Source organism: Hyalella azteca, unplaced genomic scaffold (genome assembly GCF_000764305.2).
Source record: "Hyalella azteca isolate HAZT.00-mixed unplaced genomic scaffold, Hazt_2.0.2 contig8830, whole genome shotgun sequence".
Classification (NCBI taxonomy): Eukaryota; Metazoa; Arthropoda; class Malacostraca; order Amphipoda; family Hyalellidae; genus Hyalella; species Hyalella azteca.
Window position 1 is genome coordinate 19,379 of NW_025938914.1, and position 72,089 is coordinate 91,467.

The following is a 72,089-nucleotide window of genomic DNA, read 5'->3' on the forward strand; positions in this document are numbered from 1 at the left end:
ATTTGCTGAAAGGCACACTTCCCAACAGTGTTTCTCACCAGTGACAAACCACTCATTGATCAATACCACTTCAAGATTACTTGAGATTCTGATTCCAGGTATTCATATATTAATTATATTAATTGGAAATTATTGGGCAAATGACAATAAATGTAGATAATTTCTTAACTTCAATCTGAACATTCAAAATACAGTGAAATATGAACAGAAATTGCAAAACATGGTCTAACGCAAAGCTTTTTATTTGGCTGTGCTATGCTCAGTTGAAGACAACACCCTCTTTTCTTTATGTCCCATCCATTCAATTTGAATTATTTGTTAGCATATAAAGTTTTAAACAGCTATAAAGGTGATGAAAGTGAACGTTCATTAAGACCCAACGACCAAATCAAAATGATTATTTGACAAGTTCGTGATGTAAAGTAAGTTTTTTTTCCGAATTTTGTTTAATTTAAGAACTTTTCATAGTCATAAAATTTTTGATCGTGCATTTTTGTCCAAAACGATAATCCTAAGGTAATTTATTATCTTACATATGAAATTTGTTTGCGAAAAAGGCACAATCCAGACAAAAGACAAATAATCAAGTTCTCTGTTTGCATAATTCTTTAATTGCCGAGGCCTTTGCAATCAGAGCTTCTGCTTCTGATTTTGAATCTTATTAATAAATTATACCCTAGCAAGCATGGCTTATATTATTAACAAATTCTGCAAAGCTTCAAGATAAACTCTAAAGATAACAGCGTCGCTTAATTGTATAAAAATCGTTGATAAACACCATTGAATTGTATCCATAATAGTGTTAGCTTAGGTCTTCACAATGCCTCTCTTTGTAACTCACTAGAGATGGTTTGACTCGGGTTAAGTCTGCCTCCCTTTTTAGCGCATTTTCTCACCGTGACTTCACGGACGAACGGACGAGAAAATGCTCTCTGTAATTCACCGCAGTGAGTACTGATCTAATTTTTTCACTCAAATTCAAATTAATGCTTGAGGAATCATTGTTCGACTGTGGAAAAAACTAGACTGCTTCTTAGTTAGTTTGATACTGATTCTAATGTTGGGTACATCTAGCATTGTTCACATTTCGAAATTTGCATTCATTCTTCAACTTGAATTCGTTATTGATGGATACTCTCGAAAGGCTTTCTGCACGCTATTGTTACTCGAATATGTTTGACGTCTTATCAGGTAACTAAGAGTTTTTTAAATGAAAAATGTGCACTGTTCGCAAAAATATGATTGTAGTAAGCATACAATTAGCATCTAGGATAGGGGATCATATGTATATACTTCGTTTACATAGGCCTCATTTCTCACCGTTGCTTCTAGAATAAAAGAGCATTATCATATAGCTTTCAGTGACGCAGAATTTTGTAGCCTGTATTAAGGTTGTAAGTTTTCTGCCGAATTTACTTAATTTTGGAGGCAAATTTCTTCAAATAAAATACTCGTTTGATATTTATTCCAAAATCTATTACCAGTAGAATCTTGCTTGGTGGGTTTTTCCCCGTGAAAAATACTCAACTTGTATGATTTCATTTTTAAGTACACGAGAACAATAATGTATAGCAAAATAACAATAAAACGATGTTCGCAATAAATGAAGTGTGTGTAATGAAGCCTCTATACTTCATTGGGGTTCGTTACGCGGATACTTTCAAACATCTGCTAACAAAGCTAATTTTTATTGAACTAGAACAGAACAAACGATAAATTACACAGTGATATAAATGACGATACTGGACACTCTAGATGCCATGCCCAATAAAACAAGTCACAATGGGTGTAACGAGGTTGTGGCACTTCCCAGCTCATAAGAGCCCACTGGGAACTATCCAGAGAAGATCTTGGATCGTTCGGTCCCGATGACGGCCCGCTCCAGACCCGCAACCCTACATTGAAGATAAATACCTACATTCAAACAGACTACTTACTTTGGCACATACATAACTGAATAAACAAAGTGTTATCATTTTATATCCAAATAGTATGACACAAGAATAGCAAATTTATTGTAACAATTAACTGAATATAGTAAAGCAGCTCACCAATAGAGGCCGATTAAGTTCACTGGGAACACAGCAGAAAAGTGGCGCATTCAGTCAACTAGGCCTAGAAATGGGTTGTACACGGGAGGACTGCTTCGCAACGACTGACCTAAGGCACGGTCTTGTATCTCGTAAGAATGATTACGAGTTGTTGCCATATAAGATAAAACTTACAACCTAGCTTACATATCTTCCCCCCCAAGAAAAATATACTATCATTTTTCATAGTAACACGGTTGAAAGTTAAATATGCAACACGCAAGACCTAGGCATGTACAGGATTTCTGGAAAACATATCTGCCAAGAAGTTATCACATCCACTGATATATTGAATTGAGAAATCGTAAGCTTGAAGAGCTAGCGCCCACCGCATAAGTCTAGAATTTTTATCTTTATTTTGTCTCAGCCAAGTAAGTGGAGCATGATCGGTTTGAATTACAAACTTACTACCGTACAGATAGTCATGAAAATATCCTATAGCCCACTTAATGGATAAACATTCTAATTCGATTACAGAGTAATTACGTTCAGCTTTAGACAAATTCCTACTAATGAAGCAAACGGGTTCAAAGTTATCTTCTTCAATTTGTCCTAAAACGGCAAAAAACCATGCATACAAGCATCAAAAAACCATGCATACAAGCATCAGTTTTCACAACAAAAGGTACATCCGGTTTCGGTATTTTGAGGATCACGTCGAGCGACACCAAGCTCAGTGACTCCTTGAAACAATTATTACTCTCATTAGTCCACGCTAACTTATCAGGACAAGTTTTCTTCAACATTTCTGTCAACAGTGCCGTCTGTTGCGCTAGGTTTGGTACAAATCTTCGATAAAAATTCAGAAAACCAAGATAAGGTCTAAACTGCTTCTTAATATACGCTCTGGCCTCGCAAAATTCTTAAGCGCATCCAAATTCGCAGGATCTGGTCTGATTTCTCCTTGACCGACAATGAATCCTAAAAATTTTACAGTTGTTTGAGCAAACGAACATTTTCGCACATTTAACGTTCATACAATTCATACAATTTGACTAGCAGTTCATTGAATAAGTCAATAAAAATCAACTTTAAAGTCTTATAATGAAACATTTTTGACAATTTGAATTTGGCACCCATTCATTTATTTGTACCCAAATGCATAAAATTTCTATTCTACAACTATAAGCACTGAATATTCAAGGCCTAGGAGGTGAATTTTCTCACCACTTTTTGAGCAGCACAATTCTTGATATACCTAACTTATTTCAAAACTATTTCTTCACAAAAGTGCATGATGAAGCTGCTAACATGCAAGATTCAGGTTAGCTATTTCTGAAATTTTTGAAAATATATCACTTTAGAGCTGCAAGTATAATTTCAGTAATAAGTAGATACTTGCCAATCTTGTATGAATTATTCAGATTTCAGATAAACAATGAATACGTTCTGAACTCTCTAAACTACTCTGAACTCTGAAGTAACTAGTCCTAGTATTACACTATTACCATCAATATCAATCAATGACACGTGGCCGCTACTCATCTGCTACTGCACTTGACTCGCCGCTCGTCCATATAAAACTCTGTAGTAATGGTCAGAATTATCATCTATTTACATGGTTGAATTACGACATAAATCACCTAGTTCTTTCTTTTCGAACTTTTCTTTCAAACTTTGTTTACTATTGCATAATAGATCTTTTCTACTCAACGCCGAAGACTTGAGTGTTATGGCGTCGTTAGGCGTTACGTTGCGCCACGTTGCGGTATAGGCTAGTCGATTAGTGGCAGTGACAGTCGATTAGCTAGTAGCTCATTGGCCCTTATATATAGATTATCATTTAATTTGTGTCAGTATACCACGAATTTAATAGTTTTTCACTTCATTTTTAACACAAGTCACTTTTGTCTGAAGATTATAAAGGGGCGACAGGCCATGACAATTCGACTAAGCCGCACGGCGACAATGGTCGACACTCGACAGCGATGTCATTGGACACTGGACAGTGATGTCATAAGTAGGCTTAATTATGTGCACGAAACAATACAGGCTTCTACTCAAGATGGCGCCAAGATGTGATCTCAACTGTCGACTGTGGCGCCACCTCGCGCTTAAATTTAACAAAGAAGTTATTGTCACGTTATGCCAAATAACGTGAAATGGACTGCAAGAAACCACAGTTATCTGACTGTTTTTCACCGTTTTTTCTAACAGTGTAGGAGTCGGCGACACACGTAAGCCGAAATAGCGAGTCGCTTATGACTGCTGTACTCTGTACAGTCGTGTTCCGCAGTTGCATTGCTGTGTTGAAAGAAATTATAAATCTTCGTGTGTAAATTATAATCTTCAGTAGTGCAGGCAGCTCGAAGGGTTAGCCATTGACCTCTCGAAAACGTCTATACTGCAGAAGTATGAATGTACTCGGCTGCTGCACTAGACAATCGTAAACAGCATCCTTGTTGTCATTCCTACTTAATTCAACAATATTCCATACATTTTTTTTTGCACATGCAGTCCCGCACTGTGAAGGACTGTGTTTTACGTAGGCCGCTCGTTTCTATTGGTTAATACAATCGTGCACGATATTATTCCCAAGTTATACCCTTAATTTATGGGTATAACTTGGGAACAATATCGTGCACGATTGTGTTACCCGTCTATTTGTAATAAATATATCTTAATCAGTTGATGTAAGTCTGTATACCTGACAATACTTCTACGCTATAGGCACTAAGCTGCAATATTCTCTTCGTTGGAAACTTGCTCTTTATTTTTAGCCGGGCTTGTTTGTGCTTCCATGACGTCAAGGACAAAAGCCTGACGGTAAGTGCCATCCTCATGAGGTTACTGGATTAGACCTGCCCAATAACTGGATTACTGCAAGCTTCGCTGTTTTTTCCCTCCTGCCTGCTGAACTAACTTTGCAATAACTGCAAGATATTTTCCAGCTGAACTTCGTGCATGGCTTCTGGAGCCATCTTAGGCGCAAGGTTATGATGCATGTTTTTTTCCTTTAACTGTAGATGATTTCCAAACAAGTTTAGTGTTTTCGTATGTAATATCGTACGTTGCTTTATGATATGTTACAAATAATTCACCCTATATAAATGGATGAAACCTTCATAATTTGAAGCCAGCCACTTGACTCCAATGTGGCCCAACGACGCCCATGATGAGAGGTTGTGCGAGTGTTCAGTTCAAGAATTTCTGATGCTGCATGTGTGCATGGAATTTTGTATCAAATTCATCTTAGATTGATGCTAAGGAGTTGGAAAGGAGGAGAAACTTTTTGTTGATAATGTAATGAATTGATATGATTGTGATATGCGTACATAAGCTTGAAGTATTTCATTAGCGTGATGTGCGTGCATTAGTTTGAAGTATTTCATAAGCGTGATGTGCATATATAAGCTTGAAGTATTTCATTAGCGTGATGTGCGTGCATTAGTTTGAAGTATTTCATAAGCTAATTTATCACTTTCCTTCTGCTCAATATTAAGGCGTTGGCCAATCATATATTTTAACTGGCAAGATGGATGAGAGGAAGTAAAATAAAGTCCTATACAAAGACAAACTGTAAACGATAAATAAATAGGTGCGTGACTTTCTTCAGCAAACATAAACATTCTGCAACTTCATTGATAGTTCACATCAACAAGCTTAGCAATTTCCTCTTTTCATATTTCAAGTTTGTTCATGTTCAAATGCCGTTGCCTTTTGTAACGCTGCTTAGATTAGAAAACTTGTCATGCGTCATTCACTTGTTAAGGCGTAAAGATGACAAATTTTGTGTCCAACTCGACGATTTGAGGCACCTTGACGTGAAGCTTTTGAAGTTCAATGAAATTTATGCAGTCGATATTTTGATTTAGTTATGTAGGTGAATTAAAGTGTCTGTTGATATGCTAGCTGACTTCGTCAAGTATTGAGCTGTTGTCTTCACTTGTTTAAATGATAAGTTGGTCGTCTTCGTATAGCACCGCGTTCTCTAAACTCGCGCTCTCCTCGATGTAAGCGCTTCATCGTTTGCTTGCAAGACAGTCTTTGACTAGTGCTATTCATGTTCATTTAATGCTTACTTGCCTCTAACTTCTGCAACCTGAGATTTACTTTTCATATCCGTTTGAAGCGAATATTTTTTTTAGTAAAATGTTAATTTTGATTTCGGTTGTGTAAGAATTAGTGGATTTGTGTTGGTAAATATGAACACTCGACGTGCGTAATAACCATTCATAAAAGCCAACGTCAATGTATGCATTAAACCGTATGCTCTTGATCGACTGCTAACTCTAGCATTAAAAGGCTACTATATTCAGTAGCATTGTTAGCCGTTAATTTGAAGTATCGCTTCATTAGGGAAGGAGTTCTTTTTTATGCAATTGTCCAGCACTCTTAAAGAAAAAATGCTGGAGAATTTAAAATACACTAAAATCGGGACATGTTTCGCAATCCTTTTTTTAAGTGCATGGAAGTTGGTAACTGTGCCTTGGCAAGCGCGATCACAGACTCATACGCAACAATGTCGATTGAGCAATGGCACATGTGCTCTGATTACTCCATCGGAAAAAAAGTTGTTATGGAGTATGTATAGTGGCCTCCTCTTCCTGTATGACGTCAACCGTCATGAATAGTGCCAACAATCTGCTTGATATTCACTGCAGAAGTGGGGGGACTTGGGCCAGCTGTTCCCATGCTCAGATCGACCCGTTAAAGGGGCGGTGGCATATGGATGGGCTCCCCAAATGCAAAGGATTCTCTGCTCTGTAAACGTTTTTGACACGCAACGTTTGTTGGCGTGAACGTTCCTGGCTGTCGTTGCGTATATAATGTTTGGTATAGTAATTAACGGCTGAGGCCCTGCACTCAATATTTACTGACATTCTACTGTATGTGTTCTGTAATACTTTCTGCAGCTAGCATATGTTGAAGAAATTTAACTCTCAACAAAATGTTACTTCTCAGATTTCAACAAGAGTAGGATTAAGTCAAATTCCTCAGTGAGCTGTTTAAGCAGAAAATCGTTGTTTATCTATAGCCCCCAAGTTCGTCGCTTGCACACCTGCCATCAAAGAGTTCATCTGAAAACACTGCTTAGCGTGCTCTTGATGCACAGTCGAGTCTTGAAGTGATCGTTACCTTATCGCTTATAATGTTAGAAGTTCGATACAGCACGTATAAATTCTGTTCGAGGTGTAGGATATTCATGTTGATGCAGATCACGCCGATTGTATGGCAACACATGTACAGTGTTTGCCTCTTTTCATTCGCGAGGTTGAAGATATATGCATTACTTTGACGCCCCGCATCTTTGGAGCGTTTTGGCTTGTGTTTCTCTGTACAAAGCTCCACTGGTTTATTGTAAGTGAGGATTGGGGTTGACGTTCAAGTGCCTGTATTGTTTGAAATGTTTGCTCTTCGCTACAGATGCCGATGCTCACTTCCAACAGGATCCGAATTGGCTTTTGACAAAAAGATCTCATTCGCAGGGTTTTTGTTCACGCCCACGAGTTGTCTTCAGATAAAAAATTCGACTGGTCTCGTTGTTCGAGTTTCATTGGACCGCCTTTGTTTCAAGTCCATCTTGGACTGTCGGTCCGCCCGAAACGACTGTGCTCGACCTGTGTGTAAAAACTGGCGCCAAACTTGTCGCGCTAACCGCACTTCTATGCGAATTAATATCTGCTGCCTGCGCGACTGGTTTTACAAGTGTTTACGGTAGCAATCTCACTCTCTTCATTAATTAAAATGCGTCTTCTCACTAAATTGCGTCACTTTGTGTTCCCAACAAATTATTATTTGTAAAGGACTGTCGCGGAACTTAGTAGCATTTTGTTCTCGTGGTTTTTGTAATATCAGAAACTAGTGTAATAAATTATAAATTTTATGCTAGACATAACCTGGTAAACTTTTCTTCGTCTAATAGTGAAGCCAGGATGAAATTACGGGTCTTCCACGCATCATTGCGAAATTGCGTATTATTCTCGCCGGCAATTTTAGCAAAAACTTTCGTTCGACGATGAATGTTATTGCAGAAATGCGCTAAGTTTACTAGGGCAATCGAAAAGTTTTACTGCTTTATACGAAGGCCATCCGAACGTCGCGGTATCGCTGACGCTGATCGAATCGAGGGGATACGCGTCTCGACAGGTGCAGACTAAATTTACAGAGCAAACGTCTCTGTTTGTGTGTGCAAGCTAAATATACAGAGCAATGGTCTCGACAGGTGCAGGCCAAATATACAGAGCAAAGTTTTTTTGTCTGTAGACTAAGTATACAGAATAAAAGCTAAATATACAGAGCAAAGGTCTCGGTATGTGTAAACTAAATTTTCAGAGACAGAGAGAAGGTATCGGTATGTGTAGACTAAATATATAGGCCGAAGGTCTCGGTATGAGTAGACTAACTGTGGACATTAAAGGCTAAATATACAGAGCAAAGGCGTTAGTGTATGTAGACTAACTATACACACCAAAGGCTAAATATGCAGAGCAAAGGTTTTAGTGTATGTAGACTAACTATACACACCAAAGGCTAATTATACAGAGGGGAGGTTTCGGTGTGTGAAGGCTAATTATTTAAATCGAAGGTCTTGGTGTGTGTGTAGACTAAATATACAGAGCAAAGATCTCGATTAATGATGATTAGATATACAAATCGAGGGTCTCGGTGTGTGTGTAGACTAAATATACTACAGAGCAAAGATCTCTATCAATGATGACCAGATATAGAAATCGAGGGTCTCGGTGTGTGCAGGTTAAGTATACTGTTATACAGAGCGAATTTTGATGTGTGCAGACTGAGCAACAGCGTTGTTATAGATGCTCTTAAATGAGGAATTTGAACCGACTTGTCCCGAATATCAATGCTCGCAGACCTCATTGAAATTCTGGTGCCGACGTAAACTAGATCAACACTGCGAGCGAGGTGGCTGCTACGAGTGAGAGCTTGCATGAAGGCTCCGCTAAGAGCCTGTCTTGTGTAGGTTCTTGAACTCGGCGACAGTTCAGTTTTTACTTTTGACGGCCATTACAATTTTTAAGTACTATAACTGCCACTTTTGATGGTGCTATTGACTTCGTGTATAGCAGGAACTGGTTACGAAAAGACACAGAAAATGACATTACCGTACTTTTTGGGCAATGTATGAAGTGCTTTGTTGCAATGAAAGATGATTTAAATTGTCTCCTCGTCGGATTCGGCTGCATCTCAGCCCTCAGGGCCAATATCAAAAAGCATTTGCATGGAAGGCTGGCGGTCGACATGAACGTTTGAAACACTTCGGAGACTTTCATGCGCGAAAATCCTGCCGATTTTTTTTCTGTTCCATTTTATGTATCCGCATTTTGATGGTCATAATTTTGTGTTTGTATTTCAGTCCCTGCATATTAAGGTTTTTTATGATAGCATTGTTGAATTTCCACTTCAGTGTTGGCAGTTGTGCACTCAGCGCTTCACGTGTGTGCATTTGACGCTTTTATCATTTTATTAATACCTCCTTATTTTTCACTTTTTTGAGTTGTCATTTTGTGCTCTATACTTTATTGTCCGCTGTTTTAAGTATTTCATCCGTGTTGTAGACAGAGTTTTTCATTTTCTGCTGTTACTCTAATCTGTTAATTTTAATTTTTTAATTTTTTGACCGTTTTTACTGTTACATTTCATTTCATGGGAACGAAACTTTAGACATATCGAGGATGAAAAAATAAAACTGGAACACAATAGTCAAGTTAAATATTAAAGAACAAGAGAAGAAGCAGTAAAGTAGAGCCTGGAAGATGTCAAAAACAAATTTTCCACTTTTTATGGCAAAGGCTAATGTTCTAAGCAGTGCAGACATTTTTATATGAAAAAGTAAAATCGTCAGAGTCAGCGAGCAAAGATGCATGCACCTATACTGTTATGTAAGCACCGAGAAGCACGTATGAAAATACCAAATCGCAAACATGAAAATTCAGGCGTGAAAACGCATAGACCGAAATGAAGATTAAATGACGTTGATATTAAAATTAAAACTATTCAAGACCCCTGGAAATCAAACTCAGGAATTCTAACACCTATACTAAATTATTCATTAAACGCATGTTGTATGTAATTTCGGCTTCACACTCACAATCTGGTTGGCCGATCGGAAAATTAACATCACTGCCGCTGTCGCTGGACTACGACCATTATCCTTGCTCCATCGCCTGTGAAGCCGATAAATGGACTTCGAGTCCCAGTGCGGAAAACTCCTGTCTAGTTTTCCTTTTGGCTGAGTCTGATATTTTGTGGATAGATTCCAGAGAACTTTGCCCGTAGAAATAGCATGGCGTGCTGAAGGAGCATTTCTGGCTCAGTTGGCCCCACGCAGTGCAGTAAGTTGGGGTCAGTTGTCGCTCCTACTCCGGGACTTATTGATTCCCCTTATCTTGCGACGAGCTCAGCTGCCCCGGGCAGATGGCAGCGCATAAACTTGCCCACTTGCCATTGTCGGTGGCACCCACAACAGCTCCGCAACTTTACGCTCGCCCACAAACTTGCTGACAGACTACCCGCGGCTACAGCTTCTTAACTTTATACACTCGCTCACTAACTGGCTGCCTCATCGCCTAACTGGCTCGCGCACTAACTGGTCGCACCTGCACATAGTGCACAGCTCTGCACACTCGCTGTTCAGATCTCACTAGAAAATTATAGTTTATATCTAGCAGTAAAAAAGATCGTTTTGTTGTATGCTAGCGACTTTTGAACATATATATCAATAGAATCTATTTTAAAATACTCTTGAGAGAATATACGTTTTTTTTTGCAGTCGGAAGACTCCAGTAAAGTTACGACTTGAGTGGATTGACATTACAAGACACAAGTCTTGCGTCATCAACAGCTTGAGACACATTTCATAATTATACACACTTGGTTGTACAGGCACTGCGTGTAGTGTCAATACAAGGCGCGTGTTTCATGAAGCCGCGCACTTTGAATACCTATAATAGGTACGTCCCGAAAAACGGCGTTTCTAAAGTGGAAAATATACGTTTGCGTGTGTAAAAGAAACGCACGGAGAACGCTTGTTTAGGCAGGATGGTGAGTGTGAAGCACTCGCGAGTTTTACAGCTGCTGGCTGAGTTTTGCGTGCTAAATTCAAGCGTTTTGTGTGCTGCATCTCCCTCCACATGGTGGCAGGGGCGCTGCATGACTCATCTTGTTTGTCCAACGTTATTATATGATTGCAGGCGAAGTAATTTGATGCTATTTGGGAGGGCAAGGTGGCTGCTTCGAGTGAGAGCTTGCATGAAGGCTCCGCTAAGAGACTGTCTTGTGTAGGTGTGCTGCATCTCCCTCCGCGCGAGAAAACGCAAGCGATTAAATAAACAAATAGCTGAATCCACTAGTGATACGAGAAGACAGAGGCTAGTAAATTTGCACAAGAATATTGAACTCAGGCTGCAGGTCTCGCACAGGATGGAAGAACAAGCCGCGGAAGAGCGAGTGGTTGAGGTCATCAAAGAGAACCCCAAGTATTTTTTTAAATATGCTCAGTCAAAAAAGCCTCGTTTAATGCACATGAAAAATATAACTTATTTTGTAATACTTTGATCTTTATATATCAAACGCACACATACTATCAGCTGCTACTTCGCTGGCCGTATAATGTGGGGAGGGCCGAGCCCATTACACGGCTGCTCTGCATCGCCCTACACCTGTATGCCAAAATCGACGTCTTGTTGACATAATTTTTCTATTATACGTTACATTGACGTTTAAGGTATCGTGAGATATACGTGTTATGACGTCGTCGTGTAATGTGTGGTTATTTATAACGTCATCGTGTAATGTGCGGTACGGTATACGTTGAGTATTTTGCGCCAAGCAGCCAGATGTAGGAAAAGGGCGGGGGGCATTTCATATGAAAGGCAGGACCTTGTGATGAATTTAGGACTTCGGAGTCCACGGTCAAGCTGATGCTCTAGCTTCCTTATTTTATAATATGGGTCATGACAGGGTCATGAAGTTTTGTGTCCCGCCTAGTCAGTTGCCACTATGCATTGGACAAGTAAGCAGCGTGCGTTTGCTGTCGAGGCGTACTTTTCTAATGGGCGTTCCATTATCGCGAACGAGCATTCCGCATTCGTCCTTCAGGTCAAGTTTCTGATCGGAAATCGAATGTTACGTGGGTGAACACATTTAGTGCAAGTGGATGTGTGAATGCAAGAGGGTCAGGAAGTCAACGGACTGCCACAACACCCGAGAACGTAGAGAGTTAGAGAGGCGTTTCTGCGTTCTCCACACCGGTCAGCACGGAAACCTCATCGGCATGTATCATCTCTTTGAGAGGTGACCTTTGGCCGGCCCGATGCCTTGATTAGGCTCCGCGTGATTTTTACATGGGTTATCTTAAATCAATTGTTCATAATGACTATCCTAGGACCCTACCGTACCTCATTTGAAGTGCAACATACGCCAAGTCATCGCCAACATAGCCGTCGATATGCTTCAGCCAGCTGAACGAACTTCAAAAATCGACTTACTGAATGCATTGAGAATGAGGGCTATCATTTGTCCGATGGCATCTTTAAAACTAATTGATACAAAAATTCAGGTGATGTCTTTTTCAATAAAATTTGTATTGTAATGATATCTTTACTAACTTTTTTTTATTGAGCTTTCAAATCGGGAAGTTTCCGTGAATCACCCTGGCATAACGTCGTCTGTAAAGTGCGGTTACACATAAATTCGTCGTATAATGTACGCCCTGTATGTTATGACATAGTCGTATAGTATGCAGGTCATAACATTATGATGTCGTGTGTACTGTAGAGTTTAAACGTTATTGTTCTGTGTGCAGGTTGAACGTTATTATTATGTGTATGACATAGTCGTATGCAGGTCAAAACATTATGATGTCGTGTGTACTGTAGAGTTTAAACGTTATTGTTCTGTGTGCAGGTTATGACGCTGACATGCAGTTGTCCAACCGAGCGTCGGACTCCTCCCAGCCCGCCGTGAGTAACTCGTCCTTCTTGCCAGCTGTGCGATGAGCTGGCGCACATTTGCATGTATTGTCTTGTAATACTTTCGTGGTACATCCTGCGGGATTGTCTGAGGATTGTTGCGTGTGCAACAATCCTCAGTCGCCTGTGCAACAATCTTCTCAAATGTGTTGTTGCGTGTGCAACAATCTTCTCAAATGTGTTGTTGCGTGTGCAACAATCTTCTCAAATGTGTTGTTGCGTGTGCAACAATCCTCAGTCGTGTTGTTGCCTGTGCAACAATCTTCTCAAATGTGTTGTGGCGTGTGCAACAATCCTCAATCGTGTTGTTGCGTGTGCAACAATCCTCAATCGTGTTGTTGCGTGCCAACAATCCTCAGTCGTGTTGTTGCGTGCCAACAATGTGTGCAACAATCCTCAATCGTGTTGTTGCGTGCCAACAATCCTCAGTCGTGTTGTTGCGTGCCAACAATCCTCAGTCGTGTTGTTGCGTGCCAACAATCTTCTCAAATGTGTTGTTGCGTGTGCAACAATCCTCAATCGTGTTGTTGCGTGGCAACAATCCTCAGTCGTGTTGTTGCGTGGCAACAATCCTCAGTCGTGTTGTTGCGTGGCAGCAATCCTCAGTCGTGTTGTTACGTGCCAACAATCCTCAGTAGTGTTGTTGCAACACGCGTGTGTGATGATTTGCCGTTAATTTTGTGAATCGCGTAATTAATATCGTTGCTCACTGTACCCTTAACCATCTGTGCACTCACAAAAATGAGGGGGCCCCATTGCCCAAATATTGACACACTTTCTGCTCTTAGAACTGATACGCCCTCTACTTGGTCTGTATGCCACACACAAGTGCTGAAAGTGCGTCGATATTAGAACATGAACCCTAAAAAAAATTAGAGTCGATCCAGCTTCTGGTAATCGAAATCAGAAACTGCAGCGTCTGTAAATTTTAACAGGGAAGTCGCTCATTTCCATGGTTGAATTCGTATAAGGTTGACCCATCAGAAGCCCATTTTTGCGGATGTAGTTTGTTGTTCGCCTGTGACGTCACTGATCTCAGTGACGTCACGGGCATTAACCAATCACCAAAGTGCGATCAAACCAGTCAACCAATCCGTCATGGGAATGACGGTTTGTTTACGTTTCTCGATCTACTTGACGTAACAAGAAAGCTGAACTGAAAGACGGAACTTCTCGTGGGTCAACCTTATATAGTTCAACCATGGCTCATTTTCCCCCTCCTCACCGCGCAGATGTCGCTGGGGTCGACCGCCGACAACTCGACGTTGTCACGCGCTGAGTCCTACAAGGACCAGCGTCGTAAGTACCGACATGAGAAGAAGCGTGTCGCGCAGGAACTGCTCAGTACCCTGAAGGATCCTTCTGTGGTGGTGCTGGCCGAGTGGCTCAAGGTGCGCGGCACTCTTAAGGGCTGGACCAAACTCTGGTGCGTGCTCAAGCCGGGCATGCTGCTCCTCTACAAGAGCTCCAAGGCTAAGGTGTGTTCTTCATTCCCTTACGATGAATTCAAGCCATGTTATTAGCAGGTTATATACTGGAATATTTTGATTGTTATGTTGACATACTTTCCATACGGAACAGGTTGTTCCTATGAATGCAATTAAAATAAATGGGAATTATTATCGTACTCTAGTTTGCCTACACTACTTCGGTGATGGGCATGATACAGGTCGTGTAGTACTAAGTTGCTCCCTCCAAGGAAGGAGCTGAAATTGAAGTATTAATTAATCAGCTATGCTCAATATGAAGGTAATGTGTATATATTTTCCGGTAGATTTAGATCTTTCCTTGAAAGTCGCCTGTGACCATGCAAGCTATTTTGATCAGAAGCAGTTTCCTGAAGACCAGAACATCACTCATATTGACCATTTTATTATTGATTACCTTTGTTACTTAGGATTATACATTGAACAATATATAGAACTTCGACCTGCATCGAAGAGCAACACCTGCTATATATATTTATATAAAGCAGGAGTTGCTCTTCGATATATATTATAGATATGTGTGGGTATTAAGATCTTATAGACCCTGGCATACGTTGTGTCCTTGTAACGCTGCTAACTGGTGCACAGAGCGGGCACTGGTGTGGCACGGTGCTGCTCAATACGTGCGAGATCATCGAGCGACCCTCCAAGAAGGACGGCTTCTGCTTCAAGCTCTTCCACCCTCTGGAGCAGAGCATCTGGGCCACCCGTGGTCCACAGGGAGAGTCTATAGGTCAGCTCCTGCACTGCAGTCTACACGCTTCTAACTCGTCTGTTCGAGTCTTTGGCATACTTGTTAACACGCTCTTACCTTTAATGTACAACAGTCTACACGCTTCTAACTCGACAATACAACTCTTTGACATACTTGTTAACACGATCATACCTTTAATGTACAACGCTTTGACTCAACAGTTGACACGCTTGTATCTCGACAGTACAACGCTTTGACTCAACAGTTGACACGCTTGTATCTCGACAGTACAACGCTTGGTTACGCTGGTGATTCGTCTCTTTCCCGCCATTCAAACGCTGTATTCCGACGACGCTATGCGCATTCTATGAGAAAATATTACTGATACTTAATGTTTTAATGGATAAAATAATGTTGGTGCGGATAAAATAAATTTGTGTCTACAGGCGCTGTAGTGCAGCCGCTGCCTTCCTCGCACCTGATCTTCAGAGCCCCGTCTCAGGTGACAGCTTCACAATTACATTGAAGTTAGTTAGGTGTTTAGTTAAATAACTAACGTTGGTGATATTAGCGTAATCCCAGTGGCTAGTGTTGTCTAATGAATATCACAAGGTTATGATCGCGGTTGATTGCAGACATGATGATTATCGGGCATACTACCCAGAAGTAATGGTTAACTCCATTAGAGGTCGTACTAGCAAAAATACTCACTAGTTCGTAACTCCATCAGCCAATAAATGACAGATTTTCAAGCTACGAGTACCAAGGCGAGTTTCGGTAGCACGACTCTGGGCCTATACTTTCAAAAAAAGTTAAGAGATCGTAAGTTCATCAGCCAATCATTGACGGCCTTTCAAGCAAAATCCACCAATCATAGACATGAAAATAGATCTTAAGTACTTACGTTCACTTAGCGAATTTTGAAAGTATGGCCCCTGGTGTTTAGGTTTGTGGGAAACTCGCATAATACAGCCTTCCCCGCTGTGCTGCGACGTGTGTTACTTGAAGATTAATTGTTTATTCGTCTAATATTTTGGGGCTCTTTATTTCCAATAAAGAAATAAAAATAAAAAGACCGAACGAACTAACTACCCTTTTGTTGATCGGGTTCAGAAAAAGAGGGAACGGGTACATCGGGTGCAGAAAACGATGTGGAAATTTTGTTGCATCGAGTGTCTGCTTATTACTTTCTTTTGAACCTGATTCAACTTAGAAGAATAAAAGTTGTCACAATAAAATACCTGATTCGTTTGCATATTCCATTCATTCATAAACATTACATTCAATTCATAAGATTTTAATGGACCTTTTTGTTTTTTGAACGCATTCTTAACATGCTCGAATTTAATCCTTTGCCGCAGAGAAGGCTCATAGATTGGGAGTGAAGACTGAAGCCAGATATCCTACACGATGTATGACCATAGAGTGTGATACTGGGCTGTACTTGAATGTAACAGCCATCTGGAAGTGTAAACCATATCCCGGCTTAGAGCTGCGGACGGTTGTTCCTGACGTTTCTGTCGAGGTTAATTAATTACAGTTGTGAACAAAATTTATGCTACAGGTTTGCAGCAGCCCACGGACCCGCTATCAAAACTTAAATACAGGTAGCTTCTGATTTCTCCTCTGTGATTGGTTGTTTTAGCTTAACGAAAAGTCAGTTATTTGCTGACGGAGTTACAAACTTCGAACAATTTTCACGAGCACGGCCGCAAGTCCGGCGCCACGTTCATCTATCCATTTGTGCTGCAGGCGGCGGGCAAGTGCTGGATGGACGCCATGGAGCTGGCGGTGCGCTGCTCCAGCATCCTGCTGCGCTCCATGGCGACCACTCCGGGCCGTGACGCTCCTGACGCCCTCACCACCGCCCACTGGAATGAGGCTGACTTCGAGAAGCATTTCATGGACCAGGGTGGGTGGTACATCTGCTCTGTTCCTGCCCTGTGCCTGCTCTGTAACTGCTCTGTCCCTGCCCTGCATTGTCCTTGCTCTACCCCGCTCTGTGCCTGCAATGTCTTTGCACTGTCCTGTCCCTGTCCTGTCCTTGCCCTCTGCCTGCCGTGTTCTTGCCCTGTCTCTGATCCGCACTTGCCCTGTTCATTCTCAGTCCCTGCCCTGTTCCTGCCCTGTCCCTTCCCTGTCCCTGCCCTGTTTCTGTTGTCTCGGCGCTGTGCCTGCTCTGTCACTGTCCTGCCTTGTGCAAGTTTTGCCCTGCAAAGCCCCTACCCTAGCCCTATCCCTCATCTGCCTCGACCCTAACCTTTTCCTAATATGTATCTGCCTTAACCCTACCCCGTCTATGTTCTATCTTTGCTTTATCCCAACCATATCTTCGTTCTATCCCTGCTCGGTCTGATTGTTATCTGTTATCCCAAATTGTCTTTGTCCTCCTAAATTAGGCTCCCTTTACGCGGTTCTATTCGTTTTCCCTCACTCGTCTCTCCTCGTCTCTCCCACTCAACAACTCCACCTCTTCAGGTATTTCTTTCTTTTCATCAATCGCTGTCGGCTTGTCATCGTGTTATTTTCTAAGCAATTCCCTGTTTATGTTTCCTGCATCCTCTATTCGAATAGTTACTCGTGTATAGTTTTCTAATTACTCCCAATATTCGTGTAAACTTTGGGCCATTCTCCCCCCGATCCGTTCAGAGCGCGTCACACTAATTGTAGGTATTTTTAGCGCATTTTCTCATATATGGAAAAAATACACTAATGTACTCGCCATGCCCGTCTGTCTGTCTGTCCGTCCGTCCGTGACTTCAAGTTTTCGTCGACGAGAAAATGTGCTCTCTGTCACTCACTGCAGTGAGTACTGAGTTATATTTTTGGCTACTCGGACTCGGAAGAATGCGTGGCTCCTCAGCCAGTGCCATTGACCTGCACTCGCTGGCACCTGTTGAGATCAGGATTTCTAGCACATGGTTGAACTAGTATAAGGTTGACCGCGAGAAGCTAATTTTTGCGGATGTAATTCGGTGTTCGCCTGTGACGTCACAGTGACGTCACGGGAATTAACCAATCACCGAAATGCAATCAAACCAGTCAACCAATCCATCATGAGAATGACGGGTTTGTTTGCGTTTCTCGATCGCAGTGACGTAACAAGATAGCTGAGACGAAAATCCTCGTGGGTCAACCTTATATATTTTAACCTTGATCTCTGAAACGCAACGCGCTTTGCTATCAATCGTTGTTGACATGCAAAAAAGGGAGATTGACAGCAATCTCCCTAGGCGGGGTGTGCCGAGTATTGTACTCTCAACCTGGTCTTCACTTATTCACTTCCTTGATATCCTCCTTGGTCCAGGCGCGGTCGCATCCACTGTCACTGTACTTATAGTCAATCATTATGACTAGCGTGCTTTTGCTCTCTTCATGCTCGTTCATTTCTTGCGCGTCGGTTTAAGAGAGCATACAGTCTCTGGTTAGCACGGCTGTGCTGCAGTGTACAGTGCAGTTACTGAGTGTACAGTGCAGTTACTGATCAACAGTTCGTGTGCGCAGCAGTTCCAGTGATGCCGGTGCCGGTGGCCTTTCTCAGGCGTGTCGTTGCCGCTGGTAAGTGCCGTGCCCTGTGCAGGTACAACAGCCGCCTGCGTGATGAACCCTTAACCCCTGCTGCGTGCAGTGCTTCTAACCCCTTCTGTGTGCAGTGCTTCTAACCCCTGCTGCGTGCAGTCCCTCTAGCTCCACCCGCGTGCAGTGATCCTAACCAATGCAATGTGTACATAGCCCCTAACCCTCACCGCGTGCAAGAGACACGCCCCAAAATTACAGGCTGACGACATTAACATAACATGTAATCAAGGAGTTTTAGAAGGTCGTTGCCAGGTTCAGTACTAGAAGAGGCTGACATTTTTAACATATGCCCACACGGTTTCTGTTGAAATCGCCTTAGCTTGTCCTAGTTACTAGAGCATCACTCTCAAATTTTGGCCAGACTGGAGGAGGAGGCCGGCATGGACGTGGCATATCTGGACTTTGCGAAAGCCTTTGACAAAGTAGACAATTGAGTGCTTTTTAAAAACTAAAACCACGTGGGGTAAATTTAGAGTTTTAGACGTGGGTGCGCAACTTCCTAACTGATGAACTACAAGCCGTGTGTGTGTGTGTGTGTGTGTGTAATTGCCCATCCTGGTAGTGGCAACTAGTTAAGGGAGGAGGTGATCCTAGGTCAGTTTTTCTAGGCACTCACTGACCCGCCATCACTGGCACGCTGACCCGCCAGAACCATTTGATTGCATTACACAACACCCCGGACAAGCCAGGTACTCATTTTTCAACCAGAGTTGGATGAATGGCTGAGTTGCCCATGAGCTGAGCATCCCGGTAGAACTTGTCCTCAGTGGGACTCGAACCCGGGAGCTGGGTGCGAGAGACAGAGAACCCGGGAGCTGGGTGCGAACGTGCAACAAACGGCGTGTGCAACAAACGACTCGTGCAACAAACGGCGTGTGCAACAAACGGCGCGTGCAGCAAGAGTGTGTCACTAATTATATAGACATGCTTGTAAGGACGAGCATCATCACCGCGTGGTCAACGCTAACTCGAGGGGAGGCCGGCGAGAGAAGCCGTATGCGCCACCATGCTCCCCTCTCCCTCATTGACCCCCTTCCTACCTCATTGTACCCTCTTGTACCCTCCCCCTATGCTCACAGTCACCCTCTCCCTCATTGTCAGTCACCCTCATTGTTCCCATCTCTCTCCCTCACTCGCCACACAGCCGCTCTCTCCAGTCGCGGCCGTGCGCCGGTGGTGTGTGGGGCGCTCATATCTCGGCGGGGTGTGCACTGCAGTGCTGTGGGAGGTGTACGTTAGTGCCCTGTTTGTGTGGGGGACAAGAGTGCCCTTTCTCGTGTTCATGTCAGGGAGGGAATTTTTTTCACTTTTCCGTCTCCTACTACCCCTTCTATTTCTTTCCTTCTTCCACTGGCCCTGTTTTCGTTTGCTTTATATCCGCTCTTCTGCCTGGTTGTTCAGACAAAACTCGTGCAGTCTCGTGACTTTATTCCCCATGCAATTATTTGCTGTGGTTGAAAGCTGCGCGCGTCCTCGTGACTTCCTTAGTTGTTGTATGCCCGTAGTTCCTCGCTACTGCCACGATGTCCACTGCAGCTGTGCCAACCTCTGTGATGTTGCTGTTATTCTTCTTCTCTAGCAGCACTGCTGCTGCTGATGTTGCTGCTGCTGCTGTTGTTGCTGCTGCTGCTGCTGCTGCTGATGTTGCTGCTGCTGCTGCTGCTGATGTTGCTGCTGCTGCTGCTGTTGCTGCTGCTGCTGCTGTTTCTGCTGCTGCTGGTGCTGCTGCTGATGTTGTTGCTGCTGCTGATGTTGCTGCTCCTGAGGTTGCTGCTGCTGGTGTTGCTGCTGCTGCTGCTAATGTTGCTGCTGCTGATATTGTTTCTTGCGCCGGCGTTATGTTCGCGCAGATGGCGGCTCAGGATGTAGACGAGAGTCACCAACATGAGGGAATGGGAGGGGCAGATGAGCTGTTGTCAGCGACGAGGTGCTCAGGGTTGAGGGCAAATAGGGACATGTGGGTAAATGCTGAGTGCGCTACTCTGCACTGCTCATCCCAGTTGGCAGTTTCTCTTCTCAGCCAAGATGGTAGTGCATTATTCATCCAAGTTGACAGTGAAACTTGGGGCAGTATTTAGTAGCATCCAGGTTGGCAACCATCCTAATTTCTTAAATTATTCCACTAAAGAAATAGCTCATGTTCTGTGTCAACCTTGTCAGAGAAATTTGCTCCAATGGCAGTTCATCATCAGCTCTTTATTCGAAAAGAATAAACTTGATTCACCCTCGTATTCTGATCCAGCCTCTTGCTAACTTCTGCGTACCTTTACATCCTATAATTCAGCATCAGCTACCGATCATTACATTTCGTCTACCTTGGCTGCAACTGTGCTATGGTTCATATTGAGATTGTTGCGTTTTACCGTCCGCGTCTATGCTAAATAGTGTGAGCGTCAGCATATACTATTGTGAGGCATAAGATATGAAATGTAACATATTTCACTGTCTGAAATATCGCTCTGTTGTTGAGCTATCACACAGGTATCTCTTACTATCTATTTACCTATTTATAACTTTACCCATACAGCGCCAAGGGATTGCTTTTACTTAACAACTACTAGCATGGACTTACTTTCTCGGTTTGCTTCATTACGAGATTGAGTAACGGTTGAACATTTCTTGCTCTTGAAGAAACCTTCAATTTTCCTGCGTTGTAGTGTCCAGCCGTTAGTTGGATTTAGATAGAATTGATATTACAAAGCATTAATGTGTTAATATTATAGAATAGTGTGTTTCCCGCGGCGGTAGACGACTTCCAAGGTCAGCGTGGTTCCCGTCTAGCGGCCGGGGTGGCAGGTCAGGAACCTTGTGCGGTGGTCCAATGTGTGTCATCAAACACTGCTTCCTGCACCACTGCCTCCATCACAACTACCTCCATCACCACCACCTGCTTCACCACCACCTCCATCACAACTGCCTCCATCACAACAGCCTCCCCAGTCTCTACCTCCCTCACCTCTATCACCTTCACCTCATCGCCAGTGAGCATTACTGTGCCTAAGGGCTGCTTCACTCCCGTCGCTACTCTTCATTCCAACTCCGTAACATTAGAGGAGAACGTCCGTCCCTGCTGCCGTGATCAGCCTGCACCTCCTGCCATTGCCCAGCCACGTCTACCAGATCACAACTCGAGCTGTGCCAGCGACCACGTCTTCGCCATTTCTAGTCATAACTCGAAGCCAAATAATTCACCTCTGCGCACTGCGACAGCTGTGCTGAGGCGACCAACTATTGCCAGCATCGGCCGCAGACAATCCCTTGACTTTGCTGGAAGCACGATCCTGAATCCATCGTCTCTTGTTCTTTATAACGAAGAAAATACCAGAAGCACTTATAAAGATCGATATAGTTTGTCTTCTATCACAACCTCACCAAAGTTTTCTAAAAGTATTAGAGAATCTGATGCGAAATGTAATATTGATAGGGTTCCCAAATTGTTATCGTTGAAAGCGAAGGCTGTTGCCACTACACCTCTTGCGCATGTGAATGCGGTCGCTGCTTCTCGTGAACTCGAGGCCGACGTTCCTTTGAACCATTCTTGCCGTCCGCTGATCTTACGAAGACCGCCGCCATATTCCAGCCACACTCCGCAGCCTGTCAAGAAGTTGATGCACGAGCCCAAGCCTTTCTTCACCCCTGAGCTGCAGTCTAAATGTCCACGCAAGAAACTTAGCGAGCCTATCGGTAGCCGGACTCTCACAGTGCTTAGAGCGTTAACTCCTAAACTAAACGAGAAGAAAGAATTGCCCCAAACCGATGTCATGGATACACAAGCAACGCGTATTAAATCAAGCCCTCGCACAGCACTTGGACCAGTTAGTAAGCTCATCCCCAGGCCTTTCTTCACGCCAAACCTGAAGAGAAAATGTCTCTTGGATGACGCGGGTAGAGCTCTTGTAGCTCCTAAACGTTTCTTGACTCCCGAACCTAAGGGTCGGTACAAATGTAGTGATTTCAGCTCGTTGATAGCCAATAGCAATGAATGCGCCATGTCCGATGGCATCATTCAAAAACTCACGAACCCTGCCAATTCGGTTGACAAGCTGAGCGCAACCAATGAAGTAATAGACAACCGTTCATCTCCAAACCATTACCTCAAACCTTCATCGTCATTAGTCGCGTCAGCTGATGAAGATTTCCTAAGGAGGTATAAATTCATGATTACTTCACTGAAGAATCGCCAACAAGACATCATTAGCGCCGAGAAGATAGCCGATCAGTTATGCGATTCCTGTTATCGTGTTGGTTGTTTTCCCAAGATTCTACAACGCGCGGAGTCCACCCTGAAATCCTGTAAATGTGACCGTGCAGTTCCTTCCATAAAATCGGAGTGTAATCTGGAGAAGTTTTCTTCTACTGCTGTTCATAGCAGCAGTGTAGTGCCATTACTGCCGTCACACCGCTCACCAACCGACAAGAGAAAAGGGGTTACTGCCGTTCTTAGTCGCTCGTCTTCAAATCCCTATGCTAGGATTTCGTCGCCCAGAGTTCGTGCTTCAGAATCCAGAGACTTGATCAAAGCTAACAAAGCTCGCTTTAGTTCTGTTAATCAGCCTCCTGTCTCTTCCTTCCTTCTTTGCTCCCCTGTTCGAGGTCAATCTTCCCTCGGACTGACCCAACGTCCAGGTAACTCTTAAGTAATGCCTGATAACTCTTTTTCTTCTTCTTTAAATTACCTCTTTTCTTGAGCTCTTTAATTTGATTAGGAAAACTTTATGCTTCCTGTTGAATTTTCAAACTCGAGACTAAGAAAAATCTACCCATGCTTCCTCTACCTTCTTTCCTCTTGATTTTTGCATGTACCTTCCCTGTGACGGATCGCTGCTGTATTTCTGATGCTAATGCTGCTTTCAAGTGAGAACTTATGAATGAACTTATCAAAACCCCATCTGAACATGCATATCGTCAGCTATTATATTTGGCCAGACATTCATACAATCAAACAAAGTATTTTCTAATAAACCATTTCATAATTTGGCTTCATGATGACATAACTTGGTTTCATAACTTCGACAATAAACGATCTCCACCTCGCTTATCTTGCTTCTATCTCGCTTTCTTCTTCTTACCTCTCCTCTTGTCTCTTCTTCTTCTCAATTCGATACCAATAATTCCGTGTGGCCTCATTTAAAAATGTACGAATGGTTGAAAGACCTGCAGTTCGAAACTCGTGTACTCCATGTTTCAGGAAACGACTATACATAACATAATTATATGTATATTCAAATCCAATTGTGACTGTGTTCACTGTATAATATATTTAATGTCTGCGAATTATCATGACTCAACTGGTGGCTTATCTTAACTCAGCTGGTGGCTTATCCTAACTCAGCTGGTGGCTTATCCTAACTCAGCTGGTGGCTTATCCTAACTCAGCTGGTGGCTTATCTTAACTCAGCTGGTAGCTGATACTGACTCAGCCTCTTCAGTCTGGACTTTTCATCGCTTTTTGCTTTATTTAGTGCCCTGGGCCTATACTTTCAAAGAAAGTTAAGAGATCGTAAGTTCATCAGCCAATCATTGACGGCCTTTCAAGCAAAATCCACCAACCGTAGACAAGAAAATAGAGCTTAAGTACTTACGTTCGCGTAGCAAATTTTGAAGGTATAGTCCCAGTTTGGCTGAGGTTTACGACGCGTCATATAGAGTGACGTGGCTGGAGGGTTTGCGCTTCGTCTCGTGGCGTGGCCGAGAATGGCTTCCTTAGTACAGTTCTGTCCAGTTTGATATTCTTGAATAAGTATTTTGTGTGCGCTTAACTCGGTTAGCGTTGAGGATTTTTGCATCTTGGCGGCACTCCAGCTCTGTGTTGACATATATTTTTACAAATATTCAAAGTTACTCATGATATTTTCACATCATTTACACTTACTGCGTCGGTAAATCTAAATGCGTGATGTATTGATCTAAATGCGTGATATGTTGATCTAAATGCGTGATGTGTTGATCTAAATGCGTGATGTGTTGATCTAAATGCGTGATGTGTTGACCTATATATGCTTAATGTATTGATCTAAATGCGTAATGCACTAAAAAATGTGTACTTTTTATCTATACAAGTCTACAAGCAGTCACCCGAGCTATACTTGTGTCAAATGCTAAGGAACTTCAAAGGCAATCACTGTCGACGAATTTCTACGCAATGCCTCGCAACGAATTGGACGTACATTCACGGTCTTGTGCTGTGCAATTTTCATATACAGTTGTGCCGAAATTACAATCGTAGACGGACCAACTTTTCTTTTTTGATTGTGCCAATATAACATTTAAATTTGTGACCGAATCACATGTTCAGTGTGATCAAATAACATTCATTTTTTGCGCTCATGTGTCATTGTGTTCAAACAACGTACGAGTGTTTATGAACAATTTTAAATAGTTGATGTTAGCGCATTTACTAAAAACTTCAATATTCTTCAAATCTCAGTACTCTCATCCATCTAGAATTGTAACATAAATTAAATACATTGCTCTATTTGAGACTCGCACGCTGTAGGAATCTGGGGCTGTGCTATAAAATCTCTATAAAGTACAAGGAGCGGTCTAAGTACATGAAACGACCGATTTCCCGTCTGTGATTGATGGGTGCAGTTTGAGTAGCGGTCACTGATTGGCTAACAGAGTTACTAACTTTTAACTATTTCTTATGTGTTGGTCACATCAGAATTTAGAATTTCTACGCATTTAGATTAATAGCCACTGTTTGATGAGCAAAACTGGCACAACTACTGACGATATCGTGTCTACAGATCTGGACGACGCTTCACACACTGACGAGAAAGAGCGGTCGTCATGTGGCCACGGCACGGACACGGACAGTGACGACAACACGACCGTGGCGGCAACCACCACCACCACCACAAACGACAACAATAGCAGCAGCGGCGTGCCCAAACCCCAGCAGCAGCAACAGCGGCCGCCTCACAGACCGCGTCGTCGGCTGCAACGGCCCAGCGACGCTTCAGGCCAGGCTGTCGAAGACCCAGCAAGGTGAACTGCATGCTATATTGCTTTCTTGTACCGGTGTACATTTTTTCTAGTGAATTGCTATATACATAAATGATGCATTTATCATGCAGCATAAGAATGCATTTACCATTACCCATAAGAAGATCAGGTACGCATGAATGCCTTGAAACTTCAAAGGCTATGTATACTAGGTATTGTATTAGGCTCGATGTTGTTTCCCGCCCGAACCAAACCGGTAACGACAACCGCTCCCGAGTGTCAGCAAATGTGGATGATCAATCAACCTCGCCGTAAGAAACACAACTTATTACTAATTTGCTAGCGACCAACCTGACAGGGGGCCATACTTTCAAAACTCGCTAAGTGAGCGTAAGTACTTACGCTCTATTTTCTTGTCTATGATTGGTGGATTTTGCTTGAAAGGCCGTCAATGATTGGCTGATGAACTTTCGATCTCTTAACTTTTTTTGAAAGTATAGGTGAGGATCTTTTGTCTGCTGGTTATAAAATAGCAATTCAAGAATGAAAACTGGAGGCAGAACTTTCACAACTCGCTTGATTACACGTAGCGGCCTAAGTTTCACGTTGTGGTGGAATTAAAGACTGTGATTGTCTTGTTTAGCGTAAACAGCCGTCAGTGATTGGCTGACGCAGTTACGAACTCTTATTTTTGATATTGATTGCTATCCATTTCTTCATCACAAACTGACAGGCTTGTCCCTGAGCTATAATAACGCCTTGTGACTGCAGACGACTGCGCGGGAACAGCAGCGTGTCGTCTGAGCAGCCTGGTGACGACGAAGACGAAGAGTACGAAGACGATGAGGAGGACGTGCTGGAGGACGACGATGATGAGGAAGAGGAGGAGGAAGAGCACGTCGAGACCTCCTACATCGAGAACCACGAGGAGTTTGTGTGCGAGGTACGACGTAGTTTCTACAGCTCCTGTTGACGGTGAAGTTTTGGTTAAGGGTTGCGTTGTGTAGGCCGTGGCCCAACCTAATCTAAATAATTTTTTTTTCACTGTCCCATTAATTAAAAGCCGTACCACAAACGTTGAAGCGTGGGGCCATTATTGATGGGGTTTAGTCCTTGAGGCTTAGTGACTGGCAGCATTGCCCTGTGAGCCTCACGTGAGTGCGTGTACTATTAGATTAATTGGTGTATGTGAAAATAGTTTAGGTTAAGTCTGAGGGCATCAGCTGGCCCAACTGAAGGCATCAGCTGGCCCAACTGAGGGCATCAGCTGGCCCAACTGATGGCATCAGCTGGCCAGGAGAGCAGATGAGAGGTCTCAGATCCACTGCGTCTCGGGGTCCCACAAGATTTGCCTGCAAAATACTGCCTACAGGCAGGCGGCAGAGTGGCAGAGTACTGAAGTGAGAATAATCCCGTAGACCGAGACTCTAGCGCCCTGAACTCCAAGGAAGACAACGGCTGTTAAACAATTTTCTTTATGTGCATTGGAGGTTGCAAGACCTTTTTTATATGAAGAATACGAGTATTGAGGTGTTGATTCATTCTTTATGTGTTGCAAAGTACGTGTTAAGAGCGTGCAGATGTCACTCATGTCCTGTACATGTGCAGGGCGGAGGAGGCCAGCAGGAGGAGCTGGGGGAAGAGAACAAGTCGCTGATCTGGTGCCTGGTGAAGCAGGTCAGACCTGGCATGGACCTCAGCAGGGTCGTCCTGCCTACCTTCATCCTGGAGCCTCGCAGCTTCCTGGACAAACTCTCCGACTACTACTACCATGCAGACATTCTGTCCAGGTACTGACTGCTGCCACGCAGACATTCTGTCCAGGTACTGACTGCTGCCACACAGACATTCTGTCCAGGTACTGACTGCTGCCACACAGACATTCTGTCCAGGTACTGACTGCTGCCACGCAGACATTCTGTCCAGGTACTGACTGCTGCCACGNAGCGTCCCGTGTCCCCAGTAGCCAGTATAATAACAAGCGTCCCGTGTCCCCAGTAGCCAGTATAATAACAAGCGTCCCGTGTCCCCAGTAGCCCGTATAATAACAAGCGTCCCGTGTCCCCAGTAGCCCGTATAATAACAAGCGTCCCGTGTCCCCAGAGCTGTACAAGAAGATGATCCATTTGACCGCATGAAGGAGGTGGTGAGATGGTATCTGTCAGGTTTCTACAAGAAACCTAAAGGCCTCAAGAAACCCTACAACCCAATACTGGGCGAAACCTTTCGCTGTTACTGGCGACATCCCAACGGATCCCGCACCTTCTACGTCGCCGAGCAGGTGCATACTCATCGTATTCATCATCCATGAGTGCTATTTATGTTTACATGATATTTTGCTAAAAAAAAGGGAGGTTGCTGTAGTGTTCCTAGCCTAATTGCTAATTTAAAATCGGTCTGATCTACAACATAATTACTATGCATCATTTAGCCATCTACCGAAATTTTTGCCTTGATGACAATACTGGGGCTATTCTTCATCCTTGAAGCGGTCTTTGGTAATGTGGAGTTACGTATTACCATTATAGATAAGAGGGAGAACTCTTAAATATTATTAATTTGTATTATTTTATCAATGTTATGAAATTATGTTATATGTATTATCAGGTGTAGATCATACCATTGACATCATTTAACAAGAAGAACGTGCGAACGGAAGATAAGTTGTCATCTGCTGTCGTTGGCTGACCCTCAGTCAGGTCATGCCCTCAGTCAGGTCATGCCCTCAGTCAGGTCATGCCCTCAGTCATGTCATGCCCTCAGTCAGGTCATGCCCTCAGTCATGTCATGCCCTCAGTCAGGTCATGCCCTCAGTCAGGTCATGCCCTCAGTCATGTCATGCCCTTGGTGTTGACTGTTTTTACTGCGTGCAGGTGCTGTCTCTTATACACATCTAGATGTGTATAAGAGACAGAATTTCTACTGTGAGCCTTTTTTTCTAGCAACCAATGCAACCAACTCTCAATAAAGCATGNTGTTGTCACCAGACGTTCGCCGCACTATCCAGTTTTGTCCGAATATTCGAGGCGTACTTATGCCGTTACTTGTAATTCAGCGAATCCTAATAGTACGGTCGCTGTACGGCCACGGCGCTGGCCGCTCTCGTATCATCCTCTCACGCCGGGATTCAAACCCTCGTGTCCTGGACACAATTGATATGTACAAGCATTGCTGTCTTGTGTGCATGATTTGTGTACAGCTGTGTACGTCGTGTTATGGTAGCACGGCAGCCAGTAAGTCGAGTGATGAAACACTTTCCAGTTTCGTTGTCTTTCGTCAGCTTTATTAAAAGTTATCAATAATTGAAGGGAGTAATTATTTGTGTAAATAAGAGGTTATAAGAGGTTGTACGGAGTAATTATTTGTGTAAATAAGAGGTCATCAAAGGTTGTACGGAGTGCCCAGTTTCGTTGTCTTTCGTCACCTTTATTAAAGGTTATCAATAAATGAAGGGAGTAATTATTTGTGTAAATAAGAGGTTATAAGAGGTTGTACGGAGTAATTATTTGTGTAAATAAGAGGTTATCAAAGGTAATACAGAGTAATTAATTGTGCTATAATGCAGTTATTAATAATGGTGATCATCAATAAACCCGCGCTGTAATGACGCATCGTGGGCAGGAGCGTCGCCTGCCGCGGTTCACAGTGACGCCGGAGCAGCAGGGCCCCATGGAGAGCGAGCGTCTGTGGCTCCTCGTGTCCCAGGCCATCCGCAACGACGACCAGGTCACTTGTTATCTCCACCTGCTGTATTGTTATCTCTTGTTATCATATCCTGCTGCATTGTTATCTCTTGTGATCACCCACTGCTGCCTTGTTATCTCTTTTTATCACCTCCTGCTGCCTTGTTATAACCTCCGGCTGCCTTGTTATCACCTTCTGACTCCTGTTATTTCTTATTATCACTCATTAGTTCCTTGTATTGCTATGTCTTTACCCTGTACGATGTATTACATTGCAATGTTTGTATGGGTAATTACCACTGTATTGCAACCATTAACGCATTAAAGTTGTAATAACGACCGTAACCTACCACAGTAAATGATGACCATAACGAATAATGATCATAAGGAATAATAACCATAAGACCCATAACTAACTGGCGGATGTACAACGCCAGGTTGCGGCGACGGAGGAGAAGAGTCTGCTGGAGGAGGTGCAGCGCTCCGACGTCAGGGAGCGCAAGGCGAAGTGCGAGGAGTGGCAGCCTAAATACTTCACTCAGGTGAGTGTCTTGAGTGGTTAGTGTCTTGAGTGGCAGCCTAAATACTTCACTCAGGTGAGTGTCTTGAGTGGTTAGTGCTGGTGTCCTCAGTGGTGTGTGCTGGTGTCCTCAGTGGTGAGTGCTGGTGTCATCAGTGGTGAGTCTGGTCCCTAAGCAAGGAGTGCTCCAACATTAGTTACTATATTCCCCGCTATAAAGTTCGCCCCCCCTGCCCCCAGGACCCGTTGACGGGGGCCTACGTGTACAACTATGCGGACCTGCGGCCGTGGGACCCGCGCACCGACCTGCACCAGTACGAGTACGAGTATCGCATCAGCACCAAAACCCGCCACAAGCACCTCAAGGAGGGTAGGTCCTCCGCCCCCTGCGTCTCCGGCAGCCAGGCTACCTCACTCACCGCGTCCATCATCTCCATGGACCCCAAGTGTCTGATGATGGAGCCTGGCCCCAGACTGATGGGGGTGACGGAGGGTGTAGAGTCCCCCACCACAGACCTCTCTGATCCCCTCATCCCGACGCCGCTCGTCATGGCCACGTCCTCTGCAGGTGGCCACACCACCGCTGCGGCTGACCTCAATGCTGTTAGGTCAGTATTTCTATATAGTCCAACAATTGTTTTGAATCAATTATCAATTAGTTGAGTTTTATCTCGAGATGTTACATCAATTGTACGTGGATTGGTTTCATACTTGAAGCTCTGTGCCCGGCTTTGATGCCCTTTGCTTAAGCACCAACGAAGCACTAGAAGCTGTCCATTTAAATGCCCTACATAGCTTCTATAAATGATTATAAAATATCAGGTGCTGCTCGTGTTGTCGTTTTTGCCTCGCAACCCGCGTCCTATGTTGCAGTTGTGTGAGCAGCGCCCTGGAGCGCCTGGAGAGCACGCAGGTGCGTCTGCTGCAGGAGGTGCAGAAGTTACGGCAGCAGATGGACGGCGTGAATTCATCCCTGGGCAGCCAGCGGCTGAGCCCCCCATCTCGCATGCCCTGGACGCACCTGCTGGGGGTGCTCGTCTTCAGCTTCTTGTGTCAGCTGATCCTGACGAAGATCTCGCGACCGCTCTGAGAAGCGTCCTATCAGTTCACATCACCAGCTCCCACTTCAGGATTAAAGCCTGCTTAGCTCACAACAAACTTCAGCTTCAATGAATTTGTGTGCGTTAACGCCGGTATAAATTCTATTGGAAATGTTAAGAGGACAAGAATTTTATTTTGTCGTAGATGGTTTGACTGTTTTAAGTCTAACTGCCGTATACAGCCAACAATGTTCTCCTTTAAACGTTGCTCCAAACGCTGCTGAGATCCTGTAATGTTAGAATCCTGTTTTTGTCTAATGTTTTTTTTTATTGTTTTTTATATATCCCATTATGTAAGGTTTGATAGACATTCGTTCATATTTCATGAGGTCACACCCGCCACAAATGCAGGATTCATAAATTGTTGCATACGACATCATGTCGAATGCATCTTTCATATCAAGCGGCAAAACCGTCACCAGCGAATGACGATAAGTACATCCGTGTGACGGGAGGCCATTTTCAAATGCCTCTTTGCATCAACATTTCGCGCACTAATCTCTTGAAGAGAGCTTTGTTATATGTAGTGGCGGCAACTGGTTCAGGCCAGAGGTTGTTTAGAGGCCGGGTCCTGCCGCTATAATTGCTTCATTTAATCGCAAAATTAGAATGGCGAAACTTTGGTGGTTGTGATCACGTGACTAATTGTGTTCGTGAATAAAAGAGAGTTCTTGTCAACTTTGTGAAGTAATTAATTAATTTGTTCAACTTCATGGTGGTTGATATTGGCCAAACTTTAATATTGTACAGCAACCGCTTTGCGTGACCATGAAGCATGACTTCTGGTCCCAAGATTTCTGGTGATAACAAGAAATCATGAGGCATGTTTTTTTGTTATCACCCTCAGCTACATACCTTGTTATTACCCACCTTTTTATCACCCACATCAGTGATTGCATTTGTGATGGCTTTGAAATCCAACACCTTTCAACAAATCTGCTCTGTAAACTGGAAGCTAAATCAAGCTGGAAATTTTAATTGTTATAATAATCCATCGGTTGTGCGTGTGAGAAATTTATATGTAAAATCAGACGATGATGGTACTTGAGAATAAGTGAGAAGTCCAACACGCAAGACGTAATCATGTTTACTGCTATGCTAAATTCAAGCTCAGTTGAATTTATATTTCCCGAGTTGAAGTTACTTATTACAACATTTTTATATTGGTCATGTAAATGTTTCCCATTTGTTATTTATTCATGTACACTTATATGAGAAGAGATGTTGACAGTACAGTTGCGAACTTTAGTATATGTTTGCAGCCCATGCATCGCTGAGAAGACATTTACTAGTTCTGTAGTGTATGCCTGGCTCGCTGCTGTCAGTTGAGCATAGACTGAGGTTTCTGGCAAACGAAAAAAAGGGAATTGTTCTTGAATGCAGCAGGTACTTAACTTTTATGAATGAAGCAAGTACCGCTTGTTTATGAATGAAGCAGGTACCCCTTGTTTATGAATGAAGCAGGTACCCCTTGTTTATGAATGAAGCAGGTACCCCTTCTTCATGAATGAAGCAGGTACCGCTTGTTCATGAATGAAGCAGGTACCGCTTGTTCACGAATGATGCAGGTTTCTTACTTTTATGAATGCAACCGTTACCTCTTCTTTATGAATGAAGTAGGTAAAGCTTGTTCATGAATGAAGTAGGTACAGCTTGTTAATGAATGCTGCAGATATCTTGCGTTTATGAATGATGTAGATCCATCTTTTCTTATAAATAAAGAAGGTATATAATGTCCGAGAGAGGTAGACACGTGCGGCTTTCCTAGATTTTTACTCCGAAAAATAAATGGTTCAATTGTAAGAAAAGATGCACTTCTTTCCAACCATTCTCTCCCATTTGCGTCATGTTGACCCGGTTTTGGTAGGCAATAAGATACAGATCAGTTTCGAAAGACTTCAACACTTACGCGAGCTAGTAGCACTGATTCGGCCACTTATTGCTCGTGCCTTGAGACATAATAGTGCATCCTTTGGACCACTAATTTCTCTGAGTGTATATTTGTACGAAAGTTGCCGTAACACACACGCGCTCCATCAGAGGCCTGCAGCCAGTGAGACCTTGGGACGAATGAACATCCCGCCTGCTCTGAAATATTTTGTGTAATGAACAATATAGATGCAAGCGCTTGTGGTTGGTTCTTTACATGCAGCCAAAAATTACGTGCTCCTTCTCAAAGCCTTCTGCAATACAGAGTCGATCAACCTGCTATCTGTCCGGCCATATGTAGTTCGGTCTCGTGATCTGAACTCCTAGGCTCCTTTTCATCGCTTGTTGCGTTCGGAATGCAGAGCGGTGTCAGTTCGCCAAGTTTCCTTGGCAAACTGACTGACTGTTTTTCCTGTATTGAAGGTTTCCTTTTAATAGGACAATTAAGAGACAATATTATTACTCATGTTGTTCTGATATTCCTCGAAATGAGCAGAAACTGATTAGCTGATGGGGAAGATTACCTTCGATTCCAATTCTTTGTCCGCGTTTTCTGAGCTTGATTTTGAGGATTATGACGATAACATCACTTGTCGTCACGTGGATGTTGAAACTCTCCTGGGAGGCGGGCGAGCGGTCTCGTCTCGGCGCTTTACATCCATGACTTGCTACGCCAAAGTTTTCTTCTTTTTCCAATGTTATGACTAGGGATACGAGAGTATTGATTGATAATCAATATTGATTATCAATATTGATTATCTCGTATTAATATGAGATAATCAATACGAGGGTATTGATTATCTGTGTTAGAATCACCTTTTTGTTGATGTTCATTCAGGTTTTCTTGAGTTTTGTGGCAGGAAGGAATTAGCTGTCAAGTCCATTTGAAGCGTCCTCAAGCTTTAGGTTACAATTTTCTGATGTGAAACACTGAATTAGCTGCGTAGGGTTTGACACACCTTAGACTTAGAGATTTTTAACCTCATTGTGTTAATTAACATTTGACTGCGAATGCATTAACTTTCTTCAATGCTATTAGCATCTAAGAGCCTGGTAACGAGCGTTACTGTCATAGAGTTGAGCTGAAAAGCCAGCTGCTGCATCGAGCAAGTTGCTGCAGTGACAAAATAAGCCTCGAGTTCAGTAGGTAATTATCCTCGTGTATGACCATAGTTTTGATACGCTTAGCTAGACCTCCAGAGGGAGGCATTTTTTTAACCTTGTGGCCACTGCTAAGTTCCATGTGTAATTTCCACAGCAATATTTCCTACCCCGTGCTGAGGGCGCAATGATTTTTTACTAGTTTAGTCTGTGCGTGTAGTAATTTTATTCGAAAGATTGCCGTTATCTGTTGGAGCAAGACGTTCTTCTTGCGTTGTGCTTCTTACCTGCGTTTTCGGGGCTTTCAGTGAGACGCACAAAACTACTTCTGCTGTTCTATTTTTTCTCTTCACCAGATTTGTTCTTGTAATTCAGAGGCGAGAGATATTTTATGGCATGTTGTAGTAGATCTCGATGTACGCTCGTATTTAATATTCTTTCATTGTACTTCGGTTTACTTCAACTTTCATACTTGTCAACGCTCAAAATTTTGTGTAGCTCTACGAATTTCCTAACTGAGTGCTTTCAAATGGTAATTACCTCTCAAAGGTGATTTCGTGTCCTCTTCACGAGTGGACATTCGTCCGTTTCACTCGCCAGTATACTAGCGTCGCTTAATATGCACGACAATATAACGAGCGTTTCGTGTATGTGACAGTTGAGGTATCGTGTTATAACAGTTAATTCATGTTTAGCAGTAAAATGATTTCCACGTCGTAACAGTCGATATTGCTGCGCGTTGCTTACTGACCAATCACAACTGTGCGCTACTTCTGAAAACACAATCGCGCTCCTCTTTCAACTCTATAATTTTTAGTTCATTTTACAATGTGTAGAGATTTCGAATTACCGAAATTCTTTTATCTGAACTTTTACCAGCGAAAAATTAACTAGAATGTGTATAGTTAACAAAATTGAAGGGTTACAGCCGGTCATAATATATCGTTGTGGGTATTCTTTCTCTGTTTGAACGCCTACTGCACTGTTAGAAAAAGAAAAACTGAAAAAAACGGTCCCACTGGCGTTCTAGTGGCCGGTCACCCCGTGAAATGAACTGTTTCGCCGTTTTTATCCGATGTTTTACGGATTTCTAGTGTTAAATTAGCATAAAAACGGCGACACGGTGTTTCTTTTCACGTGCACTGACCGGCCACTGAAACGCCGGTAATACCGTTAACGGTAATTTTTCTAACAGTGTGTAACGGCCATAACTGCGTCATTCAAACCTAGAGTTTGTATCGTGTTTGAGCTCATGAATATAATGCTGCTTTGCCGCGGCTGCCCCGTAAAGCACCAATGTGCTTCTTTTTCTCGTCCGCTGGGGCTACTTTCCTTAATAGAAGCCTTCATTTTAGCGGAAATTTTGATATTATGCGAGATCTGTTTACTTATTCCAACACTTAGTCAGTGCCGTAGGTCGTCCTGGCACATTTCTTCCTTCTCCTCAGGCCACGAAGTATGCGTCAGCTGCGGCTCCGCAGCTGAAATTTGTTTCATAGATCATAAGTTTCTTGCTTTGCTTTTAGTTGTGTGATGGATTGTGGCTATGAGTATTTGTGATAGACGAGAACTGAAGCTAAACCTGTAAAAATGAAGTTTTCTTTCGCCACGGCGTTTATCCGGCGATTTGTTAGGTTTCTGGTGAACAAACTTGGCTACCGCGCAGAGTTGCCAGATGCCGCCTAACATTTTTCTCGAGACAGACACTTCCAGTGATGGCTCCTAAAATTAGGTTGAAAACTATTACGCTTGATATTTTGTTGGTATTTTTTTTTTGCTTTCCCACATGGGTTGTCAATTGGACAGCCTAATTTCTTCTTTAACAAATATATACATTAGAACGTTGAATAATCTATTACGCTCATCTTGTAGTATTTCTCTAATAGTTTACATAGTCGCCTGATAGCAGATTTTATCCGTTAGAAAATTCTTTTTACATGCTAGTCATAGGACCAATAAATATAGAAAGTATCAGTAACACTTTACTTCTCCTTTTGTCTTCGTTAAGTGAAATCATAGTGTGCGGTATAGAAACAATTAAACCTTTAAATTGAACATTTAGTCTACTCAAGACTCGATGGGCTATCAATGGACCTATAACCTTCAAATACGTATTTTCATGCGAACGATTTGGAATATTTCTCATTCTCACGTCATTTCCATATAAATGATCAGCTAATAAAATTTAGTCAGCGTCAGACCTATAGGACATCCAACTCCAGCAATGTTTTCACCTGGACAGTTATAATAAATCGTCACTCGGCTTCGAATTATTACGAATTTATTACGTCTTTAACTAATAAAGTTTGATTAGATTTATGTCTTTGATAAGTCGATAAAAAAGTGTGTCATGGAAGTTCCTCAACCAGCAGCGAAGGTTTTTCCTTGGCATTGTATTTGTTTGTGATCGCATGCCTTACGTGAAGGGTGGTGAGCCTGACTTGCGGGTTCATGATGGTGGCCTTCACCCACGACTTGCAGTCAGGCAACGTGTTGTAGAACTCTGGTGCCGTCTTGCGCAGTTGAAAATAATATCGATTGTAATCGTTTTACACAATCCCACAGCTAATTTGTATGCTAATAAATTTTACTTTACAAGCAAATTGAGTAGTAGCGACTATCATACTGAATAGATCTCATCACTACGGAATAGAACTCGTCTCACCATACGTAACCGAGAGCCTGGGATGAAAGAGGAAGTCTAATGTTCGCAGTGGCAGCTCGCGTTGAAGCTGATGAGGTTCATCAGACCGTAGAAGCTGTAGGCCTCCACGCCTCGCTGGAAGGCAGGCCTCCACGCCTCGCAGGAAGGTGGGCCTCCACGCCTCGCTGGAAGGAAGGCCTCCACGCCTCGCTGGAAGGCAGGCCTCCACGCCTCGCAGGAAGGCAGGCCTCCACGCCTCGCTGGAAGGTAGGCCTCCACGCCTCGCTGGAAGGCAGGCCTCCACGCCTCGCAGGAAGGTAGGCCTCCACGCCTCACAGGAAGGTAGGCCTCCACGCCTCACAGGAAGGTAGGCCTCCACGCCTCGCTAGAAGGTAGGCCTCCACGCCTCGCTGGAAGGCAGGCCTCTACGCCTCGCTGGAAGGTAGGCCTCCACGCCTCACAGGAAGGCAGGCCTCCACGCCTCGCTAGAAGGTAGGCCTCCACGCCTCGCTGGAAGGCAGGCCTCCACGCCTCGCAGGAAGGTAGGCCTCCACGCCTCGCTGGAAGGTAGGCCTCCACGCCTCGCAGGAAGGTAGGCCTCCACGCCTCGCTGGAAGGCAGGCCTCCACGCCTCGCTGGAAGGTAGGCCTCCACGCCTCACAGGAAGGCAGGCCTCCACGCCTCGCTGGAAGGTAGGCCTCCACGCCTCGCTGGAAGGCAGGCCTCCACGCCTCGCTGGAAGATAGGCCTCCACGCCTCGATGGAAGGTGGGCCTCCATGCCTCGATGGAAGGTAGGCCTCCACGCCTCACAGGAAGGTAGGCCTCCACGCCTCGCTGGAAGGTAGGCCTCCACGCCTCACAGGAAGGTAGGCCTCCACGCCTCACAGGAAGGCGTGGTGCTCAGAGATGAAGTGGCCCGATATTGGGTGTAGACCCATAGCCAGCACCGAGCATAGGTAAAAGTACAAATACTAATATTGTCAAAATTCATCTATTATATTCTTCTATCCAATATATCTATAATAATATTGAAAAATCAATTAATATTGATATTTAGAAGGTAAATAACATGAATTCGATTGAACAATAGTTTTACAATCTGTTAAGCTTTGCATTGAGGTATAAAAGACTCAAATGGCAGAAAAAAGAACATACAAACAGGCACACGTTGATTCATTTATGGAACTTTTATTTCAGTGATATTACTGGTCAAATATATGAGCATTGAGCAGTAAACAACTATTTACAATTTGAAAAAATGAATTAAAATAAAAGAAGAGCTTTTCACATGCCGTAACTCAAAAATAACGTTGCATTTTTTCATCGTGATATGTCTAAAGATTTCACATCTCAAGGGAGTCTCTGGTAGGGCAGTCCGTAAGATTAGGGAATCTTCTTTGGGTATTTAATTAAGATTCGTCCTTTACTAGACGCTAAAGGTTAGTTTAAAAAGAAGACGCATAAACAACATCATGAAGATTGTGAGAGAATCAGCTCCATAAATAAATAAGCTCGATAATAAAACAAGCTCATGGAGCTGACTGCTGACTGCATTCAAACCTAACCCGTTTCATGACCAAGTTCAGCCGTCAGAAAATTCGCAAGTAAAAACATTAAAGATCAAAATAAAAACACACGCAAAAAAAAACAACGGAAACGAAGTAAATATGACTCGGTGCGAGCAATATAAAATAATTTTGCATCGAGATTATCAGGCAAGGGAGACGATGGCAGAGAATCTTGCAGTTTTTTTCTCGTGCTTTGTCTTTTATTATAAATTTAGGTTCAAATTTCGGTTCGTTGAATTTCAATTGTACTAACTCGTGATTTTATCTGCATTCTAGAATCTTTGAACGGACGATGAAGCTGGACTCGGAAACGTTTTCTTTAAAGATATGAAATTTTGGGGAATTTTCTTGGCTTTTTAATTTCTTGTTAATTTGCGATTTAAGCAAATGAGTGACATTAACTAATGAAAAAGAATTTATTCCAGTCGCCTTCATTAGATCAGCTGGTCGTGTCGGGTCGATTTACGATGGTCGTTTTATTTATCTTAGCAGAATGGTGAATGTAGTGCAACTTTAACGTTTCATTAATATATATTATGCAATATTCGTAATACTATTTGGTCGAGAAATTGTGCATGAAAGCAATCTAATGTGATGCATACAGTCGAATTTAATGTTAAGGAACCACATAGGTCTTGAGGAGGAACTCTGTGGCAATTTCGAGCTTTCTAGCGCATTTCTCATTTATGGAAAAAATGCACTATTGTGCTCGTCATGTCCGTCTGTCCGTGACTTCACGTTTTCGTCTACGAGAAAATGCGCTCTCTGTCACTCACTGCAGTGAGTACTGAGTTATATTTTTTTAAGGTGTGTAGGACCAGAAAAACTGGGTAAATGGTTGCCCGGCATATTAACTATTTTTAGCGCGCGACTGAGAACTTGCAGCAGCAAGTAAAACAGTCAATAAAAGGCCTAACAAAAACTGGTAGATTAAGTCTGGCTCCTCAGAAAACTTCTTCTGGGGAAAACAAAGCACTCTGTCTCTCTCCTGCTGGCGGCCGACGTCCCGTGTAGGTGTAAGCGTCCTCTTGTTCGAGTGTCTTCGTTTCTGTTGCTTTTCACCTGTCCCTCCTTGTCACTTCGTCTCTTTAAATGTTAACGCTGCTTCTCTTGGGCCAGCTTCAGCGGGCTGGACAACTGAGACCTTCCGCTTCTTGTGGGTGATGATTAACTTGAGACTTGAAAAATTGAGACCTTCCGCCTTCTGGCGATGTTGTATTATGACCTCCGGCGCGAAATAGCTTGATAGCTGAAATGCTAGCAAACCTTTCTACTACTACTACTACTACTACTTGTGCTCGTCATGTCCGTCCGTCCGTGACTTTACGTTTTCGTCGAGGAGAAAATGCGCTCTCTGTCACTCACTGCAGTGAGTACTGAGTTATATTTTTTTATATCTGTGCAGGACCAGAAAAACTGGGACAAATGGCTGCCCGGAATATTAACTATTTTCAGCATGCGATTGAAAACTTGCAGCAGCACGTAAGCCAGTTGATTAAAGGCCCAACAAAAACTGGTAGATTAGGTCTAGCTCCTCAGAAAACTTCTTCTGGGGAAAACAAAGCCTAAAATTCCATCGACCAGTAATACCACTTATTGATCGCTCAAATAGAGACTTCGGGACAAATAGAGTCTCAAATAGAGACAAATACATCAGCGTCGCTTGTGTTTGCGATTTATTATCGCCGCAAAATTTAGCACGCTGAGGGTTTGCACCATGAATAATTTTTATGGAAGCATACGTAACTCGCACATGATGTCTTGAGGATGCGCAACCCGTTTACGCATTTATTGTGAATCACGTGCGGGCGCACCAATTTACACTTTAACGCATCTTCCCAGTTCGCGATAATTAATGTTTACTTAACAAATCGTTTTCCAAGCTAATCTTACCATGGTGATGATGTAACCACTCTTTTATTTTTTGTATTTTTTATCATAACGTCCGTGAAAAATAAGTTGCACATCCCAAGTCCTATCATAAAGAATTTTGTCATCCTTAATCTCGTAGTTTATTTCATAATAAAGAAAGGTTATATACGGTGAAAACCGCTCAAACCAAAATACAAGATATAACATAGGTCTATATTATAAGTAAAATAATTTTTGAGGATCTATCAAAACTCGGGACTAGGGAGAAACACATCACTAACAGTCTGGGCGTACCTAGTGAGTGAACACCATACGTTCCTTCGAAGTTATTGCCTTCTTGTATAAGTTTTCTCTCCTTAATTTCAAACATTTAAAATTTTACTAATTTTGACATATTCTGAGGTAGCGCATTGATAATACCTGCTTATATTTCAAATTTCAAGCAGATCCGTTCAATATTGAAGGACTTATGAGTGGTTCCGTTGCCAGTAAATTGCGTTTTTTCGTTTTAATTGAAAACGAAGTGATGTAAAAATCTGTAATTTTTCCTGCCGCACCGCAATGATAATACCTGCTTATATTCTAAATTTCAAGCAGATCCGTTCAGTTATGAAGGACTTATGGCTCGGTTCGGTGAAAAGTTAGGTTTGAGAAACCAACAGTTTAGTTTCCAGTCATAGAACACAGAGCTCGCTCCATACTTCCACAATTGCCGTCCCAGAGTCCCCACACCCCCGTTGACAAGGCGCCACAATAAGCTCCCTCAAGTTATATACGTGATTACACAGCCAAAGAATCTCGGCATCTCTACCTTATTGAGAAACGTTCTTCAGGTCCGCAGCTGGGTTGCCAACAAGTCCGCGAACAAAAAAGGCCAAGAAGGCTTTTAGCTCAATATATACTAGTATATTTGTAGGTACCGGTGTAAAAAATTCCATTTTTTTAAATTCAATTAGGGAGTACTCCTTTCATAAATTTTAGCCCTCAAACGCAATTGAAACAAATTAAATTGCGGAATTATCCTGATAGGAAGACCGTGGGACGCCTGTCGAAGACCACCACTGCCGTGCTTAGAATAAACTATTATGATTCCTTCCCTTAAGAACGTAGCCTATAACATTTCTTGACTGTAACATTATCAGCCGCAAGCCACCAGACCGATCACATCCGTTGAATTAGATATATTAGCCCACAGGATCGTCTGTTAGGAATAGAAATACAATGACATGTGATATAAATAACATTGATAAAGCGTAAGTCCGCGACGTGTTCATTACTGTCCATAGGGAAAAACTTTAGGTCGTTAGGGTAAAGTTCGAGCGACGCGCTACGCGGGTTGTTGCTGGGTATTTAAGCAGGGCCAGGATGGCGGACTGCGGCAGTCAGTCGAGTACGGGAGTTTCGTGGTGCCTTGTCGTGGTGTTAGTCTCTGTGGCGCGTCCGAACTGAAGGTTGGTGCAGCGTGGAAACGAGTATGAGTCTGAAGAGCGAACCGCTAAGAGAGTTTCTACGAGTTACCTGATGAAATAGATGGGTGCGCAGCACCGAAGCCAAGTTTCTACGAGTTAACTGCTGAGACAGATTTTTGTTCCTGAAGCCAGCGACTACGTGATTGACCTGCCAGATACCCCCGAGCGCCAGCAAATATAGCAACAACACGAGTCTACGACCGGACCGCCGCCGAGTGTACATGCACTCAAACGATATCCGCCACCCGAGAACAACGCATTCAATGGAACGTGGACTGAAGAATCCATAGAAGCTCGAGGAACGCCGGCTTCGCTAGGAAATCTCAATCCGGGGAACACCGCCGGAGCAACTGTACAGGACTCCTACAGAAGCTTCGCCGTCAGATTTGCCCATGGATTCCCCTCCTCGACAAACCCGGTGATGTACCGATTTGGAAATTGAGATACTAGTTTTCCCGTGTAGTAATTGTGTTTAGTTCTCGCTGCGTTAGTCTGAATTAAGATTTCCGTGCCTATCAGTAATTGTGTATAGTTATATTGTCTAATCGCCAAGACGCAGGTCTACGTTAAATTTTCTGAAGGCAGTTCTGTGTCCGAATCTTTGCCACTGTGTCCCAGCTCTGTAACTAGGTTTTGCATATTTTTTTAGTATAGGAAGTTTAAGACATTAATGTGTTATTTTCTTTCCTTCTTGTCAGTTCGTTCGCAGCCAGTGTGATTACCTTTACGTGCCAACAATTAGGCCATTCGGCAACCTCTACGGGTAAGCAACCTGACGTTAGCGATATTAGAAAAAATTCAACGTGACGTAAACCCTGAGGGGATGAGTTATGCTCTCTGATTGATCACGAGAAGTACGTTGTCAAAGTTGAACTAGAGAAGAAGGAAAGTACCTGGATTTAAAATAAAAATCGGACTCAGTCAATAGTTTCTAGTACCACAAAATAGGTTTCTTCTATTCACGTATGCCAATACGCGAAAATTTTACACCACCCGGCCGGAGCGCCGGAGCCTTGCAGTGATTATGATGCCCGCCACCGAGCCGTCCGTATCTGTCCCCTGTGGGGACTCGGCCTACGGTCGAACGACCACGCGTCATAGGGCGATAAATTATGTAACAGAACTATGCTATCTGGTACCTAACCCCAGATGCTGTGAGCTCAATGTTACGTAATTCAACGAAGATTCGGAAGTCACTCGTCGGCGGACGATAGATTTCGGAACAGAACTATGATTTCTGAAAGATAACTCCGAATGTTGTGAGCTAAATGTGCACCACCATGATGGTGGTGCATGGCAGGCGCAGGATTTATGCAGTTCCACTGGCGAGCTGGGCTGTTGTCCGCTAGCTACAGTTCGAGCTAAAGTCAGGGTATGAAGAAATGATTCGATGTAACAATCACTGGTAGACGACCACTACTCTCTGTCTCTGGGCTATATTCGCTTCAGAATGTTGTGGCGTGAAGCACCTAATATTTATAGCAAAATGATGTCATGGGCTGGTTACTGACGGATGGCGTAATCCGCGGCTGATTGGTGGTCATCCGGAAATATGCTAGGCGTTCCTTTTAGGGCTGATTGGTGCACAAATTTGGTGGTGCACTGCTGCGTACGTTTCCTTCTACAGGGTTTTTCTAAATGATGGACGATATTTAATAAACCTGTACATATTTAAGTACGGTTTAAAATGAACAATTTTAACGTCAATGGAAAGAGAAACTTTCAAAATTTTTTGCAAAAACTCGTCCCCACACGAGTTAGCATATCTTCTGTTACTGAGTGCAACGCAGTAGTTGTGCGGTTCTTCAGATCAACCTGAGTTGCTGATATTGGCTGGTCTTTTGGGGTTACGTCATGGAAGCTGTTTCAAGGAAGACGTCTCAATAGCAACTCCAGTAACTAGTAACCTAAATCAGCTCTGACCGTACTGCATAGTCATTATGCGGTGGTCCCGAAAATGGTTTTAAAAAATACCACAATGAGGGGTGATAGATAGCATCCCTACCAGCACCAGACAGCATTGGCGACTTCATTTTGGCACATTCTTTTCGATAAAGTTTATTTTCTTCGTTACAAAGTCTTTGTTTGCTGTATGTCGATCAACTTCTTTGCACTTAGCATGGAAAGATCGGGTTCCAAAGGCCGGATCCCTTGTGAATCAAGTCACGAAAAGTTCAAGAATCGGCAACAGGCCATGGGCCTATTTCTTCAGCGCCGACACTTCTATTCTATTCTATTCTAATGCCGCATAGGCCAGTGCTCTCTTGTTCTTGTCACTGTAGCTTTTTGATCGAATTTACCATAAACATGGGAAACTACGATACAACTCCATAAACTCACCAAAATAAATCGCGAAACCAGTGTCGGATATCCTGGGATATGAAAAACTAGAGCTAGCGAGGAACAAAGTCACAGCTCTCATGATCAATATAGACTGAGATAGAGTAAAAGTTTGACCAATTAGTCGGTTGCCCGTCCACACGCTCAAACTTATCGTCAGTCTTGCATGAACCCAAAGGTCTCGCCCGTCCGTCTTTTCAAGGTTTGTCAAACCTCAAACGTAAGTAGTCAGAGTGTTACGAACATTGATAGCATATCTCGGGCTATTTCTCTCAGCATGGTGTTCTGATATTTACTATTTCACAGTGATCCTCGACACCTGTTGCTGCTTCAGTATCGATGCCTTCTCGAGCTAGGATCATATTGTGTAAACACAAATTGCTTTTACAACTACTGTTGCATGTTCAACACTTGTTTCGATAGACTTCGTCAGTAATCTAAATTTTGCGGTCATAATGCCAAACGCGCACTCAACGCATAGCCGGGCTCAGATAGGCGATAGTTGAAATTTTCTTTTTCTATATTATGTCTAGGGCAAGGACGCATTAAAAATTTTAGTGAGTAAGCTTCATCCCCCACAATGACAAATGGGGTTTTGTCTTCAGGTCCAGGAAGCTGTTGCGAAGCGGTGCAATCAAATGCATTGATAGCCGAGACGCCATCGTTGCAACTGATCGCGCCACCTCGCTTTGTGTCTGGCCACCTACACGCGCCAGCTCGCAACAAGCTTCCGCGCGCTTCAACTTCTCGCGCTTCTCGTTTTTGGTCTGGCCGCAGCCAGGCGTGAAAGTCAGACGAACCGACGGCCGTTAATTGGTCAATCGTAAACCGACTGCGCAGTCTTCTTACAATTCTTTTTCGTATTGCGGACTGGAACACAGACGTAGGACTCCTTCATTCCTGGGTCAAGGTCCGGAGGCCAGATTAAGAACGGTATTACAGATATGCAAATGATTATGACAACTGGAGTAATTGACGTTGTAATATCTTAGGTCGCTGCTAATAATATAAATATGTAGCTAAATCATATTTAACTGGATATCAACTGCAGTTGCTAATTGATAATGATGCTTACGGCAATAACATGGATAATAATGTTGAGTAGAGTTGATGGGTAACTCTGCTAGAATTCACTAGGCTAGCAACGTTCCTAGAAAATGAGTTGCGAGGGTAACTGGAGGAAATATATATACATGGTCGCTACAAATATATTACTACATGATTTGATATCTTTTGCTCATTGTTATAGCCTGAAATCTCCTGTCATTTTGCTGTTAATAGACAGAAACAGAACAGTAATCAGTCACTTTCGATTAGAACATTAAGTATGTTTTTAAATCATCTTGTGTCTCGTTTCCTAAAGATATCCAGAATAATATTAATTTTCAAACGTAATTTAGGGATGCAAAGTATGTTTCATAATCATCATACTGCTTTCTCTAAAATTAGATTCTCCTCACTAATATTAACTACTAGTCATCAATACTACCTTCAGGGATATTTGGTGGTCGTTAATAACATTTGCTCAATTAAACTGGCCACTCGCACCAATATTACATGAATATCGATATTACTCCCACTAGTGTATACTAATAGTCACTACAATTCTCATATATATATTATGTTGGCATCAATATTTGATGTTGTTAATATTTGGTCCCTTTCAACAATAATAGAGGGAAAAAAACCTCTTGCTATATTGTTAATACAAAATTCATAACGCAGGTGATATGTCATAAAATAGGTTAGGGTAACTATTTTTTACCGTAATCCGTGATGCACGAGCTGAATTTCACTAACTGCGAAAATAAGTTTAGTTGTAACTAATGTGTTGTTAGTTTATGAATGATGTGAACATTTTTATTGACACTCAAGATCGCATCACAAGGAAATATCCCAAAAAATTTAAATTCAGCGTAGGACTGACTTTCTCTGGAGTCTGGAGTCTAATTACCTACTGGCTCGCAGGAAAACCGATTGAAGCTGTCATTAGCTGTGAACAACGGACGTGCGTTAGTTGCTATGCCTATTTATTGGACGTTTGCGTCAAATATTTGTTCGAGATTAATTTACATCAAATTAAAAAAAAGAACAGAGACTGTTCGGGACTATTCTTAGGTAATTTACGGTATTTTCATGTTAAAATCGGTAAATAACAGAACAAAACAATGGTACAAATGTTCAACAGTTCAAGGTTATTGCAGGAAAAGTTTGCAGGGTGATTTTTTTTTCGTATCTACCTACTGCTTCAAAAAGGCCCGCCAGGGCTCCAGTGAGTCGTCCCACCACTGCACTTCAAGGCATAGGTTAGAAAGTTCACAAAGTTGTGCTCAGACTGGGAGGTGTGATCTCATCATACCCGAAGTCTTAAAATCAATTTTAAAAAATAGGTTAGAAAAAGGTTTCATCTTTTTACTGCAATATTGCAGTTCCAAACTATCAATAGGGCTATGCTACCTAGTAGTACCATGTAACATTAACAGTTTTTATTTACAGTGCTTTTTAAATTTATCTTCTCAAGTAGTATTCTATTTAAGTATTTTATTGAATTACTCACAAGTCACAACTCACAACTAGATTGGACTGATTGGTTGAGGCAATTCATCAACATACCTAATCAAGTAATGTCAGGTGCTAAAAACAGAATTTTGGTTTTTGGAGCTAACAATATGGCAAGAAGCCTGAAACATCTAATTGCCGCTAGAAAATTATATATTTGTCAGTTAAAATTGTCACACAGTCACTGGACACTGGTCACACTTGGCACCGCAGTCCTAGGAGGCTAGGATTTTGGGAATTGGGGGTTTTATCTAGGTGGATGATGATGGTGCCAATTGTGGTAGAAGTGTGTGATTAAGATTGATGAGTGCCTGGGGTGAAGAGCGTGATGCGGTGATTGGGTGATGGAGGACTTGCCTGGTGCCATGGCCAGTTTCTTGGCAGCCGACGGTACTGACTAAAACTCGGACCCGGACCGGTCCGCCGGACCCGGACCAAGTGACTAAAACCCGGACCCGGACCGGTCCGCCTTACCAGGTTTACAGAAATAAAAGGCTGCAAATCATCTGAAACGTCGAGAAAAACTTTTAATTTTACATACATTTTCAGATTTACTTACAAAAATTTCGTCGCACCACCATATGTGGGTCACAGAAAAGTACATTTTTCGATCGAACTAATCGTTAGAGAATGTTCTGAAACGTCCAGAAAACGTAAAACTTTCTTGTCGAATTTTTGAAAATTTACTTGGAAAAATTTCATGTCAGGTCCGGGTAGCCCCGGACCGAGTGCCCCGGACCCATGTATTGGGGTCGCAAAAAAAGTCTATTTTTTCGATCGAACTAGTCGAACGCAAAACAACTAAACGAACTTAATTTCCTTACTTTCTCCATTTTATTACTACCTTATATTCTACCAAAGAGAAAATCATCCTGACACTCATCTAGGGCTACTGAATAGACGGAAGGCACTCAGCGCTAACTCTTATATTTTCAGGCTTTGCTGCTGTACCTGCACTGTTGTTTCAGTTCTTTATGCTATACGCATTGTTCCCATCAATAAGTGACAATAACACAACACACAAGAAATTTAACATAGCATTTGCCGTCCTCGGAACATACCAAATGTTGAGGCTTTGCACGAAACATAGCTTATTGAGCTTTGCACCGCATGACATAAATTCGTTGTACCCGCATTCATTACATTTGTTATTGACAGAGGTGGGCAGTAGCACGCTACATGTAGCGGCCGCTACTACAAACCGCTACATTTTCAGTAGCGGCAGCGGTAGCGGCGCTACATTTAAGCAATTGTAGTAGTAGCGGTAGCGCCCGCTACATATTTAAGTAGCGATACGAAATTTTGCCGCTCCGGCGCTACCGCTACATTTATAGATAAAGCCTTTAGATATTACTTAATAGTATTATATATTATTTAAAAACCAGCATGATACATACATAATATAAATTTCAGAATAAAACTGTACGAAAGATTTCGGTGCAATGTTGTCAACCTCAGCCTGTTACTAGTGTCATCATATTAGTTGTTACCAGAGGTGGGCAGTAGCGCGCTACATGTAGCGGTAGCGGCGCTGCATTTAAGCAAATCTAGCGGTAGCGGTAGAACCCGCTCCATTCAGAGCATGTAGCGGTAGCGGCCGCTACATTTCAAAGTAGCGCTGTCCAGCTCTGCATACTTAAGTATTTTTGACTTTTAATCCTGGTAACAAGGCAGCACCGCGTCTCAATAATTTTTCATCAACTTATTCAGGGAAAGACTATGACAAATCAATCCTCCTATCGTATCGCTGTCTACTCAAGCCTATCAGGCGTACGCTGTTAGCATTGCGCCAATATAGCCGACGAAATTATATTAAAGGAATATTCACACCTTCCATAAACTTATTAAACTAACAACTTAATAAACTTATTTTCTTCCGTCATTTTCCTTCTTCTTTTCTTCATTTAACTTTCTTCTTTATTTCTACCTCTATTTTTCTTATTATTTTCTTTACTTTTCTTATCACCCTCTTTCCTTCTTTTATTTTCCTTCCTGAGATATTCAAAATAGTGAGTCCATTAGATTAGATTTATTTTCAACATTAACCATATGAACTTACAATGAAAGACCAGGGCGACATTTTCTACGTTGATGCTGAAAGGTATTGAAAGTTCAGAGCAGGACAATTCTAGACGTCACGTCATCGCAAATTTTCAATAGTTAGCCATCAAAATGTTCTTCGTCATCAGTAGCGGAGGGCCGGAGTCAACGCCAAACTCAGTTGATGCGCCAATCTGCCTGCTATCCGTACCTACCCAAATATTTTTGAAGCCTGAAAAGCCACTAAGTTTGCTGAACTTACTATATTATGGATATGAGGCTAGCAAGTTTATGTTTAATCAACACTCAGCCAAAGTATCAGCAATCATTTAACAGCAGAAGAAGGTTTATCGAGCGTTGATCAATAAAATGTATGAATCAAATAAGAACAGAAATTTCACCATTTCTACAATTCTGTTACTAATTCAAAAATTTCCAGGGAAATGAGAGTACATCGACAGCAAGGGTATATAGCTAGGTTTATTTATAGCTCCCAATATAGTTTAAGCGCTAGCTCGGTCATCTACGGCTGTAGAAAACTGAAGGCATTATCCTACCTTTACCAAGTAATTGTTCTTAGTTCAGTAGATTATATAACATTTCTGATGGGATTTCCAATTTAACAACTCTAACGAAATTTCATGCGACGTTACAATTCTGTGTTTTGTGTCAATTTGTTTCGTTAACAAATTTGAGGAGCTGTTTTTGAATAGAATTAATACAAAGATGTTTGTATTTAATGTGTGCTGTGGCATGTGGGGACTCTGTGGTATGTGGCGTCTCTGTGGCATGTGGCGTCTGTGTGGTATGTGGGGTCTCTGTGGCATGTGGCGTCTGTGTGGTATGTGGGGTCTCTGTGGCATGTGGCGTCTGTGTGGTATGTGGCGTCTCTGTGGCATGTGGCGTCTGTGTGGTATGTGGGGTCTCTGTGGCATGTGGCGTCTGTGTGGTATGTTGGGTCTATGTGGCATGTGGCGTCTCTGTGATATGTAGCCTCTCTGTGACATGTGGCGTCTCTGTGGCATGTGGCGTGGAAAACTATACTTTAATTCCGGTTTTGATCTTTTTTGTTTATTTATACGCCGTCCCTGTTTTGTTTATTTATACGCCGCTATTGCAGGGACGACCCCGCCTCTTAACACCTCGAGCGCGGGGGCTCCAAATTTCAATGACTTTTCTGCCAAAGCCAGTGATGAGCCTTGTGCTGCAGAAACTCCTTCAGTTTTGATCCATCTTCTGATAGTGAAATGATCTCTGAAGTCTTGGGGGGCCAGAAAACGAGCTCATGAGCTTGTAGGGTCTGTCAGTGGTGATGAAGACATTGAACTTTCTCTCAATGGTACTGACTAAAACCCGGACCCGGATCGGTCCGGCGGACCAGGTTCACAGAAATAAAAGGCCGCAAATCATCTGAAACGTCGGGAAAAACTTTTAATTTTACATACAAAATTTTCATATTTACTTACAAAAATTTCGTAGCACCCCCATATGAGGGTCACAGAAAAGTACATTTTTCGATCGAACTAATCGATTGAGAATGTTCCGAAACGTCCAGAAAACAAAACTTTCTTATCGAATTCCGAGACGCCACATGCCACAGAGACCCCACATACCACACAGACGCCACATGCCACAGAGACCCCACATACCACACAGACGCCACATGCCACAGAGACGCCACATACCACACAGACGCCACATGCCACAGAGACCCCACATACCACACAGACGCCACATGCCACAGAGACCCCACATACCACACAGACGCCACATGCTACAGAGACGCCACATGCCACCGCACACATTAAATACAAACATCTTTGTATTAATTCTATTCAAAAACAGCTCCTTAAATTTGTTAACGAAACAAATTGACACAAAACACAGAATTGTAACGTCGCATCGCACACACAACAAACGCTCCCTGTACCTCACTTGTGTTAGATCATCCCTGATCAACCCCAATACCTCTACATATATTATCATATATTAGCACATATTATCACATTATCGTATATTATCACATATTATCATATAATATCCCATATTATCACATACTATCACATATTATCATATACTATCATATATTATCATATAACATCATATATTATCATATATTATCAACAAATTCCTGCAGGACAAAAACATCAAAACCAGGCAATGGACACGGAACAGGTGTAGGGAGGATTGTTCTCACGAGTCATTGTATCAAATATACAGATGGTTCAGCGGCCAAACTGCTCCGCACGCTCGACTGATCAACGATAATTTATGGCTTTAGTTAATAATGAAATTTCGTTAGAGTTGTTAAATTGGAAATCCCATCAGAAATGTTAAATAATCTACTGAACTAAGAACAATTACTTGGTAAAGGTAGGATAATGCCTTCAGTTTTCTACAGCCGTAGATGACCGAGCTAGCGCTTAAACTATATTGGGAGCTATAAATAAACCTAGCTATAAACCCTTGCTGTCGATGTACTCTCATTTCCCTGGAAATTTTTGAATTAGTAACAGAATTGTAGAAATGGTGAAATTTCTGTTCTTATTTGATTCATACATTTTATAGATTAACGCTCGATAGACCTTCTTCTGCTGTTAAATGATTGCTGATACTTTGGCTGAGTGTTGATTAAACATAAACTTGCTAGCCTCATATCCATAATATAGTAAGTTCAGCAAACTTAGTGGCTTTTCAGGCTTCAAAAATATTTGGGTAGGTACGGATAGCAGGCAGATTGGCGCATCAACTGAGTTTGGCGTTGACTCCGGCCCTCCGCTACTGATGACGAAGAACATTTTGATGGCTAACTATTGAAAATTTGCGATGACGTGACGTCTAGAATTGTCCTGCTCTGAACTTTCAATACCTTTCAGCATCAACGTAGAAAATGTCGCCCTGGTCTTTCATTGTAAGTTCATATGGTTAATGTTGAAAATAAATCTAATCTAATGGACTCACTATTTTGAATATCTCAGGAAGGAAAATAAAAGAAGGAAAGAGGGTGATAAGAAAAGTAAAGAAAATAATAAGAAAAATAGAGGTAGAAATAAAGAAGAAAGTTAAATGAAGAAAAGAAGAAGGAAAATGACGGAAGAAAATAAGTTTATTAAGTTGTTAGTTTAATAAGTTTATGGAAGGTGTGAATATTCCTTTAATATAATTTCGTCGGCTATATTGGCGCAATGCTAACAGCGTACGCCTGATAGGCTTGAGTAGACAGCGATACGATAGGAGGATTGATTTGTCATAGTCTTTCCCTGAATAAGTTGATGAAAAATTATTGAGACGCGGTGCTGCCTTGTTACCAGGAATAAAAGTCGAAAATACTTAAGTATGCAGAGCTGGACAGCGCTACTTTGAGATGTAGCGGCCGCTACCGCTACATGCTCTGAATGTAGCGGGCTCTACCGCTACCGCTAGATTTGCTTAAATTCAGCGCCGCTACCGCTACATGTAGCGCGCTACTGCCCACCTCTGGTAACAACTAATATGATGACACTAGTAACAGGCTGAGGTTGACAACATTGCACCGAAATCTTTCGTACAGTTTTATTCTGAAATTTATATTATGTATGTATCATGCTGGTTTTTAAATAATATATAATACTATTAAGTAATATCTAAAGGCTTCATCTATAAATGTAGCGGTAGCGCTGGAGCGGCAAAACTTCGTATCGCTACTTAAATATGTAGCGGGCGCTACCGCTACTGCTACAATTGCTTAAATGTAGCGCCGCTACCGCTGCGGCTACTGAAAATGTAGCGGTTTGTAGTAGCGGCCGCTACATGTAGCGTGCTACTGCCCATCTCTGTCAATAACAAATGTAATGAATGCGGGTACAACGAATTTATGTCATGCGGAGCAAAGCTCAATAATAAGCTATGTTTCGTGCAAAGCCTCAACATTTGGTATGTTCCGAGGACGGCAAATGCTATGTTAAATTTCTTGTGTGTTGTGTTATTGTCACTTATTGATGGGAACAATGCGTATAGCATAAAGAACTGAAACAACAGTGCAAGTACAGCAGCAAAGCCTGAAAATATAAGACTTAGCCCTGAGTGCCTTCCGTCTATTCAGTAGCCCTAGATGAGTGTCAGGATGATTTTCTCCCTGGTAGAATATAACGTAAAAATAAAATGGAGAAAATAAGGAAATTAAGTTCGTTTAGTTGTTTTGTGTTCGACTAGTTCGATCGAAAAATAAACATTTTTTGCGACCCCAATAAATGGGTCCGGGGCACTCGGTCCGGGGCTACCCGGACTTGACATGAAATTTTTCCAAGTAAATTTTCAAAATTTCGACAAGAAAGTTTTACGTTTTCTGGACGTTTCAGAACATTCTCTAACGATTAGTTCGATCGAAAAATGTACTTTTCTGTGACCCACATATGGTGTTGCGACGAAATTTTTGTAAGTAAATCTGAAAATTTTGTATGTAAAATTAAAAGTTTTTCTCGACGTTTCAGATGATTTGCAGCCTTTTATTTCTGTGAGCCTGGTCCGGCGGACCGGTCCGGGTCCGGGTTTTAGTCACTTGGTCCGGGTCCGGCGGACCGGTCCGGGTCCGAGTTTTAGTCAGTACCCCTTAAGTTATAGCTACTGAAGACTGTTTAAACGATTCCGGTTCAGTGAGAAGACGTGCTGTGTGTTATCCCAAAGCGCAAAGTGATATCTGCACTCTGCAGATCATTCTAGATAATCTAGTCTTCTCAAAGTCAAATCTCTTTGAAAAATAATTAAAAATCCTAAAGCAGAAAAAAAGCAACTATTTCCAGTTGTTTCAGTCTTTGTTTCAAGACTGTTGCAAATAATGAATTTTTGTCAAATTTTTAACTAAGATCTATGTGCATTGTGCAGATAGGTCAAAAAATAGTTATCCTTTATTGGAAAATGAGCTCTGTCTAATGACACACAAAAATTTTTGCCAGGTTTGTGGCTGTAGGCTGGTAACCCCCAAGCAATTTTTAAGCAACTTTTGCAGACATAACAAGCAACTTTTGAGAAATACTAGGCATCCCTAGCAGTTACAATCGCTGCCTGGCATGCGTTCTAAAATGGGGTAAAAAAGGACTGGAAATTGGGTGAGATGGAACCACCAAATGATCCTGTTTTATCCAGCAACCAGTCTTATCTTACCCTAAGAAATTTTCCGTCTTACCCCATAGTTAACAAGTTAAAAAAATAGTTATTAAATGAATAGATTATTCTACACCAGTATACATGGAGTATTTTGGACACAATGCTGTCTCTTCTTATATATTTTTCTGCAAATTTAATGAGGCATCAAAAATACAAACCCAATTTTGCTTACTGTTGAGCTTCACAGAAGTCATGCAACACTCAAACTGTCAAATTAGCAGCCAAAAATAAAAAAAATATATTCTGAAACTGCTACCTCCTGTGCAGATAGTTTTCAACTCATGGGTGTGGCAAGCTTTGCTTCTTAGAAGCCTAAATATGAAAATTTTTATTAGAATTCTTGCATGGCCCCTTCACAAGGGATGGTTGAACATTTTAAGCTATGTGTCAGACATACCTATTTAAAAAATATTAATTCAGCTATTGTATGATAGGGTTTGTGTGTGTAGGGATTGTAATATATATTGTTTTATATATTGTGAAAATGTTTATAGGTTGAAAGGCTTGCCGACGCTGAGCATTCGTCGCTGCAGGCGACCGTCAAAGGCATGATGACGCTGCTGCTGACGCGTGAACTTGCGATGCGCTTCTCCTTCACTGAATGGATGCTCCACGACGACCAACGAAGGGAAACTTTAAGAAGCATGCTGCATACGAGAGAATAATGGGTAAAGTATATTGCAATATTAGTGAATGAAAAATATTGTCATAGAATCAAACAAGAACCGACAACATTTTGAATGTAAATGTAAAATAAATCGTGTGATGATTTACATTAACGTAAGGGAATACGTAAGCTTATTTGTTTTCTCTCTAACTTGTTTAAACCATTCAGCAGTTCAAGTTTTCATCATACAGAACCAATGTGGACGAACCCCACCACCATTCCGACACCTGCTCTGAGAGTCTCTAGTTACATTGCATCTCAAATACTGTCCATATTGGTCACCTACTTGATTGACCGTTGACAAAATTGTGCTCGTTACTTTAATTCGATGCGCGTAATCATTGCTGTTCTGTCGTATTACTTGTCATGCAATCGAATTTAAAAGCTACAAACCGTATATCTTATAATAATTGAAATTGATATAGGATACTAAAATGTGATCACCTTTTGCAGCCGCTCTAAAGAGCACCAAGTTTAACACAGCCAAGAGACCTGACATCAATAGAACGATAATGACCTCGCTAAAAAATGTGCCAGACTGGGAGGGCCACCGCCGACATCATAGAATACGCCGACGATTAGCAGCTCAGCGACAAGCTGTCGCCTCGACGGCGAATACAACGCATGTGGATGCAGACCCTGGCTCTTCTCCTGACATAATACCGGCAACTCCGAAACGTTCACCACGCATTGCTAAAATGGCAATGGTCAATGACAACAACATTTATCAGATATCTGACGTTTACGCGGGTGCAGTAATTAACGAGAGTAATGATCTATATATACAGATTTAATTCGAATAAATCTTTGTACATATTGTTGAAAAATGTTCATATATATATTTTTTTAATTGTCTTACGCAAACATTATAGCACGCACAGACATGCGGTAAACTGCGTTAGACGCGCCTTTTCGGCAGCTACAAAATGAGTCAAGAAAACGGTAAAGCCAAAATTTTCGATTTTTAGGGTAGCCGGTCCCCTTAATAGTATTAAATATTATTTGAAAACCAGCATGATACATACATAATATAAATTACAGAATAGAACTGTACGAAAGATTTCGGTGTAATGTTGTCAACCTCAGCCTGTTTCTAGTGTCAACATGTTAGTTGTTACTTGTTAAGTTGTTACCAGTTACCACTTACAGGTTTTTTTCATCTTTCAGTTTGCTTACAGTTATTTTTACACAGTTATTTTTATGTTTCACCTTCCCTACATGGATGTCTACTTTAATCTACCAATCTCAAAAATAATCCACATATATATACAGAAAAAGACTGATTTTTATATGTATATGTGGATAATTTATTAGATTGTAGATTAAAGTTCACATTCATGTAGGGAAGGTAAAACATAAAAATAACTGTAACTTTTATTTACTGTATCTAATCCTGGGGTAACCCATACTAGTTCGGTTAGGTTAATTGCAATGAAGTTGCATTGATATGTTTAAAAATGTTGTATTATCATTAAATGTTAATGAGTAAATCCCAATAGCAGAACAATAAATATTTAGAGATTTCCAATCATTTTGGCCATTGTAGCGGCTAATGTAGCGCGCTACATTTTATTGTAGCGGTAGCGGTAGCGCCCGTTACAATCTAGTGGGTGTAGCGGTAGCGCCCGCTACATTTAGAGCATGTAGCGGTAGCGGTAGCGCCCGCTACATTTAGAGCATGTAGCGGTAGCGGTAGCGCCCGCTACATTTAGAGCATGTAGCGGTAGCGGTAGCGCCGCTACATTTCCAAGTAGCGCTGCCCAGCTCTGGTTATTGGTCTTAAGTCATGTCATGCAAATGAAAGATAAAAGATTTAAAAATATAACTCAGTACTCACTGCAGTGAGTGACAGAGGGCGCATTTTCTCGTCGACGAAAACGTGAAGTCACGGACGGACAGACAGACGGACGGTCGGAAAGACATGGCGAGCACAATAGTGCATTTTTTCCATAAACGAGAAAATGCGCTAAAAATGCACCAAAGCATTATTAGCGCGTGATCAGCGTATCAAGACTTCGTTCCTAATGAAGTTAGCCTTAAAAATATTTTCTTTTGCGCAGAAAACAAAACATTTGAACCGAAACCAAAAATTTATTCGTACATTTTGACATGACAGTGATGACACCAGTATTTCGATGGTTCTGTTAATTATTAATAACAGTAGTAATGTTTATTAGTAATAAGCCTTGTTCTGTTAATAATTCGCTATTCTGTTCAATGAATAATAGCAGCGAGCAATAATCCTATTCGTTAGTTAGCCTATGAAAAAGTCTTGAACGCCGTTATTTGATAAAGAAAAACAACTGACATTGTAATTCGCTAGGCATTTTGTGGTCCAGGGGTACAGTATACGATGAATAGGGATAGCAACGATAAAATCTGTAAAATAATTCCGTATAATGTTTCCATGAGATTTAATTGGTTTTCCAGCTCATGTTTGTGTTTTTGCTGCTCGTCATGAGCGGCAAATAAATATTTCAGAGCTGCACGGTGAGAAGGAGGCCTTCCCAGGGAGAATACACCATCTTCAGAAACCATATTCATCATTAGCAACGTATTGGCTCACTATGGTCACAGAAATTGAAGCGGTGAATGGATTTTAATCAGGCCTAGAATATCATATGATGGGTGAAAACGTTCCTTGAGTGACACATTTAAGGCCTTATCCATCAGGACGCATGGATCAAGTGGAAGCTTTCATGCATATGGTATTTTCTGCTGATGACAAGCATTTGGGCATTTGAATGTTGGCTGCTTGTCTGCTTTGGTGGTTCCCAGTCATGGTCGTTGTTGATATGTTCTTGGTTGATTTACTCGCATGTATTACCGTTTCAAGGGTTAGTGTTATATATTTAATTTAACTGCCGCTCATATAAGTTTTTTCTCGGAGTTCATAAATAAGTTAGATTTTACCATTAATTGTAACCGAAATTCTTGAGTTTTATTAGTAGATTTTTTTTGTAATTATTCCTTACGTTAACTGAGATGGAAAAGCTCACTTAATAGCGCCAAACATATTTGCAGACATTTGAAGTGCCTATAGCTCATTGATCAATGCTCTCAAATAATAGGCATAGCTATTGTAAAAATTAATTTAAATGAATAGCATAGTGATTGCTCAGGAAATATGTGCGGGCGGCAGCGGGCCACATATAATCGATGGATCAGATCTCGAATTTATTTACATGATTTCGAGGTAGAAATTCACTAAAACAAATCCAAAATTTTGTTTTTCATGATATTATTTAAATACTACATCATATTGAGGGAAATTCTTTGGTACTATGGATTTCTAAATTGTTAGGTCATCTTATGAGCCTTATTTCTGTTCCAAAGAACAGAGCGTTCAGTTAGTCGAGAATTTGATTTCATGCAAATAAATAATCGAAAACATATATGCAGTTTACTGTTTTTTGTAAATACGAACAGTTTTCGCATGAGAGTGAGTTTATATTCGTTTTATATCCCTTTTCCCCTGACGAACTTATATTTAGAATAAATCCGCAGTTCCCTTATATCCGTAAATACGCTGCTGCGAGATGCAATCAAATGCAATCTCTAAGACAGCGTTCAAAAATAATTACAAGTATGAAAGTGGGAGAGCTCCCTAATGAATAATACTGATCACGTTATATAACCATATATACTGAACACCTTGAATAATTCCCTCCATCACAACTTTTCGAGGAGTAACTAATTAAGTTATCACGTGGCACACGTACACCTGCAATGTAGGAGATTGGATTAGACCGATTAGTTCGTACCAATTGGATAGTGAAAGAAATTAAAAGAAGGCAATATTCACAATGATGTGGGCGATAAATCTGAGAGAAATGGGCACAGTAGTACGATACTTCTTCCAATCGCAGCCGAATTGATTTCCTGAACTCCATATATGGATGAACACACATGTAAAAAATCCCGTGTAGTAGTTATGATTTTCATCAACTTCTAATGGATATTGAACGAATGATTCTCTTAAGTAGATATTGATTTGCGGGATTCATGCCGTATTTCACATCATCGAGGTCTGCCTCCACAGGAATACTTTTCATTCTTCAAATCTCTTCAAGCTCAAAATTTTCCCCGTTCAGAATCGGACTTGAAAACGTGCCGATGAATTGGAATGATGGTGGTGGTGACGTACGGAAATTGTTATATGAATATTAGAAGGGGGAGAAGGAGGCCGACGGAATGATGGACAACCCTGCTCCCAGTGCTTGGAAGGATGGACAGCCCTACCCTAATTGGTCAATGGAATGATGGACAGCCCTGCCCCCAGTGCTTGATGGAAGGATGGAAAACTCTACCCTCATTTGTCAAAGGAATGATGGACAACCCTGCCCAAGTACTTAATGGAATAATGAACAACCCTGCCCATCCTCGTTAACATATCCATCATTTACCGACTTCTTTACCTGAAAATTCTATCATAACTGAGGTAATTTATCGTATTTAGTACATTTCAAGCATCCTAGAATGTCAGGGTTGAGATACAACCCAGCCGATGTTTGAAATTATAGGGTTTATCCATCAAAATAATAGTCTCAAATTATATGATTCAAAGTTATAAATTTCATTATCATCCCAGTCATGGCCGTTGTTGATTTTTCTTGGATGATTAACATTTATGTATTATCGTTCACGAGTTCGTGTCACATATTTAGTTTAGTTGCCGCTGGAATAAGTTTTTTCTTGGAGTTCCTAGAAAATTTAGATTCTACGGCAATATCTAATCAAATTCATGGTTATGAGTAGTGGACGTTTTTGTGAGTAAATATTTCGTATGGTAGCTGTAATGAGATTGTTCACCTGATATTTTTTTTTATAGTTGGGGTTAAGACTTGTGGCGACAATTGCGCCCACCAGCCTGTTCTCTGTCAGAAGTTCACCTGATGGCGCCACACATATTAGTGGGCATTTGATAGCTCATTGATTACTGCTCTCATATGAGGGGCATAACTCTTGCATAAATAATGAAAATAAATATTATAGGGCGTGTTAAGGATAAATGTGACGGTCACCTGATGTGGGCAATGGATTAGATCTCGAATTCGTTTAGACGATTTCTAGGTAGAAATTCACTATAAATATATTCAAAATTAAGTTTTTCGTTAAATTATTTATATACCACCTTGACTGGAAGCTGCGTCCTTAGGTGGCGGTAATAGAGTAGGAGCTCTTTGCAATACATGAGGCTCTAAACTGGTCACTAACAAATCTGTCTCCTGCTGAAAAACTTGTTATCTTTACTGACTCCCAACTTCCCAAGCATCCATTTTGCTGATCAAAAATAGAAGACCAAATAGCTACTTGCATCTAGTTTTCAAAATTCAAACCAAACTTATGTCACTACTCTCCTCTCATGAAATATTTCTACAGTACATTCCTGGGCACAAGGGCATCAGGGGCAATGAGGTGGCCAACCAGGCAGCAGCGGAAGCACATTCCCTGCAGTACCGCACAATAACTGCCATCTCAAAGGAGGAACTGGCAAGACAAATGAATATAAAGATGACGTCAAAGTGGAACAGTTGCTGGCTGAACAATATTAGAAATTCAGGGAAGGGCCTCTTCATTAGCTTAATCAAATGGGAAGTGGGGGTGCTGACTAAAACCCGGACCCGGACCAAGTGACTAAAACCCGGACCCGGACCGGTCCGCCGGACCAGGTTCACAGAAATAAGAGGTTGCAAATCATCTGAAACGTCGAGAAAAACTTTTAATTTTACATACAAAATTTTCATATTCACTTACAAAAATTTCGTCGCACCACCACCATATGAGGGTCACAGAAAAGTACATTTTTCGATCGAGCTAATCGATAGAGAATGTTCTGAAACGTCCAGAGAACATAAAACTTTCTTATCGAATTTTTGAAAATTTACTGGGGCCACAGAGACCCCACATACCACACAGACGCCACATGCCACAGAGACCCCACATACCACACAGACGCCACATGCCACAGAGACACGGGGACCGAGAAGCGTCTGACGGCGCGGCAGCGATCGCGCTGGGAAGTGTTTTCCTTCTTATACTGATTGTATATTATTTGTTGTCAGGAATATTGACGATACAAATATTTATTTCAAGGCTGTTGCTTCTTGGACTTACAGTGTTTGTATATTATAATCATTAAAATAATCCCTTATAATATGGAAGGTGTGAATATTCCTTTCTTATAATTTCGTCGGCTATATTAGCGCAATTCTAACAACGTACGCCTGATAAGCTTGAGTAGACAGAGATACGATAGGAGGATTGATTTGTCATAGTCTTTCCCTGAATAAGTTGATGAAAAATTATTGAGACGCGGTGCTGCCTTGTTACTAGGATTAAAAGTCAAAAATACTTAAGTATGCGGAGCTGGACAGCGCTACTTTGAAATGTAGCGGCCGCTACGGCTACATGCTCTAAATGTAGCGGGTTCTACCGCTACCGCTAGATTTGCTTAAATGCAGCGCCGCTACCGGTACATGTAGCGCGCTACTGCCCACCTCTGGTAACAACTAATATGATGACACTACTAACAGGCTGAGGTTGACAACATTGCACCGAAATCTTTCGTACAGCTTTATTCTGAAATTTATATTATGTATGTATCATGCTGGTTTTTAAATAATATTTAATACTATTAAGTAAAATCTAAAGGCTTTATCTATAAATGTAGCGGTAGCGCTGGAGCGGCAAAACCTCGTATCGCTACTTAAATATGTAGCGGGCGCTACCGCTACTGCTACAATTGCTTAAATGTAGCGCCGCTACCGCTGCCGCTACTGAAAATGTAGCGGTTTATAGTAGCGGCCGCTACATGTAGCGTGCTACTGCCCACCTCTGTCAATAACAAATGTAATGAATGCGGGTACAACGAATTTATGCCATGCGGTGCAAAGCTCAATAAGCTATGTTTCGTGCAAAGCCTCAACATTTGGTATGTTCCGAGGACGGCAAATGCTATGTTAAATTTCTTGTGTGTTGTGTTATTGTCACTTATTGATGGGAACAATGCGTATAGCATAAAGAACTGAAACAACAGTGCAAGTACAGCAGCAAAGCCTGAAAATATAAGAGTTAGCGCTGAGTGCCTTCCGTCTATTCAGTAGCCCTAGATGAGTGTCAGGATGATTTTCTCCCTGGTAGAATATAATGTAGAAATGAAGTGAAGAAAATAAGGAAATTAAGATCGTATAGTTGTAATGTGTTCGACTAGTTCGATCGATAAATAAATTTTTGCGACCCGAATACATGGGTCCGGGGCACTTGGTCCGGGGCTACCCGGACCTGACATGAAATTTTTCCAAGTATATGTTCAAAAATTCGTCAAGAAAGTTTTATGTTCTCTAGACGTTTCAGAACATTCTCTATCGATTAGTTCGATCGTAAATTGTACTTTTCTGTGACCCTCATATGGTGGTGGTGCGACGAAATTTTTGTAAGTAAATATGAAAATTTTGTATGTAAAATTAAAAGTTTTTCTCGACGTTTCAGATGATTTGCAGCCTTTAATATCTGTGAACCTGGTCCAGCGGACCGGTCCGGGTCCGGGTTTTAGTCACTTGGTCCGGGTCCGGCGGACCGGTCCGGGTCCGGGTTTTAGTCAGTACCGGGAAGTGGGCAATTGGTCATGGGCCCACAACAAAAATCGAGCCGTGGAGACGGCCCTGGCCAGACTGCGCACTGGTCATGCTGGAGTGAAAGCCCACCTAGCTCGTTTCAACATGGTTGACAGCCCTTATGTCCTTGTGGGTCTCCAGAAGCCATTCATCACCTGCTGCTGAATTGTCCAATTCATGCCTCTGCTCGTACAAATCTTACTAGTTACTACTGCATTAACTGCACTTCATGTTCCAGTCAATTTAAAGAATCTGCTGGGAGGCCGGAGGAGGTCCCTTTTCTGATGTCACCCAGGATGCAATTGTTGATGCAGTTGCCTCCTTTTTAACTTCTACCAATATGCTTCAGGTAGAGGTACTTTGATCAGTTTGATGATAAATTTGTTACTGGCCTAGTCACTAGGTATTCTAACCCTTAGTAGAATAAATTCACCTAACACTTGTGGGAACTAACAATCTAAATTTAAATTCCTTCCCACACTCAACTGAGTGTTTTGATAATGGAAAGAAGAGCACTCTATGCAGTTTTAATGGATTTAGGAATGACTAGTTTATGTAAGTAGGGACTGCCTTTGTGAGGAGTGCTATTCTTATCCCACTTTACCAAGCCTTCCCTAGCCTCGGTCATAACCCCACCTACAGGAGATTGTGTTTAATTTATTTGTTTTGCAATCAAAGTTCATCTTTGTTCGGTGTTCCTTTCGCTGTCAAGTCCAAAGAAGCTCCAGGCTTCCCCCACCCAGGCTAGACCTTCAGTTAGCATAATGATCTCATCATTCTCATGTGTGGCGCAAGTTAGGGCTGTAGGGCATGGGTGTGACTGTGACAACTAATACTAGATTTGAACTAGAATTGTTGAAAAGAATACTTACCTGATAACTGACCGTAGTGCCGGTAGTGGTAGCATCCAAAGTTGTTGGGCCGCCTCTCTGAGCCCTGAAGAGGTCCATGTGTATATATAGAGACATGATATGCTGTATAGATATAGATGTTTGTGCATATAGATATAAGATATGCTCTACGGCTCTGACTTGTCCCTCGGCTCTGCGGCGTTCCTCGGCTTGGTCGTGTTCCGCGGCCGGGCTGTGTTCTGCAGCGGAGCCTTGGAGCGCCCGTGGAGTGCAGTGCATGTCGCCATGTCATGTGCACTTAATCGGGTTTGTTGTCCATGCTGTTATATTATTACATTTTATATTGTATTGTTCTTTTGTTCTAGCATGTTTTTTTTAATTTTTTTTTCTCTTATTTCAAATTTTATTTTTTCTTTTTATTTATTTTATTTTATTATTATACTTTTTAATTCTTAATTTTTATTTATTTTTTATTTATTTTATTTTATCAATAAAATTATCATTATTTTTTATTTCTTTACATATTTTTCTTTTTAATTTTCATTGTTCTTGTTATTTACTCTAATCTTTATTTCATTCACTGCTTTATCCTTATTATTTGTCTACGTTTAATTTTTGTATAATTTTATTTTATTCAGTTATTTATTAATATTATTATTTGTTTTTTCTTTTTTCCGTGTGTGTGTTTTCTCTCTGTTTCAGGTTTTCGTTTTCAGAGCTGTTAAAACAGTTAGGTACTAATTAAACCCAGTTTAGGCAAGGGGCTTTATGGACTAGTTTCCAGTGCTCCTATAAGAATAAATAAAAGAAAGAAAGAAAGAGGCTGTACCTAGACGAAATCAACTGGAAATGGAATACATAGACCAGTCAATCATGTAGTCGGTATTTATAGAATAAATCAGCCTTATTTATTACTAGTTTGTATATCATATTTAGCCATGCGGGCTGATTCTCCTGTTTTATCGCCAGATGCTTTGTCTTCATTATGTAAGTTCATTCAAATCCATCAGAAAAATGAGTAGGCCTATTTTATGAAATTGACATTAAAACCTATTCAACAGATATTTCAAAGTCACATCTTTATTGTAGTTATCATGCTAAGTCAACAGTAACAATAGGTACATACGGTTATGACATCACTATTTCAACCATCTACGCATGCATAGAACTAAGACAAAGCTTAATATAAAAGAAAAAGTTGAGAAGTGTCAGAATTACCCACAATGTCGGAAAATGGTGCGTTTACCCTACTCTGACACCTAAAGGGCCTAGCAAGAAATAAATGGCTATAAATAGATCACTGTATGCGCAACTCGAGTTCTGATTGGATTACGTCACTCTCAAAACACCACACTATGTGCCAGCAATGATGAAACATCACAAACTGTTGCCATATTTATTTAAAAGCCTTTAGAATTCAAATCTACAAAATCGCTAAATTCTGACACTGTGTGACTAAATGCAGCATATTGTGAGATGAATTCTGACAGCTCTTCAAATTCGTAATTCTGACACCCTGTGTTGTAATTTCGACATCCTGTGTGAGCTGTGTCGGAATACAATACCCTGTGTTGTGCCAGTCATGGCTGTTTGTCGTAATTCTGACACCATGTCAGAATTAGTTTTTATGTATCTAAAACTGTTTTTTAAATCAATCATCTATTAAAGTATTTACCACTTAAAATCAGCAAATACAAGCGTACTTAGGGGATTTCTAATATATTCACAGACTTATTTAAAAGTCTCAAACCACAATATTCTTTCTACACAAACAGTTTATCACTATTTAGTGAAGCAAGGTCAACTATCAACTTTCATACTTGTTTCGATGTTCTCACTAGTTGACTTGGACTTTCACTCTGCGGATCTTAACATTTTCCTGCTAGACCTAGTGTTTTGCGGAAATTTGGCACGCAATAGGATGACGTCACTATTTCAACCATCTATGCATGCGTGGAACTAAGACCAAGCTTAATATAAAGGAAAAAGTTGAGGGGTGTCAGAATTACCCACAGTGTCAGAATATGGCGTGTTTACCCTCTTTCCTTTCATGTTCAAAGTTGAACCAAAATTAAAATTATTAAATACAATCAGTTTACTGTTTCAAATTGAATTTTGAAGCCCTTCTACTTTCTAGGTCAAATACAAGTTTATATCAGTTCATTTACTTGAATTGCTTGAAAAATTTCAAGGAATTTGAATGTAAAGAAAATTACCTACCTAACCTTATCTCAATCTTTTTTTTGTATATAATAGACTTTCAGGTTAATGTACTATGCAGGAAAGGTAGCAGATTTAACTAGAATTTTGTTTGCAGTATAATTTTAACTGAGACCTAAAAGGTACTTGGGCATAAGAAGTATAAATAATATAGATTTAAGTAATATTTACCGGCAAGTGGCAACTAAATTATATGCTGCTTGCCAAAGTTTCCCACGTCTGCTGAAACCATCCATGCTCACTCCAGTAAGTTCTGTTGGCTCACCTCTCTGTATCATCAATGTATACATCCTACCGGCCTCTTCCTGCCCCCTGGAATACTCTGTAACTTCTGTCCTTTTTCAATGTGCATATATTTTTCAGTGAGCCAAAGCCTGCCAATACACATCAGTGTAGAGACTGTGACCAACAACCCCCAGCTTGGTCAACTGCTGGAGAGCCTCACTGAGCACCTCACGCCAACTGCTGTGCGCTCATCCACCCAACAACATTTGAACAATGCCACCGCTGCTCTAAAACATGCAAGGTTTGCAATGATTTATTTGTTAACTTAATGAACTCATGAAGAAATTGTTGATTTAAATTAATTTTTGGAATATTTTCATTCCTCAAGCTATTATCCTGTATCAAAAAATCTAAATTAAACCTTTATTCATCTGAATTTTATATCATATTTTATTAAAAACTTTTGTTTCTAAACTCTAAACTAGATTAATTTGCACTAATTATTCTCAAATTTTCATTAAGTGGCTAAGGTGCTCTCTGAAATATTTATCATCTTGGAAATGAGTTTTTAATTATATTTGTGAGTATAAATCCATTAGGGTACAATGAAAGTGTCTATAAAAGGATTCTAATAATATAAACCCATATAAAAAATGTAAAAATGATGCCATTAATCTAATCCTGTTCAAGTGCAACTTAAATGGGTTGACAATGTTGCCTCATTGAACAGACACAAGGATCCTGGTGTCACAAAAACTTGTGCATATTAAAATATCTTTGTATAATGAGAGCATATAAGAATATTACGGTATAACTTTATGGAACAATAATTGAGATGTTCCATGCAAGAGACTATATATTCTTTATAATGTTACTGAATGACTCTAAAGGGAGCCAACAGTTGTCTTTCCATGTGGAGTTAAGTATTCTCATGTAAGTATTCTCTCACTTCATAATCTGAACCAAATTAAGTAGTCCATAGATCTTTGCCAGATGATACCTGGTTTGTTTCCAAGCTTTGATCTTTTTGGTTATTTATGCTCTCGGCTTCATAGATGAGTATCTGAACTGATGTAGGATATTATAATTAACTATAAAGTATAAATTGTATGAAATTAGATGGTTTAATTTCATTCAATACCCACTATATTGTAGGTTACATGTAAAGCTTAATTTTTAGCTGAGATCAAGAAAGCTTTGATATTAGTAATTATCAAAATTGCTTCTTTTTCATTTATTTAACCACCTCTCTATGCAAAATTTCTAACATGCTCTTTTTTTAGCTTCTCACTTGAATGAATTTCAATTTTTTGTATATATATATATATATATGTATGTTTTTCGTTCTGTGAGTTTTTTTTTTTTTTTTTTTTTGCTTCAGGTTGGCATACATGGAACAAGCTGCTCTGTCCCACTACATGTTATCTGCCATACGGTCAACAAATGCTCCAAATGTGAGCTTACTTTCTAATTTCAAACCAGGCCAAAAATGTTATACCTATAATTTTATAATCTATTGTCTAAATTAAATTTCTATATTAGTGAAATGTGTTCTATTTCCAGGTTTTGCAACCGATAGAAGACTTGTATGCTCTAGCGGAGCTTACAGGCTCATTGAAGCTTCCATTCAAGTCCCAGGAGGCAACCACAAATTCTGATCACAACAGCAACACAGACGACACTCCACCTCTCACAGCCATGGCCATCAGTAAAACATTCAACAGCAGCACTCATTCTCACATCTCTTCTGAGAGTAGCAGCCACAACTCTTATGCAGGACTGAGCTCTTTAATGAACTGCAGCAAGAGTTCTAATATGGGTCGGCTTGCTGATAATTCTACACACAGCTCCTCTGATAATATCTGTTCTTGCTGTGATAACAAACCTTGTTCTGAAGTTGCCAATGCTCTCAAGTACAAACCTGAAAAGTAAGCTTCGATATTGATAATCATTGTGAGATATGATTAATTTTCAATTATTGTTTTTGTTTTCAGAATGCCTTGATACCAAATTTTTCTGTTTTTGCCTATTGTTTATTGAATAATGGATCTGATGGATCGAATTTGATTTTTATAATAATAGCCTTCCCATCTAAGATCAATTAAATGCCAAAATCAATTAAACACTATCTTATTTATGGTAGCAGTTAGACTTAACTTTAAATAGCTGATTTCATATGTGCTCACATTTCAATTGCCTGCATTATCATTTTCCCTCTACAGGGTTCGGGACCCAGTGACTTATAAGCTGTGCAGTCCTAAAACACTGACGGAAAAAGCAGCCAGACTCTGTGCTGGCAGCAGAATTTCTTCTTTGCTGGCACAACACACCAGCGACCGCATCGTGACTGCCTGGCAAAAAATCCGATCCTGTATCCTCCTGCCTGACGACTGTGAGTGTCCGCGGCTACAAACTTAAGTCACATTCTTATTCTACACTGTAATTGAAGTCATATTCATTGAGACGTGTTAATGTACCTATATATTTATATACCTTCTGTAATGTCGTGTATCTACTGTTGGTAGTACTTTTTTTAGCTCGTACAGCTAAAGTTACTTACTCTACAGAAAGCAAGAGACTAACAAGATTTTTATCACATTGTTCTCTTTGGTCATGATTCAATTAAAGATGTTTTAAAGAAGAAATCAGTTCAGAGCAACTTTTTATATCTATGAACTTCATTCAATTTCAAATCTTCAATAATTGCACATTGATAAGCTTTTTTCTACTATCAGCTGACAAATTAGTATACCTACTAAAATTGAGAATCTGATATATTTCTGTCTTTTATTCCTTTGATTCATTTATTCATGAAATCAATTTCATGTTTGTTGTGACTTTAATGCATGAATAAACTTCAATTTGCTCTTCAGTTTGAACTTTTTGTGTCATTAAATTAGCGCCCTTAACTAATGTATTTCTAAGCGGTATAACACGCGCCTGGTGTGGTGAGCAGCTGCTGGTGAGGAGACGGCCGTGCCGCGCCTGCTGAGCCTCAGCGACCAGTGCTGCAGCAGCGCCCGCCTCCTGCACTCCTCCTGCATCATCACACACGTCCTCCTGCTGCAGGTACTGCATGCACTCCTCCTGCATCATCACACACGTCCTCCTGCTGCAGGTACTGCATGCACTCCTCCTGCATTGGTGAACGCAAATTGGCCGGACAATCGCTGCCCTCTGTCGTCGGTGTCAGCATGTCTCTTCCTTATTTTGTAACGTAGAAAAAGACTCCGAACTTTTTATCAGCTTGTCCATGAATGTAACTCGATGTTAAAAAACCTATTTTATACTTGATAATTAACTTGCAACTTTGATCCTCCTTTAAATTACACCAAAAGTAACAAATTCAAATAAACCTTCAAAGCTCGAATTCTCGTTAATCAAATCATTGTCTTGACTCACAAATTGACAAGCTCTCTTCTCGCATATCATAACAGGTGGACGGACAGTTGGTCGAGTATGGGACGTTACTGAGCGACTTGGTGAAGAAGAGACGACTCTCTCAGCTGCCATATCACAACCTGCTGCATCTCTGCACTGCTCTGCACACTCAGCACCACAAACTCAGGTCACAAAGCTTCTTTTGTGTATGATTATGAGAATTTTTCTGTTGTATAGAAATTGAAATTTCGAATTGTTGTTGAATTTTATGTTTTTGAAAATTGAATTTTTTGTTGTTGTTGACTCAGGTCGGGCTCTTGATCATCTTTACATCAGACGAGCTCAAGTGACTCACTTATTGCACAACGTCAGCACACTTTGGTTTGACTGCTTGTATATTGGATTCATTATTAGTTAAATTCCATTGTGACTTTGAATTGTTATTCTCTTATTGTAGGATTTTATTGTATTTTATATTCTGACTTACCTTAAACATTTGCAGAGACATATTTACGAGACATTTTCATGCAAAGTCAGTATAAACTATTTAATCACTTAATTTGCATTCGAATTTTCATTGAATTTATGACTTGAACTTCCAATTTGATGTTCCTTCAAACGTCGTTATTATATGAACTAGTTTTTTTGTTCATGCACTTGAATTTGAATTGCATACCAGCATGCAAGACCCTATTTAACTCGTTATACTGGACTTATGGTATTATCGCTTGTAGGCCGGTTGGATGCGAAAGCGTTTAGTTGTATAATACTGTTTGTGTTCAGCCTTCTATATTACGAAGATGTTAACAGCTCATGCGGATGCTTATTTAAAGAAAGTTATTTTTTTCGACACGAATTTTAACAGCAGTTGATTTTGAACAGAACATTCTTTTTACCAATATATGTACTTCCTCACTGCACACTTGTGAGTAGCTGCAGATGCCGTGCAAATGGCACATTCGTTTTAACTGTATTTTCCCACCACGAGAATGTGTATAGCTGCAGATGTGTATATGGTACATTCTTTTAAACTGTGTGTTGCCATCACCCCAATGTGTATAGCTGCAGATGCCGTGTATATGGCACATTTGTTTTAACTGTATTTCCCGCCCAAATGTGTATAGCTGAACATGCCGTGTATATGGCACATTCGGTTTAACTGTATTGTGCCACCACGTAAATGTGTATAGCTGAACATGCAATGCATTACGTACGTTTGTTAAAACGTTTTTCTTAGCTTAGCTTCGCGTTTGTTTGTTTGTTGTTAAAATTGACAACGAAAATTAGCCCACTTCTGATTGCTCTAGAGATCTGAAATTCGGCATGCAGGCTATTTTCGCCTAACAATTTCAGATACAATCATAAATATGGCACATTTGTTTTAACTGTATTTCCCACGCAAATGTGTATAGCTGAACATGCCGTGTATATGGCACATTTGTTTTAACTGTATTTCCCACCCAAATGTGTATAGCTGCAGATACCGTACATAACGTACCTACGTTTGTTTTAACAGAATATTTCCCCCCCCAAAGATGTGTAGAGCTGCAGATCTTGTGCCGAACATACACGCCATCAGTCATGGCAGGTCTGCGTGGCATGTCACTACGTCTGCAGGACCGCAGTCGCATCGCGTCTCAGGAGCTCGCTAAACTGCAGCATGACCTGGAGCCATACACGCATCTGGACCCGTCCTATCTCGCCCTGCTCGACGAGTATAACAAACTCAAGGCTGATATCAAGTTCTGTACTTCTGCTCGCACCTAAAAAACTTCGCTTCCCATTTTCAATGCTAAGAGTCTTCAAGAAATTTTTAAGTACGAGTTTTATCAATATGGTATTCAAAATAAAAAAAATTACTTCACTTCAAAAATAAAAAACAAAAAAATTACGTTGACCAAATGCCTTAAAATTGCTCTACTTTTATCTTTCATTGCCAAATCATGGAAGTCTTATACAATAATTTAGGAAGGGGCTGCAACTGAGTGTTAAAATTTTGGTACCTTATGAAATTTCTATTTATGAAAAATTACATGAATTGAAAGTTTGTTTAGATTTTGCATTCTCTATTTGCTTTGGTTGAATGGCATTTTTATGCGAAAGTTAATCACCTTATCTGCGAAATTTTGCTGACTTGCTAAGAAATAATTTTTTAATTGAAGACCGTGCACTCGTGGTACTTTCCTTCACGTGCCTTAGACACGTGCTTTAGCTACTCAGAACTCCCAAACAGATACCACGCAGTCCGCAGCATTGTTTCAGAGCCTTTGATTCGGAACACTGTACATTGCTGTCTCATTTTAGCACTTCTGTCCGGCAGTTCGGTGAAACGACCTCTGATATGAGCCTCTAACGTTATTTTGCCGTAAGGACATTTTTTTTCATTTACCTCGAACAAAAACTCTTTGATCATCTATTACGTGTAGTTACATATTCTTAAATTGTTTCACTCGAGCAATTATCTCGATTAAACCTTTTCAAGCTCGTGCACAACCTTGCGTTTTTAATACGTAGGCAAATTTGGTAGTAGAAACTTATATTGAAATGAATAATTCAATATATTCTTATATTTATTGAATAATTCGAATAAAAAACATTGATTCATGTTTAATATTATTTTCCGCAATTTCCGGGTTTTAATTTAGGTGTCCCAAACTTATCCGGACTCTGGAACAGGTGTCTGCGAATCAGCTGATTATGTATGAATCACTTCTTTGCGGTTGCTGTAATTATTGTATTTGTTGCTGATGCCAAATTTTGGCTAAAAGCCGGTGTAGCTTGATTGTTTGATAACCAATAGCCACTGAAGACTTTTTGATCCAACCATTTATCACCGTGAAGAAATAGTTCTTATGGATTCTTTTCCGGTGAGTCGTGAGTACTAAGTTTGGACTGTTTGTAGGTATGTGCACAAAAAAAAATTTTTCCTTTGATCGTAATGAAAATTACACCACTGAAAAGAGAAAAAAATTTAGAAAAATATCATATAAGTATGAGTGAAGTAAGTCAAAAAATGAAAAAGATATGAATTTTTTATGAATTGAAAATTCATATTATAATATTGTATATTAAAAATAAAACTGTATTTTATATTAAAAATAAAACTGTATTATATATTAGAACTGATATTAAAACTGTAATGCTTTTTCGGAAAAATTAAAAGATGCTGCAATTCTCCAGAAACTCCTGAGTTTACTGAACCTTTAAACATAAATTGGTGTTAATTAACAACATGTATGCTAAATCTGTCAACATTAGCGGCTTATCGGAAATGAAGAAGATTTAAAACGGGAGAGGAGTCCATTTAATGACACACGATTCATCACTGCAGTTAAAGTCGCCACCCTTAAAAATACTGATACTCATCTTTAACTTTAACAGAAGTAAAAGAATCTGTAACGTTGTGACAGCTTTGAATTTTTGAAATTT

The 72,089-nt window shown here is 41.2% G+C and overlaps 2 protein-coding genes across 4 annotated transcripts; both read left to right on the forward strand.

The window, feature by feature from the left end:
- Positions 1 to 12,962: 12,962 nt before the first annotated feature.
- LOC108666302 (oxysterol-binding protein-related protein 8) lies at positions 12,963 to 35,092 on the forward strand. The gene is made up of 14 exons (XM_018153145.2): positions 12,963 to 13,015; positions 14,257 to 14,502; positions 15,100 to 15,244; positions 15,652 to 15,707; positions 16,958 to 17,117; positions 18,710 to 18,763; positions 25,534 to 25,774; positions 26,504 to 26,675; positions 27,341 to 27,522; positions 27,836 to 28,013; positions 29,354 to 29,458; positions 29,853 to 29,957; positions 30,176 to 30,543; positions 30,809 to 35,092. Exons 1-14 carry the CDS (start codon positions 12,974 to 12,976, stop codon positions 31,023 to 31,025), a joined length of 2,271 nt encoding a protein of 756 aa, XP_018008634.1. The 5' UTR covers positions 12,963 to 12,973; the 3' UTR covers positions 31,026 to 35,092.
- Positions 35,093 to 63,605: 28,513 nt separating this feature from the next.
- On the forward strand, positions 63,606 to 71,235 carry LOC108666303. Of its 3 annotated transcripts, none has more exons than XM_018153146.2 (8): positions 63,606 to 63,821; positions 65,418 to 65,580; positions 66,661 to 66,733; positions 66,843 to 67,207; positions 67,502 to 67,671; positions 68,236 to 68,348; positions 68,717 to 68,847; positions 70,196 to 71,235. In XM_018153146.2, the coding sequence occupies exons 1-8, from the start codon at positions 63,773 to 63,775 to the stop codon at positions 70,425 to 70,427; spliced, it is 1,296 nt and encodes a 431-aa protein (XP_018008635.1). In that variant the 5' UTR covers positions 63,606 to 63,772; the 3' UTR covers positions 70,428 to 71,235. The 3 variants fall into 3 exon arrangements, with proteins under 3 accessions (XP_018008635.1, XP_018008637.1, XP_018008636.1); XM_018153148.2 differs by having other exon boundaries at positions 68,236 to 68,397; positions 70,196 to 70,380; XM_018153147.2 differs by lacking the exon at positions 63,606 to 63,821 and adding an exon at positions 65,072 to 65,300.
- Positions 71,236 to 72,089: the final 854 nt, after the last annotated feature.

What these genes read in the sequence shown, in the direction of transcription:
- LOC108666302 (XM_018153145.2), top strand. Translation starts at nt 12,974, where the DNA reads ATGCAGTTGTCCAACCGAGCGTCGGACTCCTCCCAGCCCGCC. An exon ending in CGGACTCCTCCCAGCCCGCC is followed by an intron (nt 13,016 to 14,256) that starts GTGAGTAACTCG and finishes CTCACCGCGCAG; the next exon opens with ATGTCGCTGGGGTCGACCGC. An exon ending in CAGGCGTGTCGTTGCCGCTG is followed by an intron (nt 18,764 to 25,533) that starts GTAAGTGCCGTG and finishes TCGTGTCTACAG; the next exon opens with ATCTGGACGACGCTTCACAC.
- LOC108666303 (XM_018153146.2), top strand. Translation starts at nt 63,773, where the DNA reads ATGCGGGCTGATTCTCCTGTTTTATCGCCAGATGCTTTGTCTTCATTA. An exon ending in GCTGCTCTAAAACATGCAAG is followed by an intron (nt 65,581 to 66,660) that starts GTTTGCAATGAT and finishes TTTTTGCTTCAG; the next exon opens with GTTGGCATACATGGAACAAG. An exon ending in CTCAAGTACAAACCTGAAAA is followed by an intron (nt 67,208 to 67,501) that starts GTAAGCTTCGAT and finishes TTCCCTCTACAG; the next exon opens with GGTTCGGGACCCAGTGACTT.